This window comes from Triticum urartu, chromosome 7A (assembly GCF_056163025.1).
Source record: "Triticum urartu cultivar PI428250 chromosome 7A, HENAU_Tu73, whole genome shotgun sequence".
Classification (NCBI taxonomy): domain Eukaryota; kingdom Viridiplantae; phylum Streptophyta; class Magnoliopsida; order Poales; family Poaceae; genus Triticum; species Triticum urartu.
In genome coordinates this window covers 31018442-31074056 of record NC_141879.1, presented here as the reverse complement: position 1 = coordinate 31074056, position 55615 = coordinate 31018442, and the positions used below count along the sequence as shown (strand labels likewise).

The following is a 55615-nucleotide window of genomic DNA, read 5'->3' as shown; positions in this document are numbered from 1 at the left end:
GTTCATGATGCGGACCACTCTGAGTGGTGTTATACAAATGTAAATCTTTCTGTAGGTCTTGAGCATAATTTCGTAACTGTGACTTGTAAGAAAGATGGATTTCTGCAATATATAAATAAATTAGTGAGTACCACAAATATAGAAGAAACATGTGTGAACGATCATCATGAGCATTTTCAGTGGCAGGAATAAAAACGTCACAGCGGCATGATAGAGACGTAAAAAAATCAAATCAATTTTTGGCATGAGGGGCATTTATATGACTACATAGGTAGTAAAGGCCAATCAAGAGAACAGAAAAAACAAAAGAATAATCTTCAATAGCCAATAAGCTATCCATTTCTACTAGACGCTCTCTGAGTAGCTAGCAATCAAAACGGCTTAAACCTTGATTTTCACAGTTGACACCACTTATATATATATGGTGGTCTGCAAACAACCGGCAACGTAACCCACATATATGTATAGAGTCTGGATGTACTGTTTACAAGTCGATCTTCTGGGATCTTGTCGAGCACGACGAGGCCCCATCAGTTGTGGCGGATCAGGTTCTTAGGAGTCGTCTCACGTCTGCTTTGGTAGTTGACTGAGAAGCAGCGACGGCGCATATATCTGGCGCTAGCCGGAGAACTAGGATCTTGAACAAAACATGATCTAGCTAGCTAAGGCGCAGACGTACACACCGGAAAGTAGCTGCCGAGGGGCGGAGCGGCCACGGCGCATGCATCTGGCGCTAACCGGAGCCCTAAAATCTTGAACAAAACAAGATCGAGCTAGCTAGGGCGCATACATACTCACCTGTCAGTAGTTGCGGAGGTGACGAGGGGTGCTCCAACGCTTCCCTGGCGGTGATGTCCTCCAAGGCTGTCCTTGCGGCGACGTCCTGCGCCTGGATGAGCGTGCGGGACCCGGACTCTGGCGAGCTGAACTCGGCGCCGCCGACGGCAACGGTGGAATGGAACCTTGACCCGTGGTCAGGGCCCTCGCCCCGGTCGGTGTAAGCCGGCGTCGCCTATCGCCGTTGCTGGCACAGGTTGTACATCGTCGATCGCGTCGCGTGGGGGCGGTCTGAATCAGAAACAGGAAACCTGGATTATATTGAAACTGGGAAGGGAAGGATTTCCTCGGGGCTTTGATCTGATCTGCGCGCAGCTGTGTTCTGGCCGGCGTCGTGTGCACTAATTGGACGCGGCAGCCAGCACTACTGCGTTTCTTTCTTTCTTTGGATTTGGAAGTTTGCTGAGAGCTTTGCAGAGCGTGCCGTTCACTGTTGAACGCATGTTGGGTGCTGTCAATTCCAATTAATGCCGTAAAACTGAAAGGTTTTTATTTCTGTCATTTCCCATTTTTGATGCTTTCCTTTTAACACTTTCCAAATACGTACCTCAGCCCAGCTCGAGAAATTTTAAAATTTCAAGATTTTCAATGAACATGAATTTTGTTTGGGGCATGGTTCGACACACGCACCGGTTATGAATAGTAAATTCGGAAAAAAATATACTGATTTTTTTTTCAAAAAAATCTGAACTTTTTTTTCGCATACATGGTCGACCACTCTACCCACATATGAAATTTCACAAAGAAATGACACCCACTACATTCTGTGGTGTCCCTACACATAGTCGGAGGGTTCAGTGGCAATCCCTAAATTACGGAGGTCCCCACACACCACATCGAGGTGCTACACATAATCGGAGGGTCCTGTGAATTACGTCGAGGAAGGAGATGTCTCCAATGTGTTGGCAGCACCCCAACTACGAGCTGAAGCGGCAGCGGCGACAGTATGGCCAATGGCTTTCGGGTCGACGTCGGAACTTGTGCAAGTTCAGCAGGAGATGATGGTCATTTTTATGCATAACTGTTTTGACAAATATGTGATGCAAACTTTTTCAGAAATTTGTGATTAACATTTTTAAGTACACGGTGAATATTTTTTAAATACAAATAACTTTCTTTAAATATGCAGTGAATATGTTTTGATCCGGGCGCCGAGATCCCCGCCGCCACCTTCCCCGGCGCCCGCGCGGGTTTTGCCGGTGGCCGTCTCTGGTGGCGGCGAGGGAGGGAAGAGGGATGAGGGGAGGCGGCACGACGAAAGATCTGATGGCCCCCGAGGCGCCCGGTAGGCGACACGAGAGCCGCATGGGAGGGAGGGCGTCATAGGCTATGTCAGTTTGATCAATGAGCAATCAAGTTTTTCACCAAAAAAGAAAAGAAGATAATAAATGGAAGATACTCCCTCCGTTCCATAATATAAGAGCATTTTTTACAGTAGAGTAGTGCCAATAACACTCTTATATTATGGCACGGAGGGAGTAGAAGATAATGATGCTGAAATATTAAAAAAGAGGAGAAATTAATTACGAGTAATAAATGGATAAACAAGTGTCTGTCGCCTGCTGCCGCGTAGCCACAATTCCATACATCTTGTCCGTTACACAAAACTGCTTCACTCCCAAAGACCGGATTCTTTTTCATCTCTAGCTTTCCTCCGCCCCTCGTGTGTTCGTTTCTTTCCCACAAGTTTTGCTTGGTAGCGAATTCTCTGCTGCTTCAGCGCCCTCGCCCCTCGCCCGTTCTAATCAATAAGCTGCCTCCCGTGATCGTCGATCTGTAGTTGGCCAACGCCAGGGTCAACAACGTCCCCGTCGACGGCAAGTGGGGAGCCGACCCCGCCGTGGCCTCCGTGGAAGGTGAAGCGCAGTCCTCACTGCCCTCGTCCGGGTACAACGCATCGTCAGAGTCGGAGGGGTACCTGGAAGTCGCCGAGGAAGGGGATGGATCGGGTTTGGTGCCGGCGCCCCTGCTGCGGTGCTGCCAACTGAAGCGGCGGCGGCGGCAGTGTGGTCCCTCAATTTCCGGTTCACGGTGGAGTGGGGACTCGATCAGCGAAATGGTATGGAGGACACCATATCGCTGCGCCCGGACGACGGATCCCCCATGCACTTCGTTGCCGTCTTCGACGGCCACATCGACCCCAGGTAACCTTCCAAACCACCTCCAAGTCTAGTGGTCGACACCATCCATGCTCTTTCCGCTACAACTTTGATTTTCTTGCTATGTGGTGGCGCAGAGGTCGGCCATGTGCAAGGACGAGATGCACATCATACTTGTGGAGGAGCTAGCCGGCGGGGCAAGTTCCTACTAGAAGGAGCATCCGAAAGAGGATGACGAGGCGGACCGTCGTGCGTGGGAGGTGGCGCTGAAGCGGAGCTTCCAGCTGGCTGACACGCCGGGGATGGGGCAGTCCGCATCGGGATGGCCCATCATGGGGTCCACCCACCGCCGTGGTGGCGCTCCTGGTCCGCAGCAGAATCCGCGTTGCCATTTGCGGGGACTCCCACGCCGTGCTCTGCCGCGCCGGTAACGGCTTGCCACTTTCCAAGAACCACAAGGTGATATTAATTGCCTCATGCATATTGCCTTCCTCTCCTTTGGTCTGGTCTGGCTATACGAATTTGAGCTTGATGCATAGATGCAGCTGGAGCCGCTGGTGGGATGGCGGCAGGAGAAGAAGTGTGCGCCTCCGCAGACAGGCAGCTGCGCGTACGGGGAATGCTTGCCATGTCGTGGGGTTTGGATACAAGTTGTTCCGAGGCGCACTCATACAACAAGTACTCCCTCCCGAAGAAAAGATAAAAGTCGTTTAGATCTCTTATATTTATTTACGGAAGGACTACCGCCTAGGTAGACCAAAAAGAAAGAAGTACTGCCTAAGACTGCTCACAGTGGAGAGTAACATAGAGTAGTAACCTGCCGATGTTACTAGTCTATGTTAGTACCTCCATAGTGGGTAGTAACATATGAGTGGTATCATGAAAGAGTTCATTTATTAGGCTATAGACTCATTATGCCTTGAAATGCGTGATGTTACAGTAACTAGCTAAGTTACCACAAACCCCTCTCTCCTCATTAATTAGCTGCCACATAAGCAATTTTGTATTGAAATGTGTGATGTTACTAGTTAAGTTACTCTCATTGTGACTAGTCTAAGCCTGGCACTGGGACGACCTTGCGACCTGAGTCAACAAAAACGTTGCAATCAGGAATGGGCCGAGCGATCTCGGACAGACAAGAGATAACAATCAATCTCAGACAGCAACCTCAGAAAGACTCACGGAAGAGCAAAAAATAACAACGGGAACTTACACATATCATGAGGCCTATAGTGGTTACACAGATCACCGTAGACGACGGATAGCCAAAGCAGCCGGCCTTTCCTCGGCGAAATAATTCTGGCGCCCTAGATCAGATCCCTGGAACACACGTCAGGCCCGAACCACCCGTCGTACCTTCGTGAACTCGCGGACCCAGGCGTGCACGGGCATGCCTCAGATCGGCCCGCGGGCGGAGAAACTTTTAATGACCCGCGGGTGGCCACTAAGCAAACGAATCTCTATCTCCGACCAAAGTTCCGTTGAATAAAAGGTGATTATCAAGGAGACCGGTGGAGGATTTAGCAAATCTTGATGTCAGGGTCAGAGTTACCTACACTTTAGATACATACATACATGCTTTGTTTCCATGCATTAACATTGCCTTTGTACATATCTATCTTATACTCCCTCCGTTCCATAATGTAAGACGCTTTTTGACTCTAGTGTAGTGTCAAAAAACATCTTATATTATGGGACAGAGGGAGTACAATATACAAAGAAACAAAAGTATGTGTAGAACACTTTTTACCAAATATGTGATCCACATTCTCTTTCAGAAATAGGCAATGAACATGTTTTTTTGCAAATATGTGATGAACATTTTTTTAGAAATATGTGATGGACAGTTTTTAAGTACACGGTGAGTATTTCAAGATACGTGTGCTTGATCCGTGCGTTTCTTTATATACGCAAAACTGCTTCAGGAGCGCTCCCGTCTTCCTCCTCTGCTGCTTGGGTCTTCCTCTACAAAAATTAGGAGAAAGTACAGCTGAGCGCTCCAGTCTTCCTCTGTAGTTATGGCCAGGGCCGCCGGCGAGTCGGGAGCCAACCCCGCCATGGCCTTGGAGGAAGGTGAGGTCCAGTTCTCACCTCTCTTGTCCGGGTACTACGCATCCTTGGAGGAGTCAGACGGTTACGTTACAGGAGAGCTCCCGCATGCATGGTGGCAGCTCTCATGCACATCCCGCTGAAGTGACGGTAGCGGCTGTGTGGCCCATGTGACCCACGGTGTTTCGGTCGGCATCAGAGAAGGGGCTGCGCCCGTTCTTCTGCGCCTGGGCCGACGGCTCGCCCATGCATTTCTTTGCCGTCTTCGACGGCCACTGCGGCCTCAAGGTAACCTCCCCTCTCCTCACCTAGTCATTGCTTCACTTGGCCAGACTACAACACCTTTCACGCCATATCCAGGTCGAGTGCTCGACACATGTACACCTACCTTACACATTTTATTTGCTTGGTACGTGGCAGTGCAGGTGTCGGCGCTGTGCAGGGAACAGATGCACGCCATCTTGGTGGAGGAGCTGGCCGGCCTAGGAAATGACGAAGAGGCGGAGTATCGTGCGTGGGAGGCGGTGCTGAACCGGAGCTTCGAGCTGGCGTATGCACTAGGGATGGGGCTGGGGAAGAGGCGGACGCACTGCCGTGGTGGCGCTTCTGGCCCGCGGCAGCGTCCTGGTGGCCAACTGCGGCGACTCCCTTGCCGTGCTCTGCCGCGCTGGTGATGCCATCCCGTTTTCCGAGGACCACAAGGTGAGATTAATCGCGTCATGCACATTGTCTTTTTCTCCTATGGACAAATTTTGAGCTTGATGAGGCGTGGATATGATTGGAGCGGGCAGACGAGAGGGCGCGTGTTAAGGCGGCTGGAGGCAAAGTGTCGCGCTCCAACGACGGGTAGGTGCGGGATTGGGGGGCTTGCCATGTTGCGGGCTTCAGGTACATACGTATTACTACTATATCAAGGCGTGTAGTTTGTTTGGTTCTTATGCACACGTTTTGAAATACGCGGTAAACATTTTTGAAGCACACGATGAACATCAAATATGTGTTGAACAATTTGTCAAATAGAAGATGAATATTTATCAAATATGTGTTGAACACTTTATCAAATATCTGTTGAACACCTTTTCAAGTACATGATGAACACTTTTCTGGATACATGATGAATTTTTTTTTTGTATACACGATGAACTTTTTTCCATAGGAGCGTGGTGCAAAAACACTTCACGCCAGAACTTTTTTCGTCTTCATCCTGCAGACTACATGATACATCAATTAAATTAAGAGAGAGCAGTAGAATAATACCTTCTCCATTCCCCTGATCAAAAAGTGTCCACCAGAATAAAAAAGGCAGTCACTTTCCCTGAGTTCATGCAACCAAGATAAATTTGAATTAACCATAACTGGAAGGCGACCAATAGTAGCCAGATGAGTTTCATCCACAAGAACTCTCTTGTACCCAAAAAGATCATTCTCTGTTTTAGACTTGTCACTTTTCTCCATAGAATAAATTTGTTAACAGTTTAGAGCACGTTGGTAATTGCTGACTCAGTGACTACAACACCTAAGTGCACAAATATGAGTATCCGATATTGATGAGGTAACTTCAAAATGCACACACCATGAGAAATCTTATCACATAGTTTATATAAGTAAATTAACATATCAACACAACTGTAGAGAGATGTTTTTCAATACAATAATCCTAGTATTGATGGGGTGCTGGTGCACGTATATATAAATATAGGGTAGGCCTCAACCTCAACTATACACAACTAGGAGATGGGCCACAACACGTAATACATGCAACACAAAATACAACTTAACACCCCCCGCAGTCGAAGCGTCGCCAGAGACACAGAGACTGGACCGAAACTCCTCGAAGACGGAAGTAGGCAATCCCTTAGTCATCACATCAGCAAACTGTTGCGACGTTGGCACATGAAGAACCAGAACACGGCCAAGGGCAACCTGCTCGCGCACGAAGTGAATATCGAGCTCTATATGCTTCGTACGGCGATGGTGCACCGGGTTGGCGGAAAGGTAGACCGCGCCGACGTTATCGCAGTAGATAAGAGTAGCTTTATGAACCTCACAAAACAACTCCTGGAACAGCTAACGGAGCAAGAGCACTCAGCCACGGCATTAGCCACGACGCGATACTCTGCCTCGGCGCTGGAGCGGGAGACCATGGGCTGCTACTTCGATGACCAGGAGATCAACGAGGGCCCAAGGTAGACGCAGTAGCCGGACGTGGAGCGTCGAGTGTCGGGGCAGCCAGCCCAGTTGGCATCCGAGTAGGCCACGAGGTCGGTGGAGGCGGAGGCCGTCAGGGTGAGTCCCAAGGACATGGTGCCACGTATATAACGGAGAATACGCTTCACCAAGGTCCAGTGGGAGTCACGCGGGGCGTGCATGTGGAGGCACACCTGCTGAACAGCGTACTGCAGGTCGGGTCGAGTCAGCGTCAGGTACTGTAAAGCACCAACAATGGAGCGATAAAACGCTCCATCGGACGCGAGAGACCCCTCCAGAGCAGAGACCTTCGCCTTCGTGTCGACGGGTGTGGGCGCCGGCTTGCAGTTAAGCATACCGGCACGCTGCAGGAGCTCGTGGGCGTACTTCTGCTGATGCAGAAAGAAGCCGTCAGGCCGGCGGACCACCTCGATGCCGAGGAAGTAGTGCAGGGGCCCCAAGTCCTTGAGGGCGAACTCATCACGAAGACGAGCAGTCATCCGCTGAAGGAGATCGGGGGCGGACGCCGTGAGGATGATGTCGTCGACGTAGAGCAGCAGATATGCAGTGTCAGCTCCCTGATGATACACGAATAGTGAGGCATCGGAGCGAGTGGACCGAAAACCCAAAGACCGCAGGAAGGCTGCGATACGCTGGTACCAAGCCCGAGGCGCCTGCTTTAACCCATAAAGAGAACGGGAGAGCAAGCACATAAAGTCTGGGTGCTCGCCGTGGACGAAGCCAGTGGGCTGCTCACAGTACACCTGCTCGGCAAGGTGACCGTGCAAGACGGCGTTGGAGACGTCCAACTGGTGCACAGGCCAGGCGTGCGAGACCGCCAACTGGAGCACGGCGCGGATCGTGCCCGGTTTAACAACCGGGGCGAAGGTGTCGGTGAAGTTCACGCCCGCGCGCCGCCGAAATCCGCGAACCACCCATCGAGCCTTGTTGCGCTCGAGAGAACCGTCCGGGCGAGCCTTGTGGCGAAACACCCACTTGCCAGAGATGATGTTGGCACGAGGGGGTCGCGGAACAAGCTGCCACGTGCGGTTGCGCTGTAGGGCATCGAACTCCTCCTGCATCGCAGCTAGGCAGTGGGGATCACGAAGGGCAGCGCGAGCGGCGGTGGGGATGGGTGATGGCATCGACATCGAGGCGGTGCACGCATAATCGTCGGCGGAGTAGCGCATGCTAGGCCGAAGCACTCCTGCTCGGGCACGGGTGGTCACACCAAGTGACGGGGCAGCAGGGCCGGCGGATGCCGCGGCGACGGGGGCCACGGCGTCGGGGGCACCCGGTGCGGCGATGGGGGCCGCGGCCGCGGAGGGGATCGCGGCAGCGGTGGCGGTGGAGGCCGCAACGGCGGCGGAGGACGCAGCAGCGGCGGTGGCGACAGCAGCGCCGGCCAATCCGGCGGTGGAAGAGGCGACGGGCGAGGTTGACGTCGATCCCGTCGCTGTGGTGGCGGGCGGGGTGCCGGGCTCAACCTCGTGTGAGGGAGACAGGGACCCTAGGGCCCGCTCAGACTCGACCTCGGGGGAGGGAGTCGGGAAGCTGGGTGGGGGTAGCAGAGGGCGCCGGGCCGGGGGGGGCGCCGGGGGGTGCCGCCGCGCATCGCTCCACGAAGGGGGCACGGGGGCCGGCGCCGAAGGAGCCGATGCCGTTGGAACCTGGAAAAAAGGGAACACCGTATCGACAAAGTACATGTGCCTCGAGGTGTACACGCGATGAGTGACATAATCATAGCACCGGTAACCTTTGTTGTTAGGAGGGTAGACAAGGAAGATGCATCGGACGGATCGTGGTGCGAGCTTGTGTGGCGTGGTGGACGCGGTGCTAGGATAATAGAGACACCCGAAGATGCGGAGACCATCATAGTACGGTGGTGTGCCAAAGAGAAGATGGTGAGGGGCATAGTTCCCCCGAGGGCGGCATGAACGAATATTAACTAAGATAGTGGCGGTGGCGAGAGCATCGGGCCAAAACCGAGCGGGCACGTTAGAGTGAAAGAGTAATGTGCGAATGCAGTCATTAAGAGTGCGGAGAAAGCGCTGGCGCGGCCGTTCTGCTGTGAAGTGTATGGACAAGTCAGACGAAAGATGGTACCGTGAGAGGCAGGAAGTGTGCGGAGAGCGACGTTGTCAAACTCTTTTTCGTTATCTTTCTGGAGAGCGAGTATGGGGCGACCGAACTTGGTGGTGACATAGGAATAATAGGCGGTGAGTGTGGCTAAAGCATTGGATTTACGACGAAGGGGAAAAGTCCACACATAATAAGAATAATCATCTAAAATCATCAAGTAGTATAGATAGCCCGTGTTACTCGCAACGGGAGAAGTCCAAACATCACTATGAAGTAATTGAAACGGAAAAGTGGAAACTCAAGAAGACACACTAAAGGGAAGACGAACGTGCTTTCCTAAGTGACAAGCCTCACAAGAGTGCTCGTCGAGCTTATTACACGAGAAAGAGAAACTCCTAAGAATTTGACGTAAACCGGTGTGGTTGGGGTGACCCAAGCGAGCGTGCCAAAGGTCAACGCCGGCGGCAAGGGCGGCGGGTGTGGAGGTGGAGGCGCCGGCGTGCACATAGTAGAGCTCATCGGGACTGTCACATCGATGGACCATCCGGGTACGGGCGTCTTTCATACAAAAGCCAACACCATCAAATTCAACAGTAAGTGGGTTCTCACGAGTTAGACGATGAACAGAAACTAGGTTCCTGACTAATTCAGCTGAAACAAGAACATTGTACATAGTGATGTGTGTGGAAGTGGAGGGAAAACTAGTGCTACCGATATGACTAATAGGTAGGGAGGAGCCGTTGCCGACGGTGATACGAGTGGGTGTGTGAACGGGAGTGGAGGAGGTTAGGTTACCGGGATGAGCTGTCATATGCGCAGTAGCACCTGAGCCCATGTACCAGTCGCCTCCGCCGACAGAGCTACTCGGCAATGGCGCGGAGTGCTGGGCGGCGAGGAGGGCGGGGTCCCATGGCATAGGTATCGGCGGCGGCGAAAGGCCCCCGTAGGGCAGCGCCGGAGCGGGCGGGCCATAACCATCGAGGGGCGGCGGCACAGGGAGGGCGATGTAGCCGGCGCCGATTGACTGGTAAGGTGCGCCGACGAACCCCTGGTGGCCCGCGGGGAGATCCTGCGGGTAGGCGCGGATGGCGGCAACGGGCAATACCAGTCCGGAGAGGCCATCGATGGGGCGGGCGGAGCATGGCCACCAGCCATTGGCAGGGCCGGCTGCATGTGGTTGACGCCGGATGCGCCGTAGGCGGCGGTCGCGCCGTATGGCGGTGGCGGGACAGCAGAGGCAGCGACGGACAGGCTGGTGAACGCCATCGGGGATCCGACGGCGGCAGCGGGCGATCGGCGGTCGGCGGGAGAGCGGCGGCGGCGGCGCGGGAGGAGTCACGCGGCGGCGGCGGCGGCGCAGGAGGAATCGCGCGGCGGCGGCGGCGGTGGTGGGGTCGCGGCAGCGGCAGCGGCGCGGGAGGAGTCGTGCGGCGGCGGCGGCGCTGGGGTGGCGGCGGCGGCGGCGCGGGAGGAGCGCACGGCGGTGAGGGCGGCGGCGGCAGCGGAAGACGAGGATCAAAATCTAAAGAACTGATATCATGTACAGAGATGTTTTGCAATACAATAATCCTTGTATTGATGGGGTGCTGGTGCATGTATATATAAATACAGGGTAGGCCTCAACCTCAACTATGCACAACTAGAAGGTAGGCCACAACATTTAATATATGCAACACAAAATACAACTCAACAACAGTTCAATAGGATCAAGTGCATAATGAATTAGCACACATCAGTGACATCCACAACTATGTAGCTAATCGGGGAACATCAAGCAACTATTTGTTCCTTGCTGCTCCATTTCATGTTGTGTCAATGGACTTGATTCTTCTACAAATAGAAAGACATGAAGAATAAGAAAAATCATGTACTTGTTAACAAACATCCACCACCGTGACCCTATGCGGCAATTCATACTGAAATTAGTGCTTACAAAACAATAGACATCAAGGAAGGAACACTGTGCAGACCAGATCAGCACTAATTCTTGAGAAGACACAGAAGAAGGTGGACGCCAAGAACGCTACTGCCACAGCTCTATGGGCTAGCGGCAACAGCATTCTTCCAAGCGCCGGTGGTGAGCGCGCACCTTCCGGAGGCGCAGGACGAGGCAGCTCAGTCTCCTACGACAGCAACGGCCAAGGCTACCGTGGCGGCGGCGGCGGTGGCCGTGGACGTGGCCATGGCGGACGTGGCCATGGACGCAGTGAACCATGGATGTTTAATCCGTGGACAGGGCTGCCAACTCGTGCAGGCCACGTACAACAGCCGGCGCCGTCCCAGCCTCAACCATGGCAACAAACACGTGCATGGCGTGCTCCAGCTCCAGGCCTTCTTGATCCTCGTCCTACAAGCACTTCTCAAGCATATGCAGCATATGCTCCAGCAACTGGCTACACCAACACGCATCTTCACCAGGCGCCACCTCCTCCCACCTTGCAGCAGCAGCAACAACAGCTCGACCCTGCGCTTGTCACCGCCCTGAACAACATGCACTTCCCCAATGGTACATGTATTCCGGCGCTTCCTCCCATATGGCATCCGATCCGGGTAAACTTCAATCTCTCACACCATCCTCCGCTCACACAGTAACCGTTGGCAATGGTGCGTCTCTTCCCATCACTCATATTAGCTCCCAAACACTTGCATCTCTCTCTAAACCTCTCTATCTTCGCAATAATGTTGTAGTTCCCAACATTATCAAAAATCTCGTATCTGTTCGTCAACTTACCATTAATAATTATTGTTCTATTGAATTTGATCCCTTCGGTTTTTCTGTGAAGGCCCTTCCATCCAAGACCGTGATTCTCGATGCAATAGCTCCGGACCACTCTACCCTCTCCACCAACCAGCACTTGCCGAAGCTCACGCCATCATCGCCTCCCGCTCGCTTTGGCATCGTCGACTTGGCCACCCCGGCAACCACACCATGTCACGTCTAAATAGCTCCAAGCATATTTCTTTCAATAAAGGAGGGCCTCCCCTCTGTCATGCGTTTCAGTTAGGCAAACATGTTAGGCTACCATTTTATGCTTCTCAAACTTCTACTACTCGCCCGTTTGAAATAATTCATTGTGATTTATGGACGCCCCAGTTCCTAGCACTTCTGATCTTTGTTATTATCTTATCATCATCGACGACTATACACATTATTTTTGGAGCTTTCCCCTACGCAAAAAGTCTGATGTTTACACCACCTTCACTGCTTTTCACGGCTACACTCGTACCCAATTTAATTTGTCTATTTCCGCACTCCAATGTGATAATGGACGAGAATTTGAAAACACTAAACTAAATACGTTCTGCACCACCCATGGCATTCTTTTTCGCCTATCTTGTCCTTACACCTCCCAGCAAAATGGTACCGCCGAGCGAGCAATCCGTACCACTAATAATGTCATTCGCACCCTTCTCTTCCAAGCCCCCATGCCACCATCTCTTTGGGCCGAAGCCCTCCATACTGCCACCTACCTCATAAACATTTGTCCTACAGCCACACGGAAATTTTCAACACCATATACCCTGTTGTTCGGCCTCTCTCCATCTTACAATGACCTTCGAGTATTCGGTTGCCTTTGTTACCCTAACACATCCTCCACTTCCCCTAATAAGCTCAGCGCCCGCTCAACTAAATGTGTTTTTCTTAGTTATCCTACACGTCATCCTGGGTACTGCTGTCTTGATCTCACAACCCGGCACATCATTATCTCGCGTCACGTTATCTTTGACGAGCCTACATTTCTGTATGCACCCGAATCATCTTCTACGCCACCACCACCCGCTGTCCTATTCGATCCACCACCAGCTCCTCAATACGTGCATCACCCAGCAGCTCATGCTACAACGCCAACCACTACACTCAATTCATCTCTACATGTACCAGGTCCCAAACCCACTATGCATGCACCCGTTATGCATGGTTTTCCCGGCCACACTTCCCAGAGCATCCAACCAGCCACACCTAGCTCAACTCCTTCCGCCTCTCCACCACCAGATGGTCCAACATCTTCAGGTTCAACATCTCCAGGCCCACCTCCATCTCCAGCCGAACCACCTTCTCTAAGTTCTCTATCTCAAACACGTTCTGCGACCCTTCCGTCTGAGTCAGCTACGCACCCAACGCCATCACTCCATCGTACACGCTCAGTCACAGGCCGACTTCCACCACCCATTGATCGCCTTAATTTATCTGCCATCACAGCCTCTCCCATCCCATACAATTATCTCACTGCCCTACGCGATCCCTCTTGGCGACACGCCATGCAGGAAGAATTCGACACTCTCACACTCAATCAAACATGGCAATTAGTTCCTCCCCCTTTAGGTGCTAATATCGTTAGCGGAAAATGGGTCTTCCGTCGCAAACACAATCCCGATGGTTCTCTCTCTCGCCATAAAGCTCCGTGGGTTGTTCGAGGGTTCTCTCGACAACATGGTGTCGATTTTGACGAGACTTTTAGCTCCGTCGTCAAACCTGCGACCATTCGTATTGTTCTTTCTTTAGCTACATCCCACTCCTGGCCGATCCATCAACTAGACGTTGAAAATGCCCTCCTTCATGGTCATCTTGATGAAGTAGTCTACAGCCAACAACCATCCGGCTTCTTGGATCCTCAACATCCCACTCATGTATGTCATCTTCTCAAATCCCTCTATGGCCTCTAACAGCCACCTCGTGCATGGTTTCAGCTTTTCGCAACCTTTGCTCGCACAATGGGATTTATCGGGTCCAAGTCTGATGCCTCTCTATTTAGCCTTAATCGTAACAATAACTTAGCCTATCTTCTTCTTTATGTCGACGACATCATTCTCACCGCGCCTACTCACACACTTCTACGGTCTATCATCATGTCCCTTAGCACCGAATTTGCCATGAAGGATCTCGGCACCCTTCACCACTTCCTCGGTATTTCTGTAACTCGCACCGCCTCTGGTCTTCACCTATCTCAACGCCAATATATTCTCGACATTCTCTCTCGTGCAGGTATGCGCGACTGCCATCCTGTCCAAACTCCTATCGATACCAAGGCCAAATTATCCGGTTCGGTTGGCACTCCCGTCACCGATCCCTCTCTCTACCGGAGTCTCACCGGAGCTCTCCAGTACGCCACTCTCCCTCGTCCCGAAATAGCCTATGCTATTCAACAAGTTTGCCTTCATATGCATGATCCTAAAGAGCCTCACTTCCATCTAATTAAACGCATTCTTCGATACCTCAAAGGTACTCTCCATCATGGTCTTCTCCTACACTCTTCTTCCTCCCATTCTCTCACTGCCTACTCTGATGCCGACTGGGCCGGATGCCCGGACACCAGAAGTTCAACGTCGGGTTTTTGCATGTTCCTCGGTGATAACCTTATCTCTTGGTCCTCGCGATGGCAAACAACGGTCCAGCGCCGAGGTAGAGTATAGAGCTGTTGCAACGGCAGTGGCTGAATCTTGTTGGGTCCGCCAATTACTCCATGAACTTCATCGACCTATTAATAGTGCTACCATTGTCTATTGCGATAACGTCACTGCAGTTTATCTTTCTGCCAACGTTCAACATCGTCGCAAGAAGCATATCGAGCTGGACATTCACTTTGTTCGCGATAAGGTTGCTCTGGGTGTCGTTCGTGTTCTTCATGTCCCCTCGTCCTCTCAATTTGCGGACATTTTCACCAAAGGACTACTGACGGCATTATTTCATGACTTCCGGACCAGTCTTCACGTCGCTGCTCTCCCGGGTTCAGACTGCGGGGGCGTGTTAGAGCATGACCGGATGGCCGTATCTGGCTGTTCAGATTCTTCCGCATCAGGCACATCCGGTGCTGCTCATCTTGGCGTTCACGCCAAGCCTCATATAGATGGCATGGTATCTACTGTACATGGAAACTGTTTATTGTAACCTGATTGTAATCCTGTACTCTATATATACGTGAATATGAGTTGGACGAGGCATGCAATCAGCAGCCCGTTCTTTCCCAACTTACAGAGACAACAATCAATCTCAGATAGCGACCTCAGAGATACTCACGGAAGAGCAAAAAATAACAAGGGAACTTATACATATCACGAGGCCTAGAGTGGACACGGTTCTCACTAGAAACGCCACACAGATCACCGCATGATGAAACTACTACTACGTGCACTCTATGATCCGTACCAGCAAAATCCTAATAAAACTTCTAAAAGACGACGGAAAGCCAAAGCGGCCGGCCGTTCCTCGGCGAAATAGTTCTGGCGCCCCAGATCAGATCCCCAGGAACACACGTCAGGCCCGAACCGCCCGTCTTACCTTCGTGAACTCGCGGACCCAGGCATGCACGATCATGCCTCAGATCAGCCCCGTGCCAGAACACAGCAGAGAAACTTTTAATGACCCGCGGGCCGCCGCTAAGCACCGGTGGAGGTTTTAGCAAATCTTGGGGTCAGGGTTAGAGTTACCTGCACTTTAGATACATACGTACACGTTTTGTTTCCATGCATTAATATTGGTTTTGTATATATCTATCTTATACAATATACAAAGAATCAAATGTGTGTGTTTAACAGTTTTTAACAAATATGTGATCCACATTTTTTTCCGAAATATGCAATGAATATGTTTTTCAAAAATTTGTGATGAACACTTTTTTAGAAATATGCAATGCACAGTTTTTCAAGTACACGGCAAATACTTTTTAAATACAAAAGAACATTCTTTAAATACGTAGTGAATATGTTTTGAAATATACGTTGAATATATTTTGAAAATGCGGTTTACATTTTTTAAATACACGACGAACTTCAGATATGTGTTGAACACTTTTCAAATACAAGATGAACATTTATTCAAATATGTGTTGAACACTTTTTCAAATATCTGTTGAACACCTTTTCAAGTACATGATGAACACTTTTTTGAGTGCACGATGAATCTATTTTTTCAAATACATGATGAACTATTTTTCCATACGAGTGTGGCACAAAAACACTTCCCGCCGGAACTTTTTTTCTTCATCCTCCCACCTTCCTCATGTTCTGCCCTTTCTCGCCTCCGTTTCTTTCATTCCACTCTCTACCTCTACACCATATCTCTTCCAAGACAGGTTACATGGTTGGCTTCTTAAAAATAAAAATTGAAATTGATCTTTTGAAATAGTAGGAACAATTTTTTTTAAATAGTGAAACCGTCAAAGCCAGTTTTTCAAATAGTGGAATAATGTAATGTTTTATGAAAGTAATTTCAAAGATAGTTGAAACAAGTAAAATAAAAAGACAGTTCAAATTCTTCTTGTTACGGATTCAAATTTATAAAAAAGTATCAGAAACAAAGTTTAGTTTGAAAGATATCAATCGTTCAAAATATGGCAACAAAATCAAACGCATGTAATTTAAATGGGGAGAGAGAATACATGCAGAGATCATTCTCTGAATCTTCAAGACAGACAACAAATGGCGAGTGCTCTGAACACGGGGCCAGCCTGAGAAGGACGAAAGAGATAAGGAGAAAATCATGACACATTAATCAATAGCAATCAATGGATACTGTAGATGAGAAGTGTAGAACGTAATGATCAAATGTGTAGACAAATGACCGAAATCGAACGAACACTAGATCCAAACAGATCCATCGAAGACATGCACCGACAGGATCTTGAGAGATCCGACGAAGACTACTCTCATATGCCTTCCGATGATGCTAGACACACCTTCGGGATGAGGATGGGACGTGGGTGACATAATGTCTCTGAATTTGGATCTTTCACTATCTTCTAGTACATGCGACAACAATAAGCAAATTATCAACAATAAATAGAAGATATTGTCTGAGAAAGAGAAAAGAAAGAAGCAAATAATGAAACGTTAAAAGGAAGAAGATGCAGAAGAAATGCCTCATGACGTGTCAGCGGCACAAAAATATGAGAAAATATTCTAAGAATCAATAGGAGAAATAATAAATGAAAGATCGTATTTTTCATTTTTGAGTTGCAAATATAGTATCATTTGAGATTGACCATAAAATAGGAGGAAATAATGAAACATTAAAAATGGAGAAACATTAATTAATTAGGACTAGTGATATGGATAAGAAAGACGCTTGTCCGATGCCTGCCACCTATAGCCCCGATTCATACACAAAATTGCTTTGATCACTAGTACGAAAAATAGGATAAAGTAGAGAGTGCTTCAGTCTTCCTCCTCCTCTTCCGCGCCTGTTTCTTCCCCGCAGATTGCTTGGTAGCGAAGGCTTTGCTGAGCCGTAGCCCGCAGGCATTGTGCTCAACCTGCTCGCCCCTTCGCGTGGTCGATCTGTGCTCTGTACTCTGTAGTTATGGCCAGCGCCGCCGGCGAGTCGGGAGCCAACCCTGCCGTGGAGTTGGAGGAAGGTGAGTTCCAGTCCTCACCTCTCTTGTCCGGGTACCATGCATCCTCGGAGCAATCGGAGGGCTACGTCACGGGTCCAGAGGAAGGGGAGAGCTCCTGCGCGGTGGCGGCTCTCCTACACAGCCCGCTGAAGCGACGGCATGAGCTGTGTGGCGCATGTGGCCCATTGGCGTTCAGGTCAACATCGGACAAGGGGCTGTGCGGGTTCTTCTGCGCCTAGGCCGACGGCTCGCCCATGCACTTCTTCGCCTTCTTCGACGGCCAGGGCGACCCCAAGGTAACCTCCCCTCTCCTCACCTAGTCGTTTGTTCACTTGGCCAGACTACGAACCTTCCACGCCATATCCAGGTCGAGTACTCGACACATGTGCACCCTACCTTACAGGTTTGATTTGCTTGGTACGTGGCGGTGCAGCTGTCAGCCCTGTGCAGGGAACAGATGCACGCCATCTTGGTGGAGGAGCTTGCCGGCCCGGAAAATGAAGAAGAGGCGGAGTGTCATGCGTGGGAGGCGGTGCTGAACCGGAGCTTCGAGCGGGCGGACGCACTAGGAATAGGGTTGTCGGAATCGGGATGCCCCGTCATGGGGTGCACTGCCGTGGTGGCGCTTCTGGTCCGCGGTAGCATCCTGGTGGCCAACTGTGGCGACTCCCGCGCTGTGTTATGCCGTGCCTATGATGCCATCCCGTTGTGAGAGGACCAAAGGTGATATTAATCGCGTCATGCGCATTGTATTTTTCTCCTTTGGACAAATTTTCAGCTTGATGAGGAGTGGATACAGCTGGAGCGGGCGGACGAGAGGGCGCGCGTGAAGGTGTCCGGAGGCAAAGTGTGGAGCTCCAACAACAGGCATCTGCGGGATTGGGGGGCTTGCCATGTCGCGGGCTTTAGGTACGTACGTATTACTATTGTATCAAAGGCGTGTATAGTTTGTTTGGTTCTTATGCACACGCTTTGAAATATGCGGTAAAGATTTTTGAAATACACGATGAACATCAAATATGTGTTGAAAACTTTCTCAAATACAAGATGAACATTTATCAAATATGTGTTGAACACATTTTCAAATATTTGTTGAACACCTTTTCAAGTACATGATGAACACTTGTTTGAATAGACGGTGAATATATTTTTTCATATACACGATGAACCTTTTTTTCCATACGAGTGTGGCGCAAAAACACTTCACGCCAGAACATTTTATCATCATCCTCCAGCCTTCCGAGTGTTGTGCCCTTTCTCGCATCCATTTCTTTCTTTCCTCTCTCTACCTCTACACCGTCTCTCTTCCAAGACAGGTTACTTTGTTGGCTCATAGAAAAAATTAGTATCACGTCCATTGTAGGGGGCACTAGTAGAAAAAGGGTCTAATGTGAGACACATTAGTGTGGGTTTGAAGTTGGCCCGGCACTAAAGGCACCATATGCATTAGTATCGGTTCGTGTTGAGCCTTTAGTACCGGTTCGTGCCACGAACCAGTACTAAAGGGGTAGTGGCAGGCTGGCGCCAGGCACGGTCCCCACGAGCCCCTTTAGTACCGGTTTGTGACACAAACCGGCACTAAAGGTCTAACCAATAGTACTGGTTCGTGTCACGAACCCACACTAAAGGCTCCCTTTAGTGTGGGTTCGTGACACGAACCCACACTAAAGGGGGCAATTTTCATACTCTAACCCCCCCTGTATCGCCATTTCAGTTTTGAAAAAATCAAAAGAAAATGATAAAAACTTCAAAAAATAAAATCCTTCGAGAGGTAGTTATATTACTACATCTACTAGTTAGGAAAATTTGAAAACTTAAAATTGGACATGTTTTGCAAAAAGTATAGGGAAAATGTAAAACGACTATAACTTTTGCATACGATGTTGAAAAAAACGTATAATATATCAGAAAATTCAGCACGAAAACCCGCATCCAATGGAGACCGCCTACGGCCCGTTTGCAATTTTTTAGAATCCTCAAATTCCAAAAGGAAAAAAAGATATGGTCAAATTTCAGTTTTTAAAAAAAATTTGGTTAAATCTGGTTAAACTACTTATTCAAGAAGTATTAATGTTACTACATAATTATTCAAGAATATTAGTGTTACTAAATAATTATTTCAATTTTTTGAATTTTGGTCAAATCTACTCAAAATATGGTCAAACTGTGGTCAAACTATGGTCAAACTTATTCAAGAAATATTAGTGTTACTAAATAATTACTGTTTTTTAGAATAATAGTTTCAAACTCAAACGGTGAAACGTGTGACCTAATGCTCAAGCTAAACTGCTAAGGGTTAATAGGATTGATAGCTTACATTTGTCAGGAAAACAACAAGTGTAGACTTAGAATGTAGGGGAAATAGAACTTCGAAGTTAAGCGTGCTCAGGCTGGGGGGGTGAGAGGATGGGTGACCGGCCGGAAAGTTAGGCGATTTGGAATGAGTGATCAGTTAAGAGAGGTGATTAGAGACTAAATCATCAAATAATTTAGAAAAAATAAAAATAAAAAAATCAAATTTTTTTCCAAAAAATCCAAAAAAAAAACCTTTAGTACCGGTTGTTAACACCAACCGGTACTAAAGGTCCCCCATACCAGGGCGCGAGCTCACGCCACGTGGTGGCACTTTAGCGTCGGTTTGTGTCGAACCGGTATTAAAGGGGGGATGGAACCGACACTAAAGGCCCTTACGAACCGGTTTTAAAGCTCCGTTTTCTACTAGTGGGGGAGCTACAGGCGTTATATCAAAACGGCTTAAACCTCCATTTAACAGTTGAGCCCACTATATATACTAGTATAACGCCCGTGCGTTGCCACGGGCTCTTCAAAATTTACAATCAGTATCTTTCATTTATCATCCCCTCATATTGGGTGATTATGGGGTGCTCTAATTAGAAACACAACAATCAAATATTAGGAAATTTCACCGAATGAACAACAACGAATAATACGATATCTATCAAACGAATAAAATGAGGTCATATTTTTGGTCCGTCATGCACTTCTGTTGAAAAGTGCCTACCCCTTTTAGAATCAACCCACTGTTTGCTCGCACGCAAAAAAAATACATCTCTAAAGTGGGGAACCGATCGGTGCCAAAAAGAACTCAAACTCCTATCCAATCTCGACTTCGTGCTCTTCCACTTCCATTGATAAAGATGGGACGTCAAGGGTTTCATCATGATGACCTCGAGCAGCCGCCGACATCCCTCCCCACATCTACCCCTACCCCCTGCTGCCGCTTGCACTGTCCTTGCTCCTTGAGGGAGCTAGGGACACAATGTTCTCTAGGATGGGCATGACCAGATCCACGAGGAGGCCACATTCTTCCATGGGAACCCAACCAAGCACACCACCCTCCACAACCATCCAATCCCAGCCTAACAAAGTCAAGACCCGCCATCGATCCGCAAATCAGGCTCGCCGCATCCAGGTTCACTGCAAGTCTGCGACGAGTCTGTAGTCGACATCTTGACTTTGGCTATCCCCACGGAAGAATCATCGGATCCTGCTTACTTTTACCATCACTTCGTCTCTTCCCAAGGCAGCGACACCACCCAGCCAATCACCACCACCGCTTGCGGCTTGCCTACATAAAATCATGAGAAATCCCCACGGCGGTGCTGTAAGATCACCTTGGCGACCTCGACAGTGACCGACTGGTCTAAGATCTAAGCTAGCCGCTCTTTGTAGAAACCAATAGAAGTAGGCATGTGACTCAGATTTGTTCTTTGGTGTGCATGCGTTTCTTGCTGCCCACCAGCTCTTGTCTACAACTCGCCTATCTCTGTACCAGCTCTTGGTCTACAACTCGCCTATCTCCATTCTCGAGACGACCAAGCTCGATGCGCAAGCTGCATACGTCTGCTAGAGCTATATCCAGGCCCTATGATTTTTGGATCACTGGCACTATGGGTGCCAGGACCGGAGTCGCCCTCATCCACCAAGTGGATCAAGGAGGCCCACCACCTAGACTCTACATCGCAACATTTTGTGTTTTCCTATAAAAAGTAAAGAACCTTCTCTAATAAACGTAAATATAACCTTTTGGTTTTATAGTCTCAACTTTCCTACACTCCAATACCAGAAGGATTTCTTGGTTTTATTTAATGACCTTCTTGAATGTCATTCACTTAGAAAGCTAGTAATACAATCTGTGATATTAAGGCAAATCATTGGTCATATTAAAGTGCAAAAGGCCCTATAGGAGTCAAAGCATGACTTTTATGGTTATACTGTAATTTGCAAGATCTGAGATTTATGCAAGTGTACAATTAGAGAAGAGCCAATTAAATAGATTTTCACATTCAGAATAGTACGATTAGCAGTAGCACTTCAATTTTTTCATGTTTGATCATCTTGCTAGGTGGTTATCACTAAGCATGTTGGAACGATGAGCATAACCTAACTTAGTTCAGTACGTGTTGCTGCAAATTAGTTCAGTACGTACGAAGCTGTTGCTAATTTCAATGCCTGGCTGTTGCAAGTTTCTAATGAAAAAGTACTTCAGGTCAAAGGTCAGGGAATAAACACTTTTGTTATCATGGTTGTTTCCTTATGGTGAACAACTTTGATCACCACTTCAGCAGCTACTATCTATAAGAAGACATTAGCTAAGTAGATACAGGCAAAGAAAGCATGTAGGCAAAACCAGAATTAAAACATCCTTCTCAATGGAGCTCGTGCAGTTCGGAAGACCCTAATCATCGATGAGGGACCCCTCCGATGGTAGCATGGCGTGACAATTGCCGTCAATGACAACACCCAAAGTACCTTGCACAATCCATCGATCCAGTTCGGAACAATCAAGCACATACCTTGCAAAGTGATGTGGATCTGAAGCAGAGGTGGGAAGGTAAAGGCTTAGGTGAGGTGGAATGAGACGTTGATATAGACGTGCACGCATGAGAATAAGGCGGTGCCCAGGATGGATCTCCATCGGAGGAGGCCGGATCCGCTGGGGAGGAGGTCGCTGTAGTACCTGCCATCTGTGCGATGGATCACGGGGCTGGCAGGCAGGGGGAGGGGATAGGAGGGAGCGGGTGGGCTAGAGCGCAGATGGCGGGTGCCCCCGACGACGGCTGGGAAGGATGGTGGAGGAGGTGGATGAGGATGGCGGCGGCGGCGTCTGCGGTTGCGCCTCGTCCGCAGCCGTGCTGGTGGTGGTCGATGCGAGAGCTGGATGGCGTCGGCCAGAATCAGGCAGGGGCAACAAAGATTTAGAGGAGAGAGAGAATGGAGGCGATGAGCGATGGGAGGAAGGGCCACTGGCGATTGGGGTGGCCTCAGATCCGCCCTCCGTGGCCGCCTATTTCATGGGACGAACACCCGTGCTCACCGTCGGGCTCGCCTTTGGCCGCTGCCTCGCCAACATTCAAGACGTAGAGCCCCTTCCTCCGATCCCATTTGCAAGGGAGGCAGCTCTATCCTTCATCGCAGAGAACGAGTCCACACTGAGATCCCAACCAGATCGTGATTGCGCCTCCCCAAACCGCAGCGCACATCCCACTCCATCAACGACCAACCTATATGAGGCGGAGGGTCAGTGTAGGACGCGAGCGCCGTCACCATGGACGTGGGGGACGCCGTAGGTGGGAAGGAGGCGGCGACGGCGTCTGTGTCAGGAAGATCGCACGACGGCGGCGGCGTTTACTCGAGGGGATCGAGAGGAGCTGCGTTTGGTGCCGGGTGGGTTCTTTGGTGCGTGCGTGGGGCTGGAGATTGTGATAGGTGATCAGGTGAGGGCGTGCCATACCTGGATCGATAGCCTTACCATACCTGCTGGTAATTTAAATTTATTACCATATTCGATATTTCCCGAGTTATGGCCTTACCATACCTGGATTGATAGCCTTTGGGGTAATTTAAATTTATTACCATATAATTACCATATTCAAAATTTCCTGAGTTATGACCTTACCATACCTGGATTGGTTTATTACTATACGTGGATTAATTATGATTTATTACTATACGTGGATAGCCTTACCATACCTGGTGGTAATTTAAATTTATTACCATATTCGATATTTCCCGAGTTATGGCCTTACCATACCTGGATTGATAGCCTTTGGGGTAATTTAAATTTATTACCATATAATTACCATATTCAAAATTTCCTGAGTTATGACCTTACCATATCTGAATTGATTTATTACTATACGTGGATTAATTATGATTTATTACTATATGATTTATTACTATACGTGGATAGCCTTACCATACCTGGTGGTAATTTAAATTTATTACCATATTCGATATTTCCCGAGTTATGGCCTTACCATACCTGGATTGATAGCCTTTGGGGTAATTTAAATTTATTACCATACGAGTGTGGCGCAAAAACGCTTCCCGCCTGATTTTTTTTTCTTCATCCTCCCACCTTCCTCGTCTTTTCTCCTTTCTCGCATCCGTTTCTTTCTTTCCACTCTCAACCGCTACACCCTATCTCTTCCAAGACAGGTTACTTGGTTGGCTTCTTAAAAATGAAAATTGAAACTCATCTTTTGAACTAGTAGGAACTATTTTTTTTAAATAGTGATGATGGGGAACATTACATGAAAATCAAAAAAAAAAATCCTACGAAACACCCAACATCTAATCTTGGAGAGATGCAAAGCAACGAGAGGGGAGTGTGTCTAGATACCTTGTGGAACGAAAGCGGAAGCGTATATAACGCATTGATGTAGTCGTACTCTTCGCGATCCAATCCGATCAAGTGCCGAACAGACGGCACCTCCGCATTCAGCACACGTGCGGCTCGATGACGTCTCCTCCTTCTTGATCCAGCAAGCAAGAGAGGCGAAGTAGATGGGATCTCAACCAGCACGACGGCGTGGTGGAGATGGTGATGACACCTATGGAGCACCAGCAGAAAGCTCTATTTCCTGTGCACTTGTGGAGGAAAGCCTCATCAAGTTACCCCATATAGTGATGCTACTTCTACGGCCAGGCTTTTCTGTAATGATCCACGAAAATGTGCAGGATCTGTTGGATCTGCATGAAACTGCTAGATAAATAAAAACTTATGGTAGGTCAACTGCTCTCCCAATTCATTATTCCTTTTTTTCTTTCAATAAAATGAACCATTGGAATCGCATGGACAGGCTCCCCCACAGGCACGGCATGCCGCCATGCCTCCGCCTGCTAGTATTAATAATGCATCCCATGCATGCAGACATATCCAGTAATGAAAATGAACACACTGCTGGAGTTGCTCGCTAGAGAAATCTACACTCGAGGTATGTTTGAACATTTTCGCAAGGTCCTATATGAAGCAGGGAAGTACAAGGTAGATGAGATCTGTAAAGGAAAAACCTATTTTGTGTGGCGGTACCATCCAGAAAAACATGACCAGTGGTGCAGGGTTCAGGGTTGTGTACAAAGTCGAAGTTGTTGAGGAGGGCAGGGAACTGATATGTGCGTGTGGTAATTTTGAGCACACAGGCTTGCTGTGCTGCCACACTGTTAAGGTAACAATATTTATTGTGATGATCAAGGCTTTTGCTGCAAGCCTGCTAAATCAAAAAAATTGTTGAGCAGCATAATTAAGCATACGAACTATGTGTTTTGCAGGTCCGCGATTTCCTTGTATAAACTAGATAGAGGCAAAGCTCATTGTGAAACGTTGGACAAAAGATTGAGGGATATGCGGCCAGACCACTTGGCACATCTTCAGGGCAAAATTTGTGTAAACTCGATAACATTCGGACACTCAAATATGTGGACCCATGCCCTTGAAGTTGTAAGGCTGGGAGATGCAAACACAAGTGCATACGAGTGTGCAAATATCTTGAAGACAGCAATGGCTAAACTGACACCTATATATAGCCACTGTTGCGGGATGGAATGGAGCTAGAAGACTGAATCAAGACAAGGGGAAAGATAAGGAACCGATTCAGTGAGGGCACCCTCCAGCGGGTGTGGGAGCGACGCTAAAGGTAGTGACATTGGTAATTTCGTCGCTCTAAAGGCTCCAGAACGAAAGCGTAAGCCAGGTCGACCAACCATCGGTAGGGACAAGCCTCCATATGATGTTCAGGGTGCGAAGAGAAAGCTGCCGATGGATGCGGTGCAAGCAAACACACTCGCTTCTGTAGTATATGCCTGGAGCAATGTCACAAGAGCACCACGTGTCCACAGAGGGCCGACCTTCCTCAAAAAGAAAGAAAAGAGGCAAAATGCTGAAACTATGGCATCGGTATTCACAGGAAGAACACCTACAACAAGCCCAAGGTTGTGCTGCATATTGTTGAAAACGCCACTTTAGATGGAAATGCCATTTGCGGGTGACCTGGTTAGATTCAATAATTTTTTCTGCGAGTTGCTGAGGGCTCCGTGGTTGCTAGCTAGAAGACTGTTATTCTTAATAGAAAAAACTGTTACTGAGTAGTATGTGCTGTTGTCATCAGTTTATGTGTTGTATGCATGTTTATCATCAAAAAATGTTATGAGTGAAATTTGAGTGCCATCTCATATGGAGTGTGCATTATCCCATGGGTTTCATTGCAATTTTAGTTGACAATTCTCAATTTGGTCTACTGATGTGTGTGAGCAAAATTTCAGTTGATTGTTTCTGTCTCCCTCTTACAAAATTTGTTACCATCAGGATCCACTATGCAGCTAGACCGTGGTGGCAACGATTCAATGTGACTGCGGCCTAAAACAGGTCAACACACTCCTGCTGTATGTCATGGGCGGGACCCGTACAGTTTTATTTTAGAACTGCTTGAGAGGGCTCCCCAAGGAAGCGGGGTGTACTTAACGAGGGGCTGCATCCGCTCCGGAGAGCACACACCGGAGCTTCATCTACAGTCTACATGGGATCAAGACGACCTGTGTGTGAGTGGACATGTTTGTGCTGGCTTCCAACGGGAGCTCCTTCTGTTCGAGCTGGAGTGCCCTTGCTGTCGGCGCTGACCAAGGCAACCATGTTCAGAATGTGAGCTCTGAAGAACACGCCAGTGGTGGCATTGCTCCAGCGCATGCGGGTTTTGTACATCAGCATTCACTGATCCAAGTACATGCTACTCACTTGCCGATGTACGTCGCAAAATTTGAGTTAGTGGGCCTACCCAGCCCATTTACGTGCCGTTTGAACCTCTGGCACAGGTTTTTAATGAGCCAAAACGTCATAGCAGTCTAGCCAAGTTGAACACCAGACCGATTGGCATTGAGGAAAAGGGCTAGTTTGGGTTAATTTTTTAGAGAACAGGGTTTTTTTGTGTGTGGAGGTATATGGGTTATTTTTTATGCTGAACATTTGATAGAGATCCAGTTTGTCAACTCTCACTAAATGAAGTGAGTGTATCAATACCGTTTTTACTCAGTTCTTGAATATTGAAATCCAAGGTGTGTGATGAATGTGTTTACTACTAATACATATAAATGTCAAACGATGTTAGTGCTGATATAGAGGCGAGGCGGTGCAAGTAAAATGCCTCCCATGAGAATAAAAAAAAGTAGATGAAACAAACCATAAGCATTTGCTCTGATATTTTTGCTTCTTGACGTATTGCCACTAGGGCAGTTGCCGCAGCAGCCGATTCTGCCTCCTTTTTTATAGCATATTCTTGCAGACTTCCAAATGTCGGCCCATCTATGGTCACTGTTGACTTGAAGATAGGTTCATGATGCGGACCACTCTGAGTGGTGTTATACAAATGTAAATCTTTCTGTAGGTCTTGAGCATAATTTCGTAACTGTGACTTGTAAGAAAGATGGATTTCTGCAATATATAAATAAATTAGTGAGTACCACAAATATAGAAGAAAGATGTGTGAACGATCATCATGAGCATTTTCAGTGGCAGGAATAAAAACGTCACAGCGGCATGATAGAGACGTAAAAAAATCAAATCAATTTTTGGCATGAGGGGCATTTATATGACTACATAGGTAGTAAAGGCCAATCAAGAGAACAGAAAAAAACAAAAGAATAATCTTCAATGGTGCCCCCGACGATGGCTGGGAAGGATGGTGGAGGAGTTGGATGAGGATGGTGGCGGCGGCGTCTGCGGTTGCGCCTCGTCCGCAGCCATGCTGGTGGTGGTCGATGCGAGAGCCGGATGGCGTCGGCCAGAATCAGGCAGGGGCAACAAAGATTTAGAGGAGAGAGAGAATGGAGGCGATGAGCGATGGGAGGAAGGGCCACTGGCGATTGGGGTGGCCTCAGATCCGCCCTCCGTGGCCGCCTATTTCATGGGACGAGCACCCGTGCTCACCGTCGGGCTCGCCTTCGGCCGCTGCCTCGCCGACATTCACGACGTAGAGCCCCTTCCTCCGATCCCATTTGCAAGGGAGGCAGCGCCATCCTTCATCGCAGAGAACGAGTCCACACTGAGATCCCAACCAGATCGTGATTGCGCCTCCCCAAACCGCAGCGGCACATCCCACTCCATCAAAGACCAACCTATATGAGGCGGATGGTCAGTGTAGGACGCGAGCGCCGTCACCATGGACGTGGGGGACGCCGTAGGTGGGAAGGAGGCGGCGACGGCGTCTGTGTCAGGAAGATCGCACGACGGCGGCGGTGTTTACTCGAGGGGATCGAGAGGAGCTGCGTTTGGTGCCGGGTGGGTTCTTTGGTGCGTGCGTGGGGCTGGAGATTGTGATAGGTGATCAGGTGAGGGCGTGCCATACCTGGATCGATAGCCTTACCATACCTGGTGGTAATTTAAATTTATTACCATATTCGATATTTCCCGAGTTATGGCCTTACCATACCTGGATTGATAGCCTTTGGGGTAATTTAAATTTATTACCATATAATTACCATATTCAAAATTTCCTGAGTTATGACCTTACGATACCTGGATTGGTTTATTACTATACGTGGATTAATTATGATTTATTACTATACGTGGATAGCCTTACCATACCTGGTGGTAATTTAAATTTATTACCATATTCGATATTTCCCGAGTTATGGCCTTACCATACCTGGATTGATAGCCTTTGGGGTAATTTAAATTTATTACCATATAATTACCATATTCAAAATTTCCTGAGTTATGACCTTACCATACCTGGATTGATTTATTACTATACGTGGATTAATTATGATTTATTACTATATGATTTATTACTATACGTGGATAGCCTTACCATACCTGGTGGTAATTTAAATTTATTACCATATTCGATATTTCCTGAGTTATGGCCTTACCATACCTGGATTGATAGCCTTTGAGGTAATTTAAATTTATTACCATACGAGTGTGGCGCAAAAACGCTTCCCGCCTGAATTTTTTTTCTTCATCCTCCCACCTTCCTCGTCTTTTCTCCTTTCTCGCATCCGTTTCTTTCTTTCCACTCTCAACCTCTACACCCTATCTCTTCCAAGACAGGTTACATGGTTGGCTTCTTAAAAATAAAAATTGAAACTCATCTTTTGAACTAGTAGGAACTATTTTTTTAAATAGTGATGATGGGGAACATTACATGAAAATCAAAAAAAAAAATTCCTACGAAACACCCAACATCTAATCTTGGAGAGATGCAAAGCAATGAGAGGGGAGTGTGTCTAGATACCTTGTGGAACGAAAGCGGAAGCGTATATAACGCATTGATGTAGTCGTACTCTTCGCGATCCAATCACGATCCAATCCGATCAAGTGCCGAACAGACGGCACCTCCGCATTCAGCACACGTGCGGCTCGATGACGTCTCCTCCTTCTTGATCCAGCAAGCAAGAGAGGCGAAGTAGATGGGATCTCAACCAGCACGACGGCGTGGTGGAGATGGTGATGACACCTATGGAGCACCAGCAGAAAGCTCTATTTCCTGTGCACTTGTGGAGGAAAGTCTCATCAAGTTACCCCATATAGTGATGCTACTGCTACGGCCAGGCTTTTCTGTAATGATCCACGAAAATGTGCAGGATCTGTTGGATCTGCATGAAACTGCTAGATAAATAAAAACTTATGGTAGGTCAACTGCTCTCCCAATTCATTATTCCTTTTTTTCTTTCAATAAAATGAACCATTGGAATCGCATGGACAGGCTCCCCCACAGGCACGGCATGCCGCCATGCCTCCGCCTGCTAGTATTAATAATGCATCCCATGCATGCAGACATATCCAATAATGAAAATGAACACACTGCTGGAGTTGCTCGCTAGAGAAATCTACACTCGAGGTATGTTTGAACATTTTCGCAAGGTCCTATATGAAGCAGGGCAGTACAAGGTAGATGGGATCTGTAAAGGAAAAACCTATTTTGTGTGGCGGTACCATCCAGAAAAACATGACCAGTGGTGCAGGGTTCAGGGTTGTGTACAAAGTCGAAGTTGTTGAGGAGGGCAGGGAACTGATATGTGATTGTGGTAATTTTGAGCACACAGGCTTGCTGTGCTGCCACACTGTTAAGGTAACAATATTTATTGTGATGATCAAGGCTTTTGCTGCAAGCCTGCTAAATCAAAAAAATTGTTGAGCAGCATAATTAAGCATACGAACTATGTGTTTTGCAGGTCCGCGATTTCCTTGTATAAAGTAGATAGAGGCAAAGCTCATTGTGAAACGTTGGACAAAAGATTGAGGGATATGCGGCCAGACCACTTGGCACATCTTCAGGGCAAAATTTGTGTAAACTCGATAACATTCGGACACTCAAATATGTGGACCCATGCCCTTGAAGTTGTAAGGCTGGGAGATGCAAATACAATTGCATACGAGTGTGCAAATATCTTGAAGACAGCAATGGCTAAACTGACACCTATATATAGCCACTGTTGCGGGATGGAATGGAGCTAGAAGACTGAATCAAGACAAGGGGAAAGATAAGGAACCGATTCAGTGAGGGCACCCTCCAGCGGGTGTGGGAGCGACGCGAAAGGTAGTGACATTGGTAATTTCGTCGCTCTAAAGGCTCCAGAACGAAAGCGTAAGCCAGGTCGACCAACCATCGGTAGGGACAAGCCTCCATATGATGTTCAGGGTGCGAAGAGAAAGCTGCCGATGGATGCGGTGCAAGCAAACACACTCGCTTCTGTAGTATATGCCTCGAGCAATGTCACAAGAGCACCACGTGTCCACAAAGGGCCGACCTTCCTCAAAAAGAAAGAAAAGAGGCAAAATGCTGAAACTATGGCATCGGTATTCACAGGAAGAACACCTACAACAAGCCTAAGGTTGTGCTGCATATTGTTGAAAACGCCACTTTAGATGGAAATGCCATTTGCGGGTGACCTGGTTAGATTCAATATATTTTTCTGCGAGTTGCTGAGGGCTCCGTGGTTGCTAGCTAGAAGACTGTTATTCTTAATAGAAAAAACTGTTACTGAGTAGTATGTGCTGTTGTCATCAGTTTATGTGTTGTATGCATGTTTATCATCAAAAAATGTTATGAGTGAAATTTGAGTGCCATCTCATATGGAGTGTGCATTATCCCATGGGTTTCATTGCAATTTTAGTTGACAATTCTCAATTTGGTCTACTGATGTGTGTGAGCAAAATTTCAGTTGATTGTTTCTGTCCCCCTCTTACAAAATTTGTTACCATCAGGATCCACTATGCAGCTAGACCGTCGTGGCAACGATTCAACGTGACTGCGGCCTAAAACAGGTCAACACACTCCTGCTGTATGTCATGGGCGGGACCCGTACAGTATTATTTTAGAACTGCTTGAGAGGGCTCCCCAAGGAAGCGGGGTGTACTTAACGAGGGGCTGCATCCGCTCCGGAGAGCACACACCGGAGCTTCATCTACAGTCTACATGGGATCAAGACGACCTGTGTGTGAGTGGACATGTTTGTGCTGGCTTCCTACGGGAGCTCCTTCTGTTCGAGCTGGAGTGCCCTTGCTGTCGGCGCTGACCAAGGCAACCATGTTCAGAATGTGAGCTCTGAAGAACACGCCAGTGGTGGCATTGCTCCAGCGCATGCGGGTTTTGTACATCAGCATTCACTGATCCAAGTACATGGTACTCACTTGCCGATGTACGTCGCAAAATTTGAGTTGGTGGGCATACCCAGCCCATTTACGTGCCGTTTGAACCTCTGGCACAGGTTTTTAATGAGCCAAAACGTCATGGCAGTCTAGCCAAGTTGAACACCAGACCGATTGGCATTGAGGAAAAGGGCTAGTTTGGGTTAATTTTTTAGAGAACAGGGTTTTTTTGTGTGTGGAGGTATATGGGTTATTTTTTATGCTGAACATTTGATAGAGATCCAGTTTGTCAACTCTCACTAAATGAAGTGAGTGTATCAATACCGTTTTTACTCAGTTCTTGAATATTGAAATCCAAGGTGGGTGATGAATGTGTTTACTACTAATACATATAAATGTCAAACGATGTTAGTGCTGATATAGAGGCGAGGCGGTGCAAGTAAAATGCCTCCCATGAGAAAAAAAAAGTAGATGAAACAAACCATAAGCATTTGCTCTGATATTTTTGCTTCTTGACGTATTGCCACTAGGGCAGTTGCCGCAGCAGCCGATTCTGCCTCCTTTTTTATAGCATATTCTTGCAGACTTCCAAATGTCGGCCCATCTATGGTCACTGTTGACTTGAAGATAGGTTCATGATGCGGACCACTCTGAGTGGTGTTATACAAACGTAAATCTTTCTGTAGGTCTTGAGCATAATTTCGTAACTGTGACTTGTAAGAAAGATGGATTTCTGCAATATATAAATAAATTAGTGAGTACCACAAATATAGAAGAAAGATGTGTGAACGATCATCATGAGCATTTTCAGTGGCAGGAATAAAAACGTCACAGCGGCATGATAGAGACGTAAAAAAATCAAATCAATTTTTGGCATGAGGGGCATTTATATGACTACATAGGTAGTAAAGGCCAATCAAGAGAACAGAAAAAAACAAAAGAATAATCTTCAATGGTGCCCCCGACGACGGCTGGGAAGGATGGTGGAGGAGTTGGATGAGGATGGCGGCGGCGGCGTCTGCGGTTGCGCCTCGTCCGCAGCCATGCTGGTGGTGGTCGATGCGAGAGCCGGATGGCGTCGGCCAGAATCAGGCAGGGGCAACAAAGATTTAGAGGAGAGAGAGAATGGAGGCGATGAGCGATGGGAGGAAGGGCCACTGGCGATTGGGGTGGCCTCAGATCCGCCCTCCGTGGCCGCCTATTTCATGGGACGAGCACCCGTGCTCACCGTCGGGCTCGCCTTCGGCCGCTGCCTCGCCGACATTCACGACGTAGAGCCCCTTCCTCCGATCCCATTTGCAAGGGAGGCAGCGCCATCCTTCATCGCAGAGAACGAGTCCACACTGAGATCCCAACCAGATCGTGATTGCGCCTCCCCAAACCGCAGCGGCACATCCCACTCCATCAACGACCAACCTATATGAGGCGGAGGGTCAGTGTAGGACGCGAGCGCCGTCACCATGGACGTGGGGGACGCCGTAGGTGGGAAGGAGGCGGCGACGGCGTCTGTGTCAGGAAGATCGCACGACGGCGGCGGCGTTTACTCGAGGGGATCGAGAGGAGCTGCGTTTGGTGCCGGGTGGGTTCTTTGGTGCGTGCGTGGGGCTGGAGATTGTGATAGGTGATCAGGTGAGGGCGTGCCATACCTGGATCGATAGCCTTACCATACCTGGTGGTAATTTAAATTTATTACCATATTCGATATTTCCCGAGTTATGGCCTTACCATACCTGGATTGATAGCCTTTGGGGTAATTTAAATTTATTACCATATAATTACCATATTCAAAATTTCCTGAGTTATGACCTTACGATACCTGGATTGGTTTATTACTATACGTGGATTAATTATGATTTATTACTATACGTGGATAGCCTTACCATACCTGGTGGTAATTTAAATTTATTACCATATTCGATATTTCCCGAGTTATGGCCTTACCATACCTGGATTGATAGCCTTTGGGGTAATTTAAATTTATTACCGTATAATTACCATATTCAAAATTTCCTGAGTTATGACCTTACCATACCTGGATTGATTTATTACTATACGTGGATTAATTATGATTTATTACTATATGATTTATTACTATACGTGGATAGCCTTACCATACCTGGTGGTAATTTAAATTTATTACGATATTCGATATTTCCCGAGTTATGGCCTTACCATACCTGGATTGATAGCCTTTGGGGTAATTTAAATTTATTACCATACGAGTGTGGCGCAAAAACGCTTCCCGCCTGAATTTTTTTTCTTCATCCTCCCACCTTCCTCGTCTTTTCTCCTTTCTCGCATCCGTTTCTTTCTTTCCACTCTCAACCTCTACACCCTATCTCTTCCAAGACAGGTTACTTGGTTGGCTTCTTAAAAATAAAAATTGAAACTCATCTTTTGAACTAGTAGGAACTATTTTTTTTAAATAGCGATGATGGGGAACATTACATGAAAATCAAAAAAAAAATTCCTACGAAACACCCAACATCTAATCTTGGAGAGATGCAAAGCAACGAGAGGGGAGTGTGTCTAGATACCTTGTGGAACGAAAGCGGAAGCTTATATAACGCATTGATGTAGTCGTACTCTTCGCGATCCAATCACGATCCAATCCGATCAAGTGCCGAACAGACGGCACCTCCGCATTCAGCACACGTGCGGCTCGATGACGTCTCCTCCTTCTTGATCCAGCAAGCAAGAGAGGCGAAGTAGATGGGATCTCAACCAGCACGACGGCGTGGTGGAGATGGTGATGACACCTATGGAGCACCAGCAGAAAGCTCTATTTCCTGTGCACTTGTGGAGGAAAGTCTCATCAAGTTACCCCATATAGTGATGCTACTGCTACGGCCAGGCTTTTCTGTAATGATCCATGAAAATGTGCAGGATCTGTTGGATCTGCATGAAACTGCTAGATAAATAAAAACTTATGGTAGGTCAACTGCTCTCCCAATTCATTATTCCTTTTTTTCTTTCAATAAAATGAACCATTGGAATCGCATGGACAGGCTCCCCCACAGGCACGGCATGCCGCCATGCCTCCGCCTGCTAGTATTAATAATGCATCCCATGCATGCAGACATATCCAGTAATGAAAATGAACACACTGCTGGAGTTGCTCGCTAGAGAAATCTACACTCGAGGTATGTTTGAACATTTTCGCAAGGTCCTATGTGAAGCAGGGCAGTACAAGGTAGATGGGATCTGTAAAGGAAAAACCTATTTTGTGTGGCGGTACCATCCAGAAAAACATGACCAGTGGTGCAGGGTTCAGGGTTGCGTACAAACTCGAAGTTGTTGAGGAGGGCAGGGAACTGATATGTGAGTGTGGTAATTTTGAGCACACAGGCTTGCTGTGCTGCCACACTGTTAAGGTAACAATATTTATTGTGATGATCAAGGCTTTTGCTGCAAGCCTGCTAAATCAAAAAAATTGTTGAGCAGCATAATTAAGCATACGAACTATGTGTTTTGCAGGTCCGCGATTTCCTTGTATAAACTAGATAGAGGGATATGCGGCCAGACCACTTGGCACATCTTCAGGGCAAAATTTGTGTAAACTCGATAACATTCGGACACTCAAATATGTGGACCCATGCCCTTGAAGTTGTAAGGCTGGGAGATGCAAATACAAGTGCATACGAGTGTGCAAATATCTTGAAGACAGCAATGGCTAAACTGACACCTATATATAGCCACTGTTGCGGGATGGAATGGAGCTAGAAGACTGAATCAAGACAAGGGGAAAGATAAGGAACCGATTCAGTGAGGGCACCCTCCAGCAGGTGTGGGAGCGACGCTAAAGGTAGTGACATTGGTAATTTCGTCGCTCTAAAGGCTCCAGAACGAAAGCGTAAGCCAGGTCGACCAACCATCGGTAGGGACAAGCCTCCATATGATGTTCAGGGTGCGAAGAGAAAGCTGCCGATGGATGCGGTGCAAGCAAACACACTCGCTTCTGTAGTATATGCCTGGAGCAATGTCACAAGAGCACCACGTGTCCACAGAGGGCCGACCTTCCTCAAAAAGAAAGAAAAGAGGCAAAATGCTGAAACTATGGCATCGGTATTCACAGGAAGAACACCTACAACAAGCCTAAGGTTGTGCTGCATATTGTTGAAAACGCCACTTTAGATGGAAATGCCATTTGCGGGTGACCTGGTTAGATTCAATATTTTTTTCCGTGAGTTGCTGAGGGCTCCGTGGTTGCTAGCTAGAAGACTGTTATTCTTAATAGAAAAAACTGTTACTGAGTAGTATGTGCTGTTGTCATCAGTTTATGTGTTGTATGCATGTTTATCATCAAAAAATGTTATGAGTGAAATTTGAGTGCCATCTCATATGGAGTGTGCATTATCCCATGGGTTTCATTGCAATTTTAGTTGACAATTCTCAATTTGGTCTACTGATGTGTGTGAGCAAAATTTCAGTTGATTGTTTCTGTCCCCCTCTTACAAAATTTGTTACCATCAGGATCCACTATGCAGCTAGACCGTGGTGGCAACGATTCAATGTGACTGCGGCCTAAAACAGGTCAACACACTCCTGCTGTATGTCATGGGCGGGACCCGTACAGTTTTATTTTAGAACTGCTTGAGAGGGCTCCCCAAGGAAGCGGGGTGTACTTAACGAGGGGCTGCATCCGCTCCGAAGAGCAAACACCGGAGCTTCATCTACAGTCTACATGGGATCAAGACGACCTGTGTGTGAGTGGACATGTTTGTGCTGGCTTCCTACGGGAGCTCCTTCTGTTCGAGCTGGAGTGCCCTTGCTGTCGGCGCTGACCAAGGCAACCATGTTCAGAATGTGAGCTCTGAAGAACACGCCAGTGGTGGCATTGCTCCAGCGCATACGGGTTTTGTACATCAGCATTCACTGATCCAAGTACATGCTACTCACTTGCCGTTGTACGTCGCAAAATTTGAGTTGGTGGGCATACCCAGCCCATTTACGTGCCGTTTGAACCTCTGGCACAGGTTTTTAATGAGCCAAAACGTCATGGCAGTCTAGCCAAGTTGAACACCAGACCGATTGGCATTGAGGAAAAGGGCTAGTTTGGGTTAATTTTTTAGAGAACAGGGTTTTTTTGTGTGTGGAGGTATATGGGTTATTTTTTATGCTGAACATTTGATGGAGATCCAGTTTGTCAACTCTCACTAAATGAAGTGAGTGTATCAATACCGTTTTTACTCAGTTCTTGAATATTGAAATCCAAGGTGGGTGATGAATGTGTTTACTACTAATACATATAAATGTCAAACGATGTTAGTGCTGATATAGAGGCGAGGCGGTGCAAGTAAAATGCCTCCCATGAGAATAAAAAAAAGTAGATGAAACAAACCATAAGCATTTGCTCTGATATTTTTGCTTCTTGACGTATTGCCACTAGGGCAGTTGCCGCAGCAGCCGATTCTGCCTCCTTTTTTATAGCATATTCTTGCAGACTTCCAAATGTCGGCCCATCTATGGTCACTGTTGACTTGAAGATAGGTTCATGATGCGGACCACTCTGAGTGGTGTTATACAAATGTAAATCTTTCTGTAGGTCTTGAGCATAATTTCATAACGGTGACTTGTAAGAAAGATGGATTTCTGCAATATATAAATAAATTAGTGAGTACCACAAATATAGAAGAAACATGTGTGAACGATCATCATGAGCATTTTCAGTGGCAGGAATAAAAACGTCACAGCGGCATGATAGAGACGTAAAAAAATCAAATCAATTTTTGGCATGAGGGGCATTTATATGACTACATAGGTAGTAAAGGCCAATCAAGAGAACAGAAAAAACAAAAGAATAATCTTTAATAGCCAATAAGCTATCCATTTCTACTAGACGCTCTCTGAGTAGCTAGCAATCAAAACGGCTTAAACCTTCATTTTCACAGTTGACACCACTTATATATATATGGTGGTCTGCAAACAACCGGCAACGTAACCCACATATATGTATAGAGTCTGGATGTACTGTTTACAAGTCGATCTTCTGGGATCTTGTCGAGCACGACGAGGCCCCATCAGTTGTGGCGGATCAGGTTCTTAGGAGTCGTCTCACGTCTGCTTTGGTAGTTGACTGAGAAGCAGCGACGGCGCATATATCTGGCGCTAGCCGGAGAACTAGGATCTTGAACAAAACATGATCTAGCTAGCTAAGGCGCAGACGTACACACCGGAAAGTAGCTGCCGAGGGGCGGAGCGGCGACGGCGCATGCATCTGGCGCTAACCGGAGCCCTAAAATCTTGAACAAAACGAGATCTAGCTAGCTAGGGCGCATACATACTCACCTGTCAGTAGTTGCGGAGGTGACGAGGGGTGCTCCAACGCTTCCCTGGCGGCGATGTCCTCCAAGGCTGTCCTTGCGGCGACGTCCTGCGCCTGGATGAGCGTGCGGGACCCGGACTCTGGCGAGCTGAACTCGGCGCCGCCGACGGCAACGGTGGAATGGAACCTTGACCCGTGGTCAGGGCCCTCGCCCCGGTCGGTGTAAGCCGGCGTCGCCTATCACGGCTGCTGGCACAGGTTGTACATCGTCGATCGCGTCGCGTGGGGGCGGTCTGAATCAGAAACAGGAAACCGGGATTATATTGAAACTGGGAAGGGAAGGATTTCCTCGGGGCTTTGATCTGATCTGCGCGCAGCTGTGTTCTGGCCGGCGTCGTGTGCACTAATTGGACGCGGCAGCCAGCACTACTGCGTTTCTTTCTTTCTTTGGATTTGGAAGTTTGCTGAGAGCTTTGCAGAGCGTGCCGTTCACTGTTGAACGCATGTTGGGTGCTGTCAATTCCAATTAATGCCGTAAAACTGAAAGGTTTTTATTTCTGTCATTTCCCTTTTTTGATGCTTTCCTTTTAACACTTTCCAAATACGTACCTCAGCCCAGCTTGAGAAATTTTAAGATTTCAAGATTTTCAATGAACTTGAATTTTGTTTGGGGCATGGTTCGACACACGCACCCGTTATGAATAGTAAATTCGGAAAAAAAATATACTGATTTTTTTTTCAAAAAAAAATCTGAACTTTTTTTTTTCGCATACATGGTCGACCACTCTACCCACATATGAAATTTCACAAAGAAATGACACCCACTACATTCTGTGGTGTCCCTACACATAGTCGGAGGGTTCAGTGGCAATCCCTAAATTACGGAGGTCCCCACACACCACATCGAGGTGCTACACATAATCGGAGGGTCCTGTGAATTACGTCGAGGGAGGAGATGTCTCCAATGTGTTGGCAGCACCCCAACTACGAGCTGAAGCGGCAGCGGCGACAGTATGGCCAATGGCTTTCGGGTCGACGTCGGAACTTGTGCAAGTTCAGCAGGAGATGATGGTCATTTTTATGCATAACTGTTTTGACAAATATATGATGCAAACTTTTTCAGAAATTTGTGATTAACATTTTTAAGTACACGGTGAATATTTTTTAAATACAAATAACTTTCTTTAAATATGCAGTGAATATGTTTTGATCCGGGCGCCGAGATCCCCGCCGCCACCTTCCCCGGCGCCCGCGCGGGCTTTGCCGGTGGCCGTCTCTGGTGGCGGCGAGGGAGGGAAGAGGGATGAGGGGAGGCGGCACGACGAAAGATCTGATGGCCCCCGAGGCGCCCGGTAGGCGACACGAGAGCCGCATGGGAGGGAGGGCATCATAGGCTATGTCAGTTTGATCAATGAGCAATCAAGTTTTTCACCAAAAAAGAAAAGAAGATAATAAATGGAAGATACTCCCTCCGTTCCATAATATAAGAGCATTTTTCACAATAGAGTAGTGTCAATAACACTTTTATATTATGGAACGGAGGGAGTAGAAGATAATGATGCTGAAATATTAAAAAAGAGGAGAAATTAATTACGAGTAATAAATGGATAAACAAGTGTCTGTCGCCTGCTGCCGCATAGCCACAATTCCATACATCTTGTCCGTTACACAAAACCGGTTCACTCCCAAAGACCGGATTCTTTTTCATCTCTAGCTTTCCTCCGCCCCTCATGTGTTTGTTTCTTTCCCACTAGTTTTGCTTGGTAGCGAATTCTCTGCTGCTTCAGCGCCCTCGCCCCTCGCCCGTTCTAATCAATAAGCTGCCTCCCGTGATCGTCGATCTGTAGTTGGCCAACGCCGGGGTCAACAACGTCCCCGTCGATGGCAAGTGGGGAGCCGACCCCGCCGTGGCCTCCGTGGAAGGTGAAGCGCAGTCCTCACTGCCCTCGTCCGGGTACAACGCATCGTCAGAGTCGGAGGGGTACCTGGAAGTCGCCGAGGAAGGGGATGGACCGGGTTTGGTGCCGGCGCCCCTGCTGCGGTGCTGCCAACTGAAGCGGCGGCGGCGGCAGTGTGGTCCCTCAATTTCCGGTTCACGTTGGAGTGGGGAGTCGATCAGCGAAATGGTATGGAGGACACCGTATCGCTGCGCCCGGACGACGGATCCCCCATGCACTTCGTTGCCGTCTTCGACGGCCACATCGACCCCAGGTAACCTTCCAAACCACCTCCAAGTCTAGTGGTCGACACCATCCATGCTCTTTCCGCTACAACTTTGATTTTCTTGCTATGTGGTGGCGCAGAGGTCGGCCATGTGCAAGGACCAGATGCACATCATACTTGTGGAGGAGCTGGCCGGCGGGGCAAGTTCCTACTAGAAGGAGCATCCGAAAGAGGATGACGAGGCGGACCGTCGTGCGTGGGAGGCGGCGCTGAAGCGGAGCTTCCAGCTGGCTGACACGCCGGGGATGGGGCAGTCCGCATCGGGATGGCCCATCATGGGGTCCACCCACCGCCGTGGTGGCGCTCCTGGTCCGCAGCAGAATCCGCGTCGCCATTTGCGGGGACTCCCGCGCCGTGCTCTGCCGCGCCGGTAACGGCTTGCCACTTTCCAAGAACCACAAGGTGAGATTAATTGCCTCATGCATATTTCCTTTCTCTCCTTTGGTCTCGTCTGGCTATACGAATTTGAGCTTGATGCATAGATGCAGCTGGAGCCGCTGGTGGGATGGCGGCGGGAGAAGAAGTGTGCGCCTCCGCAGACAGGCAGCTGCGCGTACGGGGAATGCTTGCCATGTCGTGGGGTTTGGATACAAGTTGTTCCGAGGCGCACTCATACAACAAGTACTCCCTCCCGAAGAAAAGATAAAAGTCGTTTAGATCTCTTATATTTATTTACGGAAGGAGTACCGCCTAGGTAGACCAAAAAGAAAGAAGTACTGCCTAAGACTGCTCACAGTGGGGAGTAACATAGAGTAGTAACTTGCCGATGTTACTAGTCTATGTTACTACCTCCATAGTGGGTAGTAACATATGAGTGGTATCATGAAAGAGTTCATTTATTAGGCTATAGACTCATTATGCCTTGAAATGCGTGATGTTACAGTAACTAGCTAAGTTACCACAAACCCCTCTCTCCTCATTAATTAGCTACCATATAAGCAATTTTGTATTGAAATGTGTGATGTTACTAGTTAAGTTACTCTCATTGTGACTAGTCTAAGCCTGGCACTGGGACGACCTTGCGACCTGAGTCAACGAAAACGTTGCAATCAGGAATGGGCCGAGCGATCTCGGACAGACAAGTGATAACAATCAATCTCAGACAGCAACCTCAGAAAGACTCACGGAAGAGCAAAAAATAACAACGGGAACTTACACATATCATGAGGCCTATAGTGGTTACACAGATCACCGTAGACGACGGACAGCCAAAGCAGCCGGCCTTTCCACGGCGAAATAATTCCGGCGCCCTAGATCAGATCCCTGGAACACACGTCAGGCCCGAACCACCCGTCGTACCTTCGTGAACTCGCGGACCCAGGCGTGCACGGTCATGCCTCAGATCGGCCCGCGGGCGGAGAAACTTTTAACGACCCGCGGGTGGCCACTAAGCAAACGAATCTCTATCTCCGACCAAAGTTCCGTTGAATAAAAGGTGATTATCAAGGAGACCGGTGGAGGATTTAGCAAATCTTGATGTCAGGGTCAGAGTTACCTACACTTTAGATACATACATACATGCTTTGTTTCCATGCATTAACATTGGCTTTGTACATATCTATCTTATACTCCCTCCGTCCCATAATGTAAGACGCTTTTTGACTCTAGTGTAGTGTCAAAAAACATCTTATATTATGGGACAGAGGGAGTACAATATACAAAGAAACAAAAGTATGTGTAGAACACTTTTTACCAAATATGTGATCCACATTCTCTTTCAGAAATAGGCAATGAACATGTTTTTTTGCAAATATGTGATGAACATTTTTTTAGAAATATGTGATGGACAGTTTTTAAGTACACGGTGAATATTTCAAGATACGTGTGCTTGATCCGTGCGTTTCTTTATATACGCAAAACTGCTTCAGGAGCGCTCCCGTCTTCCTCCTCTGCTGCTTGAGTCTTCCTCTACAAAAATTAGGAGAAAGTACAGCTGAGCGCTCCAGTCTTCCTCTGTAGTTATGGCCAGGGCCGCCGGCGAGTCGGGAGCCAACCCCGCCATGGCCTTGGAGGAAGGTGAGGTCCAGTTCTCACCTCTCTTGTCCGGGTACTACGCATCCTTGGAGGAGTCAGACGGTTACGTTACAGGAGAGCTCCCGCATGCATGGTGGCAGCTCTCATGCACATCCCGCTGAAGTGACGGTAGCGGCTGTGTGGCCCATGTGACCCACGGTGTTTGGGTCGGCATCAGAGAAGGGGCTGCGCCCGTTCTTCTGCGCCTGGGCCGACGGCTCGCCCATGCATTTCTTTGCCGTCTTCGACGGCCACGGCGGCCTCAAGGTAACCTCCCCTCTCCTCACCTAGTCATTGCTTCACTTGGCCAGACTACAACACCTTTCACGCCATATCCAGGTCGAGTGCTCGACACATGTACACCTACCTTACACATTTTATTTGCTTGGTACGTGGCAGTGCAGGTGTCGGCGCTGTGCAGGGAACAGATGCACGCCATCTTGGTGGAGGAGCTGGCCGGCCCAGGAAATGACGAAGAGGCGGAGTATCGTGCGTGGGAGGCGGTGCTGAACCGGAGCTTCGAGCTGGCGTATGAACTAGGGATGGGGCTGGGGAAGAGGCGGACGCACTGCCGTGGTGGCGCTTCTGGCCCGCGGCAGCGTCCTGGTGGCCAACTGCGGCGTCTCCCTTGCCGTGCTCTGCCGCGCCGGTGATGCCATCCCGTTTTCCGAGGACCACAAGGTGAGATTAATCGCGTCATGCACATTGTCTTTTTCTCCTATGGACAAATTTTGAGCTTGATGAGGCGTGGATATGATTGGAGCGGGCAGACGAGAGGGCGCGTGTTAAGGCGGCTGGAGGCAAAGTGTCGCGCTCCAACGACGGGTAGGTGCGGGATTGGGGGGCTTGCCATGTTGCGGACTTCAGGTACATACGTATTACTACTGTATCAAGGCGTGTAGTTTGTTTGGTTCTTATGCACACGTTTTGAAATACGCGGTAAACATTTTTGAAGCACACGATGAACATCAAATATGTGTTGAACAATTTGTCAAATAGAAGATGAATATTTATCAAATATGTGTTGAACACTTTATCAAATATCTGTTGAACACCTTTTCAAGTACATGATGAACACTTTTCTGGATACATGATGAATTTTTTTTTGTATACACGATGAACTTTTTTTCCATAGGAGCGTGGTGCAAAAACACTTCACGCCAGAACTTTTTTCGTCTTCATCCTGCAGACTACATGATACATCAATTAAATTAAGAGAGAGCGGTAGAATAATACCTTCTCCATTCCCCTGATCAAAAAGTGTCCACCAGAATAAAAAAGGCAGTCACTTTCCCTGAGTTCATGCTACCAAGATAAATTTGAATTAACCATAACTGGAAGGCGACCAATAGTAGCCAGATGAGTTTCATCCACAAGAACTCTCTTGTACCCAAAAAGATCATTCTCTGTTTTAGACTTGTCACTTTTCTCCATAGAATAAATTTGTTAACAGTTTAGAGCACGTTGGTAATTGCTGACTCAGTGACTACAACACCTAAGTGCACAAATATGAGTATCCGATATTGATGAGGTAACTTCCAAATGCACACACCATGAGAAATCTTATCACATAGTTTATATAAGTAAATTAACATATCAACACATCTGTAGAGAGATGTTTTTCAATACAATAATCCTAGTATTGATGGGGTGCTGGTGCACGTATATATAAATATAGGGTAGGCCTCAACCTCAACTATACACAACTAGGAGATGGGCCACAACACGTAATACATGCAACACAAAATACAACTTAACACCCCCCGCAGTCGAAGCGTCGCCAGAGACACAGAGACTGGACCGAAACTCCTCGAAGACGGAAGTAGGCAATCCCTTAGTCATCACATCAGCAAACTGTTGCGATGTTGGCACATGAAGAACCCGAACACGGCCAAGGGCAACCTGCTCGCGCACGAAGTGAATATCGAGCTCTATATGCTTCGTACGGCGATGGTGCACCGGGTTGGCGGAAAGGTAGACCGCGCCGACGTTATCGCAGTAGATAAGAGTAGCTTTATGAACCTCACAAAACAACTCCTGGAGCAGCTAACGGAGCAAGAGCACTCAGCCACGGCATTAGCCACGATGCGATACTCTGCCTCGGCGCTGGAGCGGGAGACCATGGGCTGCTACTTCGATGACCAAGAGATCAACGAGGGCCCAAGGTAGACGCAGTAGCCGGACGTGGAGCGTCGAGTGTCGGGGCAGCCAGCCCAGTTGGCATCCGAGTAGGCCACGAGGTCGGTGGAGGCGGAGGTCGTCAGGGTGAGTCCCAAGGACATGGTGCCACGTATACAACGGAGAATACGCTTCACCAAGGTCCAGTGGGAGTCACGCGGGGCGTGCATGTGGAGGAACACCTGCTGAACAGCGTACTGCAGGTCGGGTCGAGTCAGCGTCAGGTACTGTAAAGCACCAACAATGGAGCGATAAAACGCTCCATCGGACGCGAGAGACCCCTCCAGAGCAGAGAACTTCGCCTTCGTGTCGACGGGTGTGGGCGTCGGCTTGCAGTTAAGCATACCGGCACGCTGCAGGAGCTCGTGGGCGTACTTCTGCTGATGCAGAAAGAAGCCGTCAGGCCGGCGGACCACCTCGATGCCGAGGAACTAGTGCAGGGGCCCCAAGTCCTTGAGGGCGAACTCATCACGAAGACGAGCAGTCATCCGCTGAAGGAGATCGGGGGCGGACGCCGTGAGGATGATGTCGTCGACGTAGAGCAGCAGATATGCAGTGTCAGCTCCCTGATGATACACGAATAGTGAGGCATCGGAGCGAGTGGACCGAAAACCCAAAGACCGCAGAAAGCTGCGATACGCTGGTACCAAGCCCGAGGCGCCTGCTTTAACCCATAAAGAGAACGGGAGAGCAAGCACATAAAGTCTGGGTGCTCGCCGTGGACGAAGCCAGAGGGCTGCTCACAGTACACCTGCTGGGCAAGGTGACCGTGCAAGAAAGCGTTGGAGACGTCCAACTGGTGCACAGGCCAGGCGCGCGAGACCGCCAACTGGAGCACGGCGCGGATCGTGCCCGGTTTAACAACCGGGGCGAAGGTGTCGGTGAAGTTCACGCCCGCGCGCCGCCGAAATCCGCGAACCACCCATCGAGCCTTGTAGCGCTCGAGAGAACCGTCCGGGAGAGTCTTGTGGCGAAACACCCACTTGCCAGAGATGATGTTGGCACGAGGGGGTCGCGGAACAAGCTGCCACGTGCGGTTGCGCTGTAGGGCATCGAACTCCTCCTGCATCGCAGCTAGGCAGTGGGGATCCCGAAGGGCAGCGCGAGTGGAGGTGGGGATGGGTGATGGCATCGACATCGAGGCGGTGCACGCATAATCGTCGGCGGAGTAGCGCGTGCTAGGCCGAAGCACTCCTGCTCGGGCACGGGTGGTCACACCAAGTGACGGGGCAGCAGGGCCGGCGGATGCCGCGGCGACGGGGGCCACGGCGGCGGGGGCACCCGGTGCGGCGATGGGGACCGCGGCCGCGGAGGGGATCGCGGCAGCGGCGGCGGCGAAGGCCGCAACGGCGGCGGAGGACGCAGCAGCGGCGGCGGCGGCAGCAGCGCCGGCCAATCCGGCGGTGGAAGAGGCGACGGGCGAGGTTGACGTCGAGCCCGTCGCTGTGGTGGCGGGCGGGGTGCCGGGCTCAACCTCGTGTGAGGGAGACAGGGACCCGAGGGCCCGCTCAGACTTGACCTCGGGGGAGGGAGTCGGGAAGCCGGGTGGGGGTAGCAGAGGGCGCCGGGCTGGGGGGGGCGCCGGGGGGTGCCGCCGCGCATCGCTCAACGAAGGGGGCACGGGGGTCGGCGCCGAAGGAGCCGATGCCGTTGGAACCTGGAAAAAAGGGAACACCGTATCGACAAAGAACATGTGCCTCGAGGTGTACACGCGATGAGTGATAGAATCATAGCACCGGTAACCTTTGTTGTTAGGAGGGTAGACAAGGAAGATGCATCGGACGGATCGTGGTGCGAGCTTGTGTGGCGTGGTGGACGCGGTGCTAGGATAATAGAGACACCCGAAGATGCGGAGACCATCATAGTACGGTGGTGTGCCGAAGAGAAGATGGTGAGGGGCGTAGTTCCCCCGAGGGCGACATGAACGAATATTAACTAAGAGAGTGGCGGTGGCGAGAGCATCGGGCCAAAACCGAGCGGGCACGTTAGAGTGAAAGAGTAATGTGCGAACGCAGTCATTAAGAGTGCGGAGAAAGCGCTGGCGCGGCCGTTCTGCTGTGCAGTGTATGGACAAGTCAGACGAAAGATGGTGCCGTGAGAGGCAGGAAGTGTGCGGAGAGCGACGTTGTCAAACTCTTTTTCGTTATCTTTCTGGAGTGCGAGTATGGGGCGACCGAACTTGGTGGTGACATAGGAATAATAGGCGGTGAGTGTGGCTAAAGCATTGGAATTACGACGAAGGGGAAAAGTCCACACATAATAAGAATAATCATCTAAAATCACCAAGTAGTATAGATAGCCCGTGTTACTCGCAACGGGAGAAGTCCAAACATCACTATGAAGTAATTGAAACGGAAAAGTGGAAACTCAAGAAGACACACTAAAGGAAAGACGAACGTGCTTGCCTAAGTGACAAGCCTCACAAGAGTGCTCGTCGAGCTTATTACACGAGAAAGAGAAACTCCTAAGAATTTGACGTAAACCGGTGTGGTTGGGGTGACCCAAGCGAGCGTGCCAAAGGTCAACGCCGGCGGCAAGGGCGGCGGGTGTGGAGGTGGAGGCGCCGGCGTGCACATAGTAGAGCTCATCGGGACTGTCACATCGATGGACCATCCGGGTACGGGCGTCTTTCATAGAAAAGCCAACACCATCAAATTCAACAGTAAGTGGGTTCTCACGAGTAAGACGACGAACAGAAACTAGGTTCGTGACTAATTCAGCTGAAACAAGAACATTGTACATAGTGATGGGTGTGGAAGTGGAGGGGAAACTAGTGCTACCGATATGACTAATAGGTATGGAGGAGCCGTTGCCGACAGTGATACGAGTGGGTGTGTGAACGGGAGTGGAGGAGGTTAGGTTACCGGGATGAGCTGTCATATGCGCAGTAGCACCTGAGCCCATGTACCAGTCGCCTCCGCCGACAGAGCTACTCGGCAATGGCGCGGAGTGCTGGGCGGCGAGGAGGGCGGGGTCCCATGGCATAGGTATCGGCGGCGGCGAAAGGCCCCCGTAGGGCAGCGCCGGAGCGGGCGGGCCATAACCATCGAGGGGCGGCGGCACAGGGAGGGCGATGTAGCCGGCGCCGATTGACTGGTAAGGTGCGCCGACGAACCCCTGGTGGCCCGCGGGGAGATCCTGCGGGTAGTGCAGGGCCCACCCTGCGCCCGGGGCCGGCTGCTGCTGGGAAGGCATGGATGGCGGCAACGGGCAATACCAGTCCGGAGAGGCCATCGACGGGGCGGGCGGAGCATGGCCACCAGCCATTGGCAGGGCCGGCTGCATGTGGTTGACGCCGGATGCGCCGTAGGCGGCGGTCGCGCCGTATGGCGGTGGGGCCGCACCGAAGGGTGCCGGTGGCGGGACAGCAGAGGCAGCGACGGACAGGCTGGTGAACGCCATCGGGGATCCGACGGCGGCAGCGGGCTGTCGACGGTCGGCGGGAGAGCGGCGGCGGCGGCGCGGGAGGAGCGCACGGCGGCGGGGGCGGCGGCGGCAGTGGAAGACGAGGATCAAAATCTAAAAAACTGATATCATGTACAGAGATGTTTTGCAATACAATAATCCTTGTATTGATGGGGTGCTGGTGCATGTATATATAAATACAAGGTAGGCCTCAACCTCAACTATGCATAACTAGGAGGTAGGCCACAACATTTAATACATGCAACAAAAAATACAACTCAACAACAGTTCAATAGGATCAAGCGCATAAAGAATTATCACACATCAGTGACATCCACAACTATGTAGCTAATCGGGGAACATCAAGCAACTATTTGTTCCTTGCTGCTCCACTTCATGTTGTGTCAATGGACTTGATTCTTCTACAAATAGAAAGACACGAAGAATAAGAAAAATCATGTACTTGTTAACAAACATCCACCACCGTGACCCTATGCGGCAATTCATACTGAAATCAGTGCTTACAAAACAATAGACATCAAGGAAGGAACACTGTGCAGACCAGATCAGCACTAATTCTTGAGAAGACACAGAAGAAGGTGGACGCCAAGAACGCTACTGCCACAGCTCTTTGGGCTAGCGGCAACAGCATTCTTCCAAGCGCCGGTGGTGAGCGCGCACCTTCCGGGGGCGCAGGACGAGGCAGCTCAGTCTCCTACGACAGCAACGCCAAGGCTACCGCGGCGGCGGCGGCGGCGGCCGTGGACGTGGCCGTGGCGAACGTGGTCATGGACGCAGTGAACCATGGATGTTTAATCCGTGGACAGGGCTGCCAACTCGTGCAGGCCACGTACAACAGCCGGCGCCGTCCCAGCCTCAACCATGGCAGCAAACACGTGCATGGCGTGCTACAGCTCCAGGCCTTCTTGGTCCTCGTCCTACAAGCACTTCTCAAGCATATGCAGCATATGCTCCAGCAACTGGCTACACCAACACGCATCTTCACCAGGCGCCACCTCCTCCCACCTTGCAGCAGCAGCAACAACAGCTCGACCCTGCGCTTGTCACCGCCCTGAACAACATACACTTCCCCAACAATGAATGGTACATGTATTCCGGCGCTTCCTCCCATATGGCATCCGATCCGGGTAAACTTCAATCTCTCACACCATCCTCCGCTCACACAGTAACCGTTGGCAATGGTGCGTCTCTTCCCATCACTCATATTAGCTCCCAAACACTTGCATCTCTCTCTAAACCTCTCTATCTTCGCAATAATGTTGTAGTTCCCAACATTATCAAAAATCTCGTATATGTTCGTCAACTTACCATTAATAATTATTGTTCTATTGAATTTGATCCCTTCGGTTTTTCTGTGAAGGCCCTTCCATCCAAAACCGTGATTCTCGATGCAATAGCTCCGGACCACTCTACCCTCTCCACCAACCAGCACTTGCCGAAGCTCACGCCATCATCGCCTCCTGCTCGCTTTGGCATCGTCGACTTGGCCACCCCGGCAACCACAGCATGTCACGTCTAAATAGCTCCAAGCATATTTCTTTCAATAAAGGAGGGCCTCCCCTCTGTCATGCGTTTCAGTTAGGCAAACATGTTAGGCTACCATTTTATGCTTCTCAAACTTCTACTACTCGCCCGTTTGAAATAATTCATTGTGATTTATGGACGCCCCAGTTCCTAGCACTTCTGATCTTTGTTATTATCTTATCATCGTCGACGACTATACACATTATTTTTGGAGCTTTCCCCTACGCAAAAAGTCTGATGTTTACACCACCTTCACTGCTTTTCACGCCTACACTCGTACCCAATTTAATTTGTCTATTTCCGCACTCCAATGTGATAATGGACGAGAATTTGAAAACACTAAACTAAATACGTTCTGCACCACCCATGGCATTCTTTTCGCCTATCTTGTCCTTACACCTCCCAGCAAAATGGTACCGCCGAGCGAGCAATCCGTACCACTAATAATGTCATTCGCACCCTTCTCTTCCAAGCCCCCATGCCACCATCTCTTCGGGCCGAAGCCCTCCATACTGCCACCTACCTCATAAACATTTGTCCTACAGCCACACGGAAATTTTCAACACCATATACCCTGTTGTTCGCCCTCTCTCCATCTTACAATGACCTTCGAGTATTCGGTTGCCTTTGTTACCCTAACACATCCTCCACTTCCCCTAATAAGCTCAGCGCAGGCTCAACTAAATGTGTTTTTCTTGGTTATCCTACACGTCATCCTGGGTACTGCTGTCTTGATCTCACAACCCGGCGCATCATTATCTCGCGTCACGTTATCTTTGACGAGCCTACATTTCCGTATGCACCCGAATCATCTTCTACGCCACCACCACCCGCTGTCCTATTCGATCCACCACCAGCTCCTCAATACGTGCATCACCCAGCAGCTCATGCTACAACGCCAACCACTACACTCAATTCATCTCTACATGTACCAGGTCCCAAACCCACTATGCATGCACCCGTTATGCATGGTTTTCCCGGCCACACTTCCCAGAGCATCCAACCAGCCACACCTAGCTCAACTCCTTCCGCCTCTCCACCACCAGATGGTCCAACATCTTCAGGTTCAACATCTCCAGGCCCACCTCCATCTCCAGCCGAACCACCTTCTCTAAGTTCTCTATCTCAAACATGTTCTGCGACCCTTCCGTCTGAGTCAGCTACGCACCCAACGCCACCACTCCATCGTACACGCTCAGTCACAGGCCGACTTCCACCACCCATTGATCGCCTTAATTTATCTGCCATCACAGCCTCTCCCATCCCATACAATTATCTCACTGCCCTACGCAATCCCTCTTGGCGACACGCCATGCAGGAAGAATTCGACACTCTCGCACTCAATCAAACATGGCAATTAGTTCCTCCCCCTTTAGGTGCTAATATCGTTAGCGGAAAATGGGTCTTCCGTCGCAAACACAATCCCGATGGTTCTCTCTCTCGCCATAAAGCTCTGTGGATTGTTCGAGGGTTCTCTCGACAACATGGTGTCGATTTTGACGAGACTTTTAGCTCCGTCGTCAAACCTGCGACCATTCGTATTGTTCTTTCTTTAGCTACATCCCACTCCTGGCTGATCCATCAACTAGATGTTGAAAACGCCCTCCTTCATGGTCATCTTGATGAAGTAGTCTACAGCCAACAACCATCCGGCTTCTTGGATCCTCAACATCCCACTCATGTATGTCATCTTCTCAAATCCCTCTATGGCCTCTAACAGCCACCTCGTGCATGGTTTCAGCTTTTCGCAACCTTTGCTCGCACAATGGGATTTATCGGGTCCAAGTCCGATGCCTCTCTATTTATCCTTAATCGTAACAATAACTTAGCCTATCTTCTTCTTTATGTCGACGACATCATTCTCACCGCGTCTACTCACACACTTCTACGGTCTATCATCATGTCCCTTAGCACCGAATTTGCCATGAAGGATCTCGGCACCCTTCACCACTTCCTCGGTATTTCTGTAACTCGCACCGCCTCTGGTCTTCACCTATCTCAACGCCAATATATTCTCGACATTCTCTCTCGTGCAGGTATGCGCGACTATCATCCCGTCCAAACTCCTATCGATACCAAGGCCAAATTATCCGGTTCGGTTGGCACTCCCGTCACCGATCCCTCTCTCTAGTGGAGTCTCACCGGAGCTCTCCAGTACGCCACTCTCCCTCGTCCCGAAATAGCCTATGCTATTCAACAAGTTTGCCTTCATATGCATGATCCTAAAGAGCCTCACTTCCATCTAATTAAACGCATTCTTCGATACCTCAAAGGTACTCTCCATCATGGTCTTCTCCTACACTCTTCTTCCTCCCATTCTCTCACTGCCTACTCTGATGCCGATTGGGCCGGATGCCCGGACACCAGAAGTTCAACGTCGGGTTTTTGCATGTTCCTCGGTGATAACCTTATCTCTTGGTCCTCGCGATGGCAAACAACGGTCCAGCGCCGAGGTAGAGTATAGAGCTGTTGCAACGGCAGTAGCTGAATCTTGTTGGGTCCGCCAATTACTCCATGAACTTCATCGACCTATTAATAGTGCTACCATTGTCTATCGCGATAACGTCACTGCAGTTTATCTTTCTGCCAACGTTCAACATCGTCGCAAGAAGCATATCGAGCTGGACATTCACTTTGTTCGCGATAAGGTTGCTCTGGGTGTCGTTCGTGTTCTTCATGTCCCCTCGTCCTATCAATTTGCGGACATTTTCACCAAAGGACTACTGACGGCATTATTTCATGACTTCCGGACCAGTCTTCACGTCGCTGCTCTCCCGGGTTCAGACTGCGGGGGCGTGTTAGAGCATGACCGGATGGCCGTATCTGGCCGTTCAGATTCTTCCGCATCAGGCACATCCGGTGCTGCTCATCTTGGCGTTCACGCCAAGCCTCATATAGATGGCATGGTATCTACTGTACATGGAAACTGTTTATTGTAACCTGATTGTAATCATGTACTCTATATATACGTGAATATGAGTTGGACGAGGCATGTAATCAGCAGCCCGTTCTTTCCCAACTTACAGAGACAACAATCAATCTCAGATAGCGACCTCAGAGAGACTCACGGAAGAGCAAAAAATAACAAGGAAACTTATACATATCACGAGGCCTAGAGTGGACACGGTTCTCACTAGAAACGCCACACAGATCACCGCATGATGAAACTACTACTACGTGCACTCTATGATCCGTACCAGCAAAATCCTAATTAAACTTTTAAAAGACGACGGAAAGCCAAAGCGGCCGGCCGTTCCTCGGCGAAATAGTTCTGGCGCCCCAGATCAGATCCCCGGGAACACACGTCAGGCCCGAACCGCCCGTCTTACCTTCATGAACTCGCGGACCCAGGCATGCACGATCATGCCTCAGATCAGCCCCGTGCCAGAACACAGCAGAGAAACTTTTAATGACCCGCGGGCCGCCGCTAAGCACCGGTGGAGGTTTTAGCAAACCTTGGGGTCAGGGTCAGAGTTACCTGCACTTTAGATACATACGTACACGTTTTCTTTCCATGCATTAATATTGGTTTTGTATATATCTATCTTATACAATATACAAAAAATCAAATGTGTGTGTTTAACAGTTTTTAACAAATATGTGATCCACATTTTTTTTCCGAAATATGCAATGAATATGTTTTTCAAAAATTTGTGATGAACACTTTTTTAGAAATATGCAATGCACAGTTTTTCAAGTACACGGTAAATACTTTTTAAATACAAAAGAACATTCTTTAAATACGTAGTGAATATGTTTTGAAATATACGTTGAATATATTTTGAAAATGCGGTTTACATTTTTTAAATACACGACGAACTTCAGATATGTGTTGAACACTTTTCAAATACAAGATGAACATTTATTCAAATATGTGTTGAACACTTTTTCAAATATCTGTTGAACACCTTTTCAAGTACATGATGAACACTTCTTTGAGTGCACGATGAATCTATTTTTTCAAATACATGATGAACTATTTTTCCATACGAGTGTGGCACAAAAACACTTCCCGCCGGAACTTTTTTTCTTCATCCTCCCACCTTCCTCATGTTCTGCCCTTTCTCGCCTCCCTTTCTTTCATTCCACTCTCTACCTCTACACCATATCTCTTCCAAGACAGGTTACATGGTTGGCTTCTTAAAAATAAAAATTGAAATTGATCTTTTGAAATAGTAGGAACAATTTATTTAAATAGTGAAACCGTCAAAACCAGTTTTTCAAATAGTGGAATAATGTAATGTTTTATGAAAGTAATTTCAAAGATAGTTGAAACAAGTAAAATAAAAAGACAGTTCAAATTCTTCTTGTTACGGATTCAAATTTATAAAAAAGTATCAGAAACAAAGTTTAGTTTGAAAGATATCAATCATTCAAAATATGGCAACAAAATCAAACGCATGTAATTTAAATGGGGAGAGAGAATACATGCAGAGATCATTCTCTGAATCTTCAAGATAGACAACAAATGGCGAGTGCTCTGAACACGGGGCCAGCCTGAGAAGGACGAAAGAGATAAGGAGAAAATCATGACACATTAATCAATAGCAATCAATGGATACTGTAGATGAGAAGTGTAGAACGTAATGATCAAATGTGTAGACAAATGACCGAAATCGAACGAACACTAGATCCAAACAGATCCATCGAAGACATGCACCGACAGGATCTTGAGAGATCCGACGAAGACTACTCTCATATGCCTTCCAATGATGCTAGACACACCTTCGGGATGAGCATGGGACGTGGGTGACATAATGTCTCTGAATTTGGATCTTTCACTATCTTCTAGTACATGCGACAACAATAAGCAAATTATCAACAATAAATAGAAGATATTGTCTGAGAAAGAGAAAAGAAAGAAGCAAATAATGAAACGTTAAAAGGAAGAAGATGCAGAAGAAATGCCTCATGACGTGTCAGCGGCACAAAAATATGAGAAAATATTCTAAGAATCAATAGGAGAAATAATAAATGAAAGATCGTATATTTCATTTTTGAGTTGGAAATATAGTATCATTTGAGATTGACCATAAAATAGGAGGAAATAATGAAACATTAAAAATGGAGAAACTTTAATTAATTAAGACTAATAATATGGATAAGAAAGACGCTTGTCCGATGCCTGCCACCTATAGCCCCGATTCATACACAAAATTGCTTTGATCACTAGTACGAAAAATAGGATAAAGTAGAGAGTGCTTCAGTCTTCCTCCTCCTCTTCCGCGCCTGTTTCTTACCCGCAGATTGCTTGGTAGCGAAGGCTTTGCTGAGCCGTAGCCTGCAGGCATTGTGCTCAACCTGCTCGCCCCTTCGCGTGGTCGATCTGTGCTCTGTACTCTGTAGTTATGGCCAGCGCCGCCGGCGAGTCAGGAGCCAACCCTGCCGTGGAGTTGGAGGAACGTGAGTTCCAGTCCTCACCTCTCTTGTCCGGGTACCATGCATCCTCGGAGCAGTCGGAGGGCTACGTCACGGGTCCAGAGGAAGGGGAGAGCTCCCGCGCGGTGGCGGCTCTCCTACACAGCCCGCTGAAGCGACAGCATGAGCTGTGTGGCGCATGTGGCCCATTGGCGTTCAGGTCAACATCGGACAATGGGCTGTGCGGGTTCTTCTGCGCCTAGGCCGACGGCTCGCCCATGCACTTCTTCGCCTTCTTCGACGGCCAGGGCGACCCCAAGGTAACCTCCCCTCTCCTCACCTAGTCGTTGGTTCACTTGGCCAGACTACGAACCTTCCACTCCATATCCAGGTCGAGTACTCGACACATGTGCACCCTACCTTACACGTTTGATTTGCTTGGTACGTGGCGGTGCAGCTGTCAGCCCTGTGCAGGGAACAGATGCACGCCATCTTGGTGGAGGAGCTCGCCGGCCCGGAAAATGAAGAAGAGGCGGAGTGTCATGCGTGGGAGGCGGTGCTGAACCGGAGCTTCGAGCGGGCGGACGCACTAGGGATGGGGTTGTCGGAATCGGGATGGCCCGTCATGGGGTGCACTGCCGTGGTGGCGCTTCTGGTCCGCGGTAGCATCCTGGTGGCCAACTGCGGCGACTCCCGCGCCGTGTTATGCCGTGCCTATGATGCCATCCCGTTGTGAGAGGACCAAAGGTGAGATTAATCGCGTCATGCGCATTGTATTTTTCTCCTTTGGACAAATTTTGAGCTTGATGAGGAGTGGATACAGCTGGAGCGGGCGGACGAGAGGGCGCGCGTCAAGGCGTCCGGAGGCAAAGTGTGGAGCTCCAACAACAGGAATCTGCGGGATTGGGGGGCTTGCCATGTCGCGGGCTTTAGGTACGTACGTATTACTATTGTATCAAAGGCGTGTATAGTTTGTTTGGTTCTTATGCACACGCTTTGAAATATGCGGTAAAGATTTTTGAAATACACGATGAACATCAAATATGTGTTGAAAACTTTCTCAAATACAAGATGAACATTTATCAAATATGTGTTGAACACATTTTCAAATATTTGTTGAACACCTTTTCAAGTACATGATGAACACTTGTTTGAA

At 48.6% G+C, this 55615-nt stretch overlaps 1 protein-coding gene and 4 pseudogenes across 1 annotated transcript; all 5 read left to right on the top strand.

Moving 5' to 3' along the window:
• The first annotated feature begins 17838 nt into the window (after nt 1-17838).
• On the top strand, nt 17839-18296 carry LOC147957299 (putative protein phosphatase 2C 24 pseudogene; annotated as a pseudogene).
• Nucleotides 18297-22674: 4378 nt separating this feature from the next.
• On the top strand, nt 22675-25876 carry LOC147957298 (uncharacterized; annotated as a pseudogene).
• A 3953-nt stretch (nt 25877-29829) lies between these two features.
• Nucleotides 29830-30772, top strand: LOC147957297 (uncharacterized; annotated as a pseudogene).
• A 2160-nt stretch (nt 30773-32932) lies between these two features.
• Nucleotides 32933-35629, top strand: LOC147957296 (uncharacterized; annotated as a pseudogene).
• Nucleotides 35630-54737: 19108 nt separating this feature from the next.
• Nucleotides 54738-55195, top strand: LOC147957295 (protein phosphatase 2C 53-like). The gene is made up of 2 exons (XM_087531636.1): nt 54738-54779; nt 54917-55195. Exons 1-2 carry the CDS (start codon nt 54738-54740, stop codon nt 55193-55195), a joined length of 321 nt encoding a protein of 106 aa, XP_087387762.1.
• The last annotated feature ends 420 nt before the right edge of the window (nt 55196-55615 follow it).

Bases quoted from the DNA above. Each gene is read 5' to 3' on its own strand.
- LOC147957295 (XM_087531636.1), top strand. From the start codon at position 54,738: ATGCACTTCTTCGCCTTCTTCGACGGCCAGGGCGACCCCAAG. The intron at 54,780-54,916 runs GTAACCTCCCCT...GTGGCGGTGCAG, and splicing joins ACGGCCAGGGCGACCCCAAG to CTGTCAGCCCTGTGCAGGGA.